The 72,089-nt window shown below is 35.1% G+C and overlaps 1 long non-coding RNA gene across 2 annotated transcripts; it reads right to left on the reverse strand.

Annotated features, from left to right (window-relative positions):
• Nucleotides 1-4,418: 4,418 nt before the first annotated feature.
• Nucleotides 4,419-49,909, reverse strand: LOC141493993 (uncharacterized). 2 transcript variants are annotated; one of them, XR_012470372.1, is made up of 7 exons: nucleotides 49,611-49,909; nucleotides 44,282-44,440; nucleotides 17,915-17,988; nucleotides 15,072-15,152; nucleotides 6,307-6,365; nucleotides 6,092-6,208; nucleotides 4,419-4,496 (listed from the first exon to the last, which is right to left on the reverse strand). It is a non-coding gene; the product is annotated as an uncharacterized LOC141493993 (long non-coding RNA). The 2 variants fall into 2 exon arrangements; XR_012470373.1 differs by having other exon boundaries at nucleotides 44,282-44,446.
• Between the last annotated feature and the right edge of the window lie 22,180 nt (nucleotides 49,910-72,089).

The following is a 72,089-nucleotide window of genomic DNA, read 5'->3' on the forward strand; positions in this document are numbered from 1 at the left end:
AAACAGCATATATACTCAATGAGGTATAGACATCTGGAGTAAGAAGGAGAGAGGGTGGGGGGAGAGGGGGAAGAGGGGGATGTGAGTGATGGAGGAGAGGATGGACCATGGGGGGAGAGTGGTCAGATATAACACGTTTTCCTTTTTACTTCTTGCAAGGGGCTGGGATTGGATGGCCTGTCTGGAACCATAGGGCCTGGTGGATGCTGGGCCTAAGGGGTGGTATGTGGGATCCAGGCTTCTTGGCCCCAGGACCAGGGATCTGTCTGCTGCACCACTCAGCTACCCTATAGCAGAGTCACAGTGAAAGGAGAGAGAAAATATAAGACATGGTAGTGGAGAGATACGAAAGGAGGGAGTTGTGATCAGCAATGGCAACAGTGGAAAAATATGGAAGTAACTTTTGTAATGGACTTATCATAAAGAATGTGATCCACTCCCAACAGAGTTGTTGGTGTTGGAACAAAGACTGAAGTATATTTTTTATTATTATTATTATTTTTTGGGGGGTGCAGGGCAAATGGGGCTGGGTGGCCTGCCTGGGGCCGCATAGCAGGGTGATCATCGGGTGTCTGAGGTCAAATTTGGACCCGGGTACTCTTGGCTCAAGAGCCAATGCTCTTTCTGCCACCCAGCCACCCCTACTATTATTACTATTTTATTTTATTTTGGGTCTTTTTTTCTTTCTTTTTTTTTTTTTTGGTTTTTGCAGGGCAGTGGGGTTGGGGTGGCTTACATGTCACACGGCTGGGTGATTGTTGGGTGTATGGGGCTGGATATGGGCTCAGGTGCTCCTGGCTCCAGGGCTGGTACCCTGTCCATTGTGCTACCTGGCCATACCTACAATTATTACTATTTTTTTTTAATTTTAATTTTTTTTCTCCCCTTTACTTTATCGCTCAAGTGTGTCTATATTTTTTGGGGGGAGGGGGTATTTTGTTTACTCTTAAACAAGAATATTTTATTAATGTGTAAAAAACATTATTTGTAAAAAACATATGCATACCCTTTGTTCCAGCATACCACTCCTCGGTCTATACCCTGAAGAGATGATGAAAAAAGGGTAAAAACATCACTTGTACAAAAATATTCATAGCAGCCCTGTTTGTGGTGACAAAGAATTGGAAATCAAGTAAATGTCCTTCAATTGGGGAATGGATTAGCAAACTGTGGTATATGTATGGAACACTATTGTTTATTAGAAACCAGGAAGGTTGGGAATTCAGGGAAGCCTGGAGGGATTTGCATGAACTGATGTTCAGTGGGATGAGCAGAACCAGAAAAACATTGTACACCCTCACAGCAACATGGGGGCAATGATCAACCTTGATGGACTCACTCATTCCATCAGTGCAACAATCAGGGACAATTTGGGGCTGTCTGCAATGGAGAATACCATCTGTGTCCAGAGAAAGAACTGCGGAGTTTGAACAAAGACCAAGGGCTATTACCTTAAGTTTAGGGAAAATAAAAACACCCTGATATCTTATTGTCTGATCTTGCTGTCTCTTATACTTTATGTTTCTTCCTTAAGGATATCATTTCTCTCTCATCACACTCAATTTGGATCAATATTTACCATGGAAACAATGTAAGGACTGACAAACTGCCTTCTGTGGGGGCTGGGAGGTGGGTGGAGGGAAGTAAAATTAGGGGAAAAATTGTAAAACTCAAAATAAATAAAATCTTTAATAAAAAAATTTAAAAAGTGATAGTGAGAAAGCTTAAATCTTTGCATCTAATAAAAGAAGATACTGAACTTTTGAACTCATGAGATTCTTCACCCAGAGACAGAATAAAGGGATTAGATTGTTTATATAAACAGAATGAAGTTACCAAATGGGATCAATTACAGACTTTTCAGTCTGTAAAATAAAAATAAAAAAATCTGTTTAGTTTTCTTATTGTTGTTTTCTGGTCTCTCTAGCTGTTCAGATGACCATTAAGAGCTTGAGACTACAGATTAGTATTTCTAACTTTACATGTAACCCACCTCCATTATTAAGGGAACTCCACATCTCTATACTATAAACTTATAGATCTGTTCCTTTTTTTTCCTGGAAAAAAGATTCAGTCAGATAATACTGTTGCTAATTATGTCCTCTGATGGGATCAGATTAAGCTCATTTAATTGTCTTTAACAAGAGGAATTTTTTTTGTCTTTTAAACTCTATGTCTGCTGGTCACATAAGCAAAATTTTATGCTTGCAACTCAAGTTCTTATGTTCCTTATTAACAAATTCTTTTTGTGAAAGTAATTGATTTAAACTAAAACTTTAATGATATTGACTTATGTTCAGAATTTATGATCCATTAAAAAATACCTGAACACTTTGCTGTTATGATAGAGAGAAGAAAGATATATTACAGAAACTAATCATGTGAACAAGAAAAAGTATTTAAACAACTTAATAACTTCATACCAAACTTTAAAAGAAATTTTAAAGGAAATACTATCATAAAATTAAATGTGTCAATTACTAATGAATCTTTTTATGATATGTGCTTAAAAATAATGTTTAAAACATAATGTTTTAAAATGTTTAAAAGAATTTTTCTTAAAACATATTAAAATTCAGATTATGAGTAGTCCATGCAGGCCTCCTTCTTGTCCATTTTATTCTATAATACTGAAGTATATTCAAGTTTTCCTGAACAATTACAATCTATTTGGCCTAATAAAAACCAGTCAATCTTCAACATTAAATTCAAAGAGTAGAAGGCACTAATTATTGCCTGAATAGTTAGAGTGATGAGAAAAGTAAGATAAGTAGGCATAGGTTCAATGGAACCAATAAAAGAAAAAATACCTTATTCTCATTTTTCAAAGAACATTTCTTTTTAACCTTCAAACCATTATGATGTTTTAGTTTTGAGTGGAAAATTAGGAATTTTATTTAATTAAAGAATGGTATGTTAAGTATTGCCACTGTTCTTTCTAGCTCTCAGCATTATCTCAGCATTGCTTTTCTTTCCTTTTTTTCCCTTGGTTTTTGCAAGGCAATGGAGTTAAGTGACTTGCTCAAGGTCATCTAGCTAAGTAAGTATTAAGTGTCAAGTTCTCCTGACTCCAGGCTCCGTGCTTTATCCACTGCATTACCTAGAAACCCCAATAGCATTGCTTTTCTATTAATGTAGTTTGTTCTAATTTGCAATTTGAGTTTTACTTCATTTTTTAAATATCTTAGCAAGTTTTCTCAGTAAAGATGTCTATTAAAAATTCAATTTGTCTCTGTGGAAATGTCTAAAAAAATAGTAGAGCATATAAGTATTTGTTTAACCTAATGCACATATAAAAATTGTCACTTCTTTTCTTTAAGAAGAAAAAATATAATCATGTAATAATTGCTTTCTTTGACTTAAATGGTATAGATTCTTTTGATACTGTTTCTTATTAAATTAAATACATAAAAATTTATGTAATTTAAATAAAAATCAATGTATTTAAATACATAGGTAATATAATCTCTAAATGTTGACAAAAGTTACTTGCTTACCATAGAATGTCAGGTAACCAAAAATTGCAGTCATGAGACACATAAAAATTATAAAGAAAAGGGAGGCATTAACAAGTCTTCATTCTTGTCATTGAACGACTGTTAAAAAAAATTTTCAAAACATTAAAAAATTTGTGCATGGTATTTATTTTCTGGTGTTAACACTGTAGAATATGTACAATTCAACAAACAGTAATTAAGTGCTTACTATATTCTTCCTAGACTTAAAGATATACAGATGGAATCACCTAGTTAATTCTGCTAAGTGCAAAACTTGATATCTAGCTTCATAGTGTATCTTATTGATTAGATATTATAAAATATTCATTGTGGTTACTGTGAGAGAAAGAACCCATGAAAATCTCTTACTTGAACTTTTACTTTTTAAGGGACATATTTGGGAATCAGAAAACACTGTTTTAATATTTACATTGGTTAGCAATTTTTCCATTATCTCCTGTGCATTAAAAACTGGCATTATATATTTTAAATACTCTTCTAGAATTCCCAAAAGAGATCAATGGGACTTAGAACTCAGATATTCTTCCTCTAAGAAGCTACTTTTTTTTTTTTGAAGTCTTGTAAAAAATATTTTTGGTACTTCAGATAATCTTCACAACAATGGCTAGAAATTAAAATTTCACTGATAATTCAGATCTGTTTCTAGTGCAAAGTTGATTCTGTTATCTGTGTACCCTAACATATTTCTACCTTTTGAGAAATCACCAATTTTGGTAAATTGGTAAGCTATAAATCTGGAGAGCAACTGCAAAGGATGTGCCAAAATTAAAATCTATACTTGGAAAAATGACAGAAGAAATGTATACTTTTTGAGTTTTTTTAATTTCAAAGGCATGTTTGAATTTAAATCGCAAATATATATATTTTATATACATATAAATATACATATATATTTCAAAAGCTTGAAGGAAAAATTTCAATGAGAAAACAGAGTAAATTTACTGCCAAAAAGTTGCAATTTTTTTCTTTCTTGAGAACCTAATATGAAGAAACAAATTTATATGTAATAATGCTGCTACAACACTATTGAATTTAGGTACTCTTATATATCAAGCTAAAAAAAGAACACATGATGACTTTAAATTCTCAAATGGAAAGACAGCTGATTGTAGAATCATGACAGTGAGAGTCTGTTATACAGTCTGTGGTTGGTAATATTTTTTCCTATTGTTATGTCTTCAAGTACTAGTAAAATACAAGTACTGGTAAATAATTCTAATTATACTGGTCTATTTAGAGAGTTTAATAAATACTTCTGCAAACTTATGATTAACTTATAGAATCCCAGTCCCTTAGACTCATAAGGGATCTTAGAGGTTATTTAATCTATTTCCTTAGCATTCCTAGAAGAATGTTTAATATAATATCCTTGACAATGACCACTCAGTATCTGGTAGAATGTCTTTATGTCAAGCAAGTAAGGAGCTTAATGTTCAAAAATAATATCATTAAAAAATAAAAACAAAAGAATCTAAGACCTACACACTTCAAATTTTTCCTATAGATTCAACTCATATATCTTACAGATTTTTTTTTTATTATTCTCATTTTCACATTTCACAGAAAAGGTAGTAACAGTTGTATTTTTAGGCAAACTATTTAGTCATAAAATTTAAATTACATGTCTTACTTTTTAGGATTTTTATAAATTGGCACGATTGATTGATGGCAAACATATGAAAATGCAATAGTGTGTAAAGCATAAACAGTCTGAGAAAAAAAGTTAATATATTAGAAAAAGTCATTTTTTCATACATTCTGACTTTCTGATACTTTATCACTTAACCTTTCCAAGTCTCTAAATTACTGTTAAGTATTTGATCTACTTAATATCAGTACCTCTTTCAAGAATATAAATCTATCATGATGTATTTTTCACATTGACTTTGCTGTTAAAATACTGAAAGGCAAGCACTGAACATATGTATATGTATGAATAAATAAATATATATACACAGATTTTATCTTATATTATTTTAACACCAAAGTCTGTATGAAAAATATATATGTTCAAAAATCTTTTAATAATAATCACTTGTAGTTTATATGGTACTCAAAGTTTGCACAACACTTTGCTGTTGTAGAGCTGTTATACAGCTTTGTGAGACTAGTAATTCAAACACTGCTATTCCCATTTCACTGATGATGAAATAATTTCAGAGAGATCAAACAACCTGCCCATTTATCAAGGTCATCATTTAGATTTAAGAAATATTTTTTGATATCAAGACAATTATGTTCATCATCACACACACTGAATCTTTCCTCTGGCCTTTCTCCACCAACTCAGGCCCTGGTGAGAAAGAGAGGAAAAGGGAACTCTCCTCACATCCATACAATTTTTTTTTATTTTTTAGATTTTTCAAGGCAATGGGGTTAAGTGGCTTGCCTAAGGCCACACAGCTAGGTAATTATCAAGTGTCTGAGGTCAGATTTGAACCCAGGTACTCCTGACTCCAAGGCTGGTGCTCTATTTACTGCACCACCTAGCCGCCCCACATCCATACAATTTTGCAAAGAATTGATTAATAATGTCACTAATAGCAAAATGAATTTTGTATTTAAAAACATACCTTTATGTTGAATACAATGAACCTTATGGAACACATTTTCTCAATTGTTGCATTAGAAGATTTTAATTTATTTGGTCCTGGAAAGGGGCAAGTAATGCTAAATTTCTGGAAGACAACCTTTAATTATATAAAACAAGAAATGTGATAGATATTTTGTAAAGCAGGAATAGCTGTTAAATGGAAATTTCAATCCAACTCTTTCAACCAAAACTTACCACCAAGAGAAAGAAAAACATGCAAGACAAGGAAACTCCACTAGTATATCCAAGGCACCCTAAAAGAAACAATAATTTAAAAGTTACTAATTATTATCTCATTTTCACCTTTCTTTATGTACCTTTTTTAGCACAGAAATCCAAAATATAACTGACGTTTCAACACTAAACATATCAACCAAATAATCACAGGAACTATCAAATATATCATTTCACTATACTAGCTTATTTAGTAGAAATTGAAAAATGGGTTTATAATGAATCCTGTTTTCTTCTCTACATTAAGGAACATCAATTTCCAAACACACAAGAGAAAAGAAATCCTAAAGTTTGGTTTAGAGATCTCAGTTGCTTGTCCTGTAGTTGAAAGTCTATGTTCAGAGCAATCCAAGAAACCTTTGTTAAACTCTTCTTGGCTAAATTGAGTTACATGCAAAAAGAAAGAACAAATTGTTACCAACCAGTCTGTTTTCAGTAGACTCCTGAGTATTTCTAGACATTTTTTGACAATAGATTCAGCTATCAAGAAGCATTACCAGTAATCATTTGAAAGTTATTCCACTCAAACTTCAGGGAAGAAAATTTCCCTCTGCTGGTTCCCTGGTCCCAACACATAAATGCATAAAAAAAAAATCTGAGGATTGGAGACCTGGGCAGCAATAATTTTTATCTTCTTGAAGATCTTTTGACATAATTGATGTCAAAAACATTTCTCAGTAAAAGAAGTCATAAAATTTTTCAACAACTTTGAACAGTTAGTTCAGAACTCAAAAAGTTAAATGATGGCCTATTGGCAGGATGGTTTCTCAACTCTTCCTAAATCAATATTGAGTCATTACTTGGTTAGAAATGAATTCCCAGGGGCAGCTAGGTGTCTCAGTGGATAGAGCGATGGCCTGGAATCAGAAATGAGTTCCCAGAACATTGGACATAACTATATTTGGATAAAAATAAAACATATTCCATGATCAAATTAAAATGACTTGGAAATTATTTCATTTTTATAATATTTTATTATATTTAATTTGTTAAAGGACTAGTTTCCAAAGATTTTTGACTATGAAATCCTATCAGAAAAATGCTTCAAAACAAAGAATTGTTTTCTATAAATCATACCATATACATACATATATATACACATTTACTATTATACCACATTTATATACTTCAAAAATAAAATTTCCTAAGGATGAGATAAAATTGAAATGAATAAAGAATTTAAAATATTTTAATTTAACTTAATGTTACAAAACCCTTTTTGCTTTCACTAAAAATTACTAAAATGAAAATATTTGCTTTCTTAAGTGAACAATGCAAAGAAAATTAGAGATATCAAAAGAACATTTTATAAAAAAAAATGGGCATGATAAAAGACAAAAATAGTAGAAACTTAACAGAAGTGGAAGAAATTAGTAAGAAGTGGCAAGAATATAGGAAAGATCTTAATGTCAACATTAACCATGATGGTGTGATTACTGATCTAGAGTCAGATATCCTGGAAAATGAAGTCATTTGGGCCTTAAGAAGTTCTGTTAATAATAAGGCTAGTGGAGTTGACAGAATTCTAGCTACACTATTTAAAAATCTTAGAAGCTGATGCTGCCAAAATACTGTACACAATATACCAGCAAATTTGGAAGACTAAATTGGAAAAGATCTGTTTACATCCCAATCCTAAAGAATGGTAAACTGAGAAAATTTTCAAATTATTGTACTGATTTCACATGTCAGTGAAGTTATGTTAATGTCTTTGTATGGATTACAATAAAATGTAGGAATTCCTCAAAGGGATGGGTGTACCAGATCATCTTACTTATCTCCTGGGGAATTCATATGTGGACCAAGAAGCAATGGTTAGAACTGAACATGAAATAACTGATTGACTTATGAGAGAAAGAATAGACCATCAAACTGAAAATAAAACTAAAAAATATTAGAAAACCAACAATAAAATAAAATTTCTGAAATTCAACAGATTTATGAAAGTGAAAGCAAAAAAATGCAATTAATGAAATAATTAAGACAACCGGAGCTGTTTTTATAAATAATAATAATAAAATTGATAAGGCACTAACTAATTTGTTTTTAAACAGAGAGCTAAAAACCCTGTTTACTAGTACCAAAAATGAAGCATTTAATACAAATGAAGAAATAAAAGATTATTGGAACCAATTTTCTCAATCATATGCCAATGAAACATTCTTTATATAAATGTAGATTTAAGTAGAGAAATTTTAATTGCTCATTGACTGAGCCAATATAATAAAAATGACAATACTATCTAAGCTTACTTATTCAGTATCATTACAATTCAACTATACAAGGATTGTTTTAGAGAGCTGGGGAGAAAATAATGAAAATTATCGAAAAAACAAAAATGAGGTCAAAGGAAAAGAGACCAAACAATAGCAAATCTCAAACAATACCACATAGCAAATTATTTGGAGATCACAGGGGTCCCTTTGCTGGCACTGAGGGTAAAACTCTGCTACATTGCCCATACTTCGATCTAGGTCAGTCCCTGGTCAGGACAAGGAGGAGCACTAGCACACCAGAACTTGTAACTTCAGGGAGCATAGTTCCAGGATGAAAAATGAATTCTTGAGCTCATAAGTCAGTGCGCAGAGAGTAGTAAAACACTTCTCCGTGGATCATACCACCTTAAAAGAACTGAAAACTTAACAGGTTCTCAAAATTACCTCTGAAAACAACTAACCAAGAAACAGTGTCCCCTTCACCCAGGAAGCAGAGTCTTATATTAGAAAAGAATTAAAAGTCAAGGAATAAGCTTAAAAATCAAAAAATAGCAGAAAAAAGATTCTGACTGTAGAAAGTTATTGTGATAACAAGAAAGATCAAAATATACACTCAGAAGAAAATAACCAAGTCAAAGCTTCTACATCCAAAGGTTCAAAGAAAAGTTTGAATTGACCCAAGACCATGGAAGATCTCAGAAAGGATTTTAAAAATCAAGTAAGAGAGTTGGGGGGGAAATTAGGGGGAAAAATGAGAGAGATGCAAGAAGATCATGAAAAAATAGTCAACAGCTTGGTAAAGGAGGCACAAAAAATATTAAAGAAAGCAACACTTTAAAAACTATAATAGACTACATAGTAAAAGAGGCGCAAAAAGTTGGCCAAATGAAAAAGAAGGTATAAAAGTTCATGGGGTAAAATAATGCCTTAAAAATTAAAACTGGAGGGATGCGAATTCAGGGAAACCTGGAGGGATTTACATGAACTGATGTTGAGTGAGATGAGCAGAACCAGAAAAATACTGTACACCCTAACAGCAACATGGGGACAATGAGCAACCCTGATGGATTCACTCATTTCATCAGTGCAACAATAAGGGACAATTTGGGACTCCCTGCAATGGAGTCTGTATCCAGGGAAAGAACTGTGGAGTTTGAACAAAGACCAAGGACTGTTACATTTAATTTAGGAAAAAAACTAATATCTTATTGTCTGATCTTGCTATCTCTTATTCTTTGTGTTTCTTCCTTGGGGATGTGATTTCTCTCTCATCACATTCAATTTGGAGCAATGTGTACCATGGAAACAATGTAGACTGATGGGTTGCCTTCTGTGGGGAGTGGGGGGAGGGAAGCAGGGTTGGGCAAAGAATTGTAAAACTCAAAATAAATAAAATCTTTAAAAAAATTAAAACTGGGTAAGTGGAAACTCATGACTTTTGGTGATAACAAGAAATAATAAAACAAAAGCAAAAGAATAAAAGCAAATAGAAGAACATTTGAAATATATCACTGGAACAACAACTGACCTGGAAAATAAATCCAGGAGAGATAATTTAAAAATTATTGAACTACTTGAAAGTCAATGATCAGGGGTGGCTAGGTGGCACAGTGGATAAAGCACAGGCCCTGGAGTCAGGAGTACCTGGGTTGAAATCCGGTCTCAGACACTTAATAATTACCTAGCTGTGTGGCCTTGGGCAAGCCACTTAACCCCATTTACCTTGCAAAAACCTAAAAAAAAAAAGTCAATGATGAGAAAAAGAGCCTAGGTGTCATCTTTCAAGAAATTATCAAGGAAAACTACCCTAATATTCTAGAACCAGAGAGTAAAGTAGAAATTGAAAGAATCCACCAATCATCTCCTAAAAGAGATCCCCAAATGAAAACTCCCAGGAATATTCTAGCCAAATTTCAGAGCTTCCAGATCAAAGGGAAAATATTGCAAGCAGTCAAAAATAAAATAGAATAAAAAAATTCAAACATCATGGAGTGACAGTCAGAAAAACCACAAGATTTAGCAGTTTCTACACTAAAGAATCAGAGGACTTGGAATATGATATTCTGCAGGACAAAGGAGTTAGGATTACAAACAAGAATTACCTACCAGAAAAACTGAGTATAATCTTCAAGGGTAAAAATAGATATTTAATAAAATTGAGAAATTTTAAGCATTCTTTATGAAAAGATCAGAGTTGAGTAGAAAATCTGACTTTCAAATACAGGATTCCAAAGAAGCATAAAAAGACAAATAGGAAAGAGAAAATAGAAAGGGAATAAATTTTGTTACATTCTTACATGGGAGAATTATACTTGTAACTCCTAAGGTAGTTGCAACTCATTAAGGTAGTTAGAAAGAGTTATACATGGACAGAGGGTATAGTTGTGAGTTTAATATTACACAGTTGTTATCTAAAAAAATTAAATTAAGGTATGAGAAAAAAGAAGTCACTGGGCAAAAGGAGAAGGGATAAGTAGAATTGGATAAATTATCTTACATAAAATAGACATGAAAGAGATTTTACAGTGGAGAGGAAGGTGGGGGAAGTAGTGGAAACAAGGAGAATTCATAAATTTTACTTTCATTGGAATAGACTCAAAGTGGGAATAATATACATGACTTTGTTGAATATAGAAATCTATCTTATCATAAGGAAGTAAAAGGGGAAAAGAAGAGAAGAAGGGGGTAACTGATGGAGGAGGTAAAGTCAGAAGTGAAAGTGAAACACTTTTTAGAATGGACAGGGTGAAAGGAGAAAGAGAGAATGATGGGATAAATAGAATGGAAGGGGAAAACATAATAATCATTACTGTTAAAAACATTTTTATATCAAATTTTCTGATAAAGATCTTATTTCTCATATATATATATGTGTGTGTGTGTGTGTGTGTGTGTGTGTGTGTGTGTATATATAGAGAGAGAGAGAGAGAGAGCCAAATTTATAGAAATAAATTTCTTAATTGATAGTCAAAGAATATGAACAGACAGTTTTCAGATGAAGAAATCAAGGTTATCTAAAAAGTCATGGAAAAATCTTTTAAATCACAATTGATTAGAGAAAAGCAAATTAAAATAATTCTGATCTATCACTACATGCTTGTCAGATAGGCCAATATGACAGAAATGGAAAATGATAAATGTTGCAGGGGACGTGGAAAAATTAAAATACTAATGCAATATTTTTAAAGATGTATACTGATGTATACTGGAAATGATATTGGAAAACATTTTGGAACTATGACTAAAAGGCTATAAAACCATGCATAACTTTTGATCTATCAAAGGACATATATCCCAAAGAGATAAAAACCAAAAATATATACTAAATATTTATAGCAACCCCTTTAGAGATGGCAAAAAATTGGGAATTGAGGGAAGATCCATCAGTTGAGGAATGACTGAACAAATTGCATATTATTGTGATGGAATATTATTGTATGACAAGAAATGACAATCAGGATACTAAAGACTTACATGAACTGATGCAAAAGGAAATGAGCAGAACTGGAACATAGTACACAGTAACAGCAATGATGTATGATGATCTACTGTGAATGGCTTAGCTATTCTCAGAAATACAATAAAGACAATTCTGTCCATCTTTAGAGAAAGAACTCGTAGAGTCTGAACACAGATTAAAGATACTTTTTTTCTTTACTTTATTTTAGGTTTTTAAAAAATTTGTCTGTTTTCTTTCATAGAATTACTTACATAGAAATGTGTTTTTACATGACTATACATGAATAACCTATATCAAATTGCTTGCTTTCTCAGTGAGGAGATAAAAAAGAATTTCAAACACAAAATATGAAAAAAGAATGCTAAAATTGTTATTACATGTAATTGGGGGAAATTATTAAAATTTAAAAAAGATTAAATGGGCAATTTAATTATATTAAATTAAAATTTTGTACAAACAAAATTAATGAAGTCAAAATTCGGAGAAAAGCAGGTAACTGGGAAAGAGCTTTGCAGTGAGTGTCCTGATAAGGCACTCATTTCTAAGCTTGTAAGAATAAGCTAATAGTTAATAAATGATTGAATATAATATAAATTGAATATAAATATTAATAAGTTAATAAATGATTGAGGAAGTGAATAAAAAGTTTTCTAAGAAAGAAATTCAACCTACCAGGAACCATACTCAAAAAAATGCTTCAAACTATTAATAATTAGAATATTGTAAATTAAATCAACTCTAGGTTTCCATCTCATACCCATGGGGACTGGCATCTTTGCCAAAAAAAGGGACACATTTCAAATGCTGGAGGCTGCAGTGGACAAACAGGCATATTAATGCAATACGAGTAGATTTGAAAATTGTCTCAGTTATTCTAAAAGGCAAATTGGAGCTATATTCAAAAAGATATTATTCACACTACAGCAATGTCAACATTTCAGAGATCAAAGAAAGAAGGAAATAGGTATAAAACTATAGCAATTATTTTGGGATAGCAAAGAACTAGAAACTATATTAATTGACAAATGTATTAAAAATTATGTTATATGAATGAATACATGGAATAATGTTGTGCTGAAGCAATTATGAAAAGCACTGTTTCAGAAAAACCTGAGATTTGTATGAAATGATAGAGTGATGTGAGTAGAACCAGAACAATAATAACAAATATTATAGAGAGAGACATATATTTTTTGAATTGGATCAATGTGAGGATTTATTTTGCTTAACTCTGCACATCTCTTTAAAATGTTTTGTTTTTGTTTTCTTTTTTGCAATAGTGGGAGACAGAAGGTAGAGAAAGTAGATATTTGTTATTGGAAAAAATGTAATTATGTAAAAAATGAAGAGATCCAGTTGAGGGAGTGTAGAGCATTCTAAGCATGTAGATCAATGTATCTGGATCATAAGAGTGCATGAGGGAGATAGGAATAGGTAAGCTAAAACAGTAGGAAAAGTCTAGATTAGGTACAGTTTTGAATGGCAAGTAGAGGAGTTTATATTTGATCCTGAAGAAAATAGGAATGCATTCATGAAATTCCTTGAATGGTGACAGTGTAGTGATATGGTCCAGACCTACGTTTTAGGGGGAAAACCCCACTTTGGCAGCTGATTGAAGGATGGATAAGAGTGGGGAAAGATTTGAGACAGAAACCTTTAGAAGACTATTGCAATTATATCAGAGATAAGTGATAAAGGATGATCTAGGGGTTTGGCTGTTTCAACAGAAAAGAAGAGATGCACATGAGAGGTATTGTGAATGTAGAAATAACAAGATTTTCTGTAAATTAGACATGTGAAATGAGAGTGAGGAGTCAACAGTGAATTGAGTTTGTGAGTCTACGTGATTGGGAGAATGATGGTGCCTTCCAAAGTAAAAGGAAAGTTCAGAAGAGGGAAAAGCATTGGGTGCAGAAAGAATGAGTTTTGTTTAGACAGGTTGATTTTGAGATATCAAGAAAGCAACAAGAGATGAGTGACAGTAGCTTACCAGAGAGGCTAGGGTTGGATATAAAAATCTGGGAAACATCTGCCCAGAGATGATAATCGAGCCAATAAGAACTCCAACTGAAATAGTATATATCACAACGTGAAGGGAGGGTAGGACAAAAACTTCATGGAAACTCACTGTATGGCATGGATGAAGAAATTGCAAAGTTTTTCATTGACTTAAGAACAGTCAGAATCAGCTCTGTCATGAATATCTAGAGAGGAGAGAATATTGAGAAAGTGGTGTTCAACAGTGAGTTCAACCATGAGTAATCAGGATAAAGAAAAGTATGCTAGCTATGTCAATTAAGGCATGACTGATAACTCTAAAGAAGGCATTTTCAGTTGCAAAGATCAGAAACCAGAATACAAAGGGTATGGAATAGATAGGAAAGAAATGAAGGGACCAATTATAAACAGATTTTTAGGAAATTTAATGATGAAGGGAAGGACAAATATAGGAAAATAGTTATTGTGAATGATCAGGTCAAGTGAAGATTTTTAGGGATGAAGAAAATAAGCCATGCTTGGCAGACAACAGGAAAGAAGACAAAAGATATGAAAGTTCTAAAGGTAAATGATAATGGGAACAATTTGCTAGAGAAGTTATGATCAAGGACACATGCAGAGGTTTTTGTCAAGCAGAGGGTCACTTCTTCATCTAAAAAGGAGATAGGGGGCAGCTAGATGGCACAGTGGATAGAACACCAACTCTCAAGTCAGGAGGACCTGAGTTCAAATCTTTCCTCAAACAATCAATAATTACCTAGCTATGTGATCTTGGGCAAGTCACTCAACCCCAAGGCCTTGCAAAAAATTAAATAAATATTTTTTTTTAAAAAAAGGAGACAATGAAGGGAGATGTTATAGGAATGAAAAATGAGGAAGACTGGTGTATATAAAAGATAAGCTATAGCAGAGGACACAAATTTTCAAGGTTGAATCTAAATTCATGTTTTCTCTTTATACTGGTAAAAAGACATGAAAATGACTGCATTTTTCTGAGTCTTTAATTCATTTACGTATAATTAGAAGTATGGTAATACAGAATCTTTCCTTACCTAAGTTCTTCATGAGACAAAGGAAAAATAATTATAAAGGTAACCATTACCATAAGAAATCCACCATCCACATACCATGATCTGTAAGATATTTCAAATATAAAAAGAATTTTGTCAGAAACTTATTTTCATTCAAATAACAATTTTATAGTGCTTTTCCTTTTCTTTTTTACATGATTTAAGTCATCAATATAATTTTACCTTTCTAATAATCCTCTTTTCTTTCCCACTGTTAGAAATAAAGCATTCATTTTGAATTATTAAAATGATTTCAAAATTAAAAGTACATTCAGCTTATAAGACATACATACAGATAATTTTTGAAAAGAAATTTTGTTTTGTTTTATTTTATTTTGTAAAGCTAATGTCAGCAGGTAAAAATTCATGAGAGGTATATATTTAATTCAATTTTGCTTCCCTATATGTAGCATGTTATTTTAGGAATGAGTGGTTTAGAACTACAGGCTTCTATGATTTTCCCTCGAAGAAAAAAGAAAAACAAATAACAGTGAAATGGAATTTCTAAACAAAATGGAATCAAAGTATGATTTGTAGGTCTGACATGTGCAAAATAGTTGTTTGGGAGAAGGTTCAGATCATATAAAATACTCATTTCTAACATGCAATGTCTTTTCTTCAGCCAAGTGCATATGTCTTCTATTTTTGCAAGCTGTTGTCTGTTGAAAATATTGCAATAAATTTAAATTCATGTAAACTAAGCACAGGTTTCAGTTTAGGGTCCTAGAAAATTCCAGCAAATCCTTTTGTTGTTTATTAAGTAAGTTTCCATTTCCCAAACCTCTTAAGTTTTCTAACAAAGCACCTCTCTCTTTTCCCTTTATTTTTCTCATCCTAAATCAGAATACTAAAATTTCAGTCAATTAGAAGTTTATAAGATCAAAACTCTGACTAGTTCATAAATAAATTTAAAGTTAGAACAGAAAAAATAGCTTTTTAACTTATGAAAATTCTTCTGGCTTTCCTATCAGAACTTTCAAGACACAGGGTAGTTCATTTTTTATTATAAAAGGTAGCTCATCATGGCTAAAGAGGAAATTAAGAATATTTTTTTTACAAAGGTGATACTATAGTTCATGCTGCAAACTGTACAAAAGGGTACAAAGTCTTGTTCTTAAATAGATTCATTAAGATAAAAAAATTTAAGAACCGAACAATTTAACTGACTATAAGCAAAAGATGAGTCTAATCTATGTTAAACATCATATATAATTTTAGATTTAAGAGCAGATAATGTCCATGGTTTTGTCACATTAAATTGATGAGGCCACCCAAATACAACAACTAAAAGGAAAAAATATTTTTAACTACTCCATGTTAAAAGTAAGAACAGAGACACTCTTATTAGTGGGGTTAGGGCAGTGAGACAAGGGGAGGAGATTGTTTTGCATTTACCTCCCAAGGACTGAAGGAAGCTTGTTATAAATATGGTATACTTCCCTTTGATGCCTAAGAGTTTCTCACCCATTTGTTCAAAATTCAAACATCCTGTATGAATTTAAGGAATTATAAAAAGTGGCAGAAGTCATAAAATCAAAACAACCAAGACCCATCCTCATTAAAAATATTTAAGTATCAAGAGTGATCACATTTCTCTCTTTTGATTGGCTGTAAAAACATAAAAAGTGATCTAATAGGTCAATTTTGTAATTCTTTCAAATACACAGTGTTTTATTTTGGACTTTTTTGTAAATTTTATTTCTAGGCTGAGTCTATCTAGTAAAAATGAAGTAGAGGACTGATACAATTATAATAATGCTTGTTCCCACCCCCACCCCCACCCCCATACTACTCTCCCCCTCCAAAGTATTTTGATTTAAATAGTTCAAATAATCAAACTATTTTGAGGTTTTTGCTTTGACTGACTAATTGAAATTGTATGGAATTGGGGTTTATGTGTTTTTTTCCTGTTATTTTTGGACTGGTATGTTTTTTCTTAATGGTAAGGACCATGCTAGATAAATAAAAGAATTTATTTGGAGTGCTCAGAGAAGTCATAGCACTTAAAATCCAATCATCAAAATACTTAGAAAGACAAAAAAAGGAGACAGACAAATATGTCTGTCAGAGGACAATGGGGACAGACTGAAATTTCAAGCATTTAATGTGCTAATCTAAATAGTTGTGGGAAAACGGATTCATTTTTTAAAAATCCTACTCACATTTCTTTATCACTTATGCTCAATTGTCTAAAACTTAGAGCTCAAAGAAAACAACAGTTGGATCCTCATTTTAGAACCAAATGTTGTAGATTTTTGTAATAGTCTGTGTATAATAACAAGTGTCCAAATGCTCAGGCTAATGTTGAAAATATAATGCAAATATGATTCAGTATGGAACAAAACTGGAAAATTAATACTTCAGGGATTTCTCTTTTCAGATAATTCAATAGTAGACATTTCCAGATTAGCTAAGAAGCAATATTTTCTCTTTGGAACATGCCCATGAGGAATGAATAAATCCATTTCCTGTTAAAATTTGGAGATTGCAACTTGAAGACTTGGGGTACTTCTTATATCTGGTACAGACTAAGTGGAATTCTTATAAATAAAATAATCTCCAGCTGAGAAAAATGAGCCTAATTGAAAATTTCCTTTAAAATGCAGTCCTCATTTGTTTAATGTACACAGAAATAATGCAATTGATATTGCATATTGCCTTGGCCCCAGGTAAGCACCAAAGGAGTTTCCTTACTGCTGTCCCAATTACTGTTTCTACATAATCAAGTTGCTGAAAGGGAAAAGGAAATTCAAATAACACTGTCATTTTGAAAGTCTTTCCCTCTGACTTTCCACTCAACTAAATTGGATCTTGTCTCAACTTACCTGTCCTCTTTGAACAGACCAACAAAAGATGGAGTGAATAACCAGTCAGGACTGTTGCAGAAGCAAAAAGGAACCTAAAACAAGAGTGGGGAATTGTTAAAATTAGTTAGAAAGAAAAAATCTTTGAAATTGGATTTTTAAGCAGATTTGAAAATCTACATTAAGATACATTTTTAGGGTGGCTAGGTTGTACAGTGGGTAGAGCACTGGCCCTGGAGCCTCAGACACTTAATAATTACCTAGCTGTGTGGCCTTGGGCAGGCCATTTAACCCCACTGCCTCATGAAAACTAAAAAAAATAGAATACATTTTTGGGGCCAAGATGGCAGAGAGAAGATAGGCACCATTCTAAAATCTCCTGATCTTCCCCCATATATGATATGAAACAAACCTCTTAACAGAAATCCATTCAACAAAACCCTGAAAGAAAAGGCAGGAGAAAGAACAACCACCTCAGATTTGTCTTCTTCAATCCTGGGTAAATCCCAGCATAGAGGGCAGGATTCTGCCTGGAGCACAGGATGGTGAGAGCTTGGGAGCCTGGATTAGCCTTGGATTAGCCTGATTAGAAGAGGAGCTGGAACCTGGAAGTCTGAAAGTCCCAAAAATCTGATGGACTTGATCAGCAGCTGGGCTAGAGCCTGGTCAGCCCTGGGGGCTTGGGTCAACTAGGGAGTACAGGTATTGGTTATGGTGCTGACCCTCCGGAGCTTGCCTGCAGGGATGGAGGGAGAGTTCTGGTGACAGAGAGCTGAAGACATCAACTCTGGGCTCCTGGGGTCACACCTCCATTTCAGCTGAAGCCTCTTTCCAGGACAAACACTATTACAGATTTGCTCTAGGTGCAGGTGTGTGAGCAGCAGAACTATCTCACCTGACAATAGTGATTAGCTCACCCCAGGGTACAGTCCACAATTGATCAAAGACAAAATAATTTAACAGCTTCAATCACTCCCTCCAGGCCAAGGGAGAAGGCTTCAATCAAGGTCACAGACACTCCAGAGAAAGCAACCAGCACCAGGCTCCATAGAAAAATTCTTGGAAAGAAAAGACCCTAACTCAGAGAGACCTAGAACCTCTGAGGAGAATATGATCTGGTCTCCAGCACTCAAAGACTTCCTTGAAGAAATAAGGAAGAAGTTTAAAAATCAATTGGAAAATTTGGGAAAAGAAACCCAAGAGAAAATTAACACCTTGCAACAAGAAAACAAATCATTGGAAAATACAATTGGGCAAATACAAAATGAGACTAATTCTCTCAGATTTTCAAATGCAAAAAGAAAATAATTCTCTCAAAACCTCAATTGGTCAAATGGAAAGCTCTTTTAAAAATAGAATTGACCAATTGGAAAAGAAGTTGCAAAAGGTAAATGAAGAAAATTCTTCTCTAACAAAAATGGAGTCTGGAAACTGATGATTTTATGAGACAGCAAGAGCCTGTTAAACAAAACCAAAAAATGGAGAAAATAGAATAAAATGTAAAATACCTCATCAGAAAAACCACTGACCTTGAGAACAGATTGAGGAAGGAAAACCTGAGAATTGTATGTCTTCCTGAAAACACTGAAGAGAAAAAAAAAAAGCCTAGAATTAACATTACAGGATTTAGTGATGGAAAATTGCCCTAATATCATGGAACCAGAGGGCAAAATAGTTATTGAAAGAATACATCACTTCTCTCTGGAAAGAGATCCTAAAGTGAAAACACCAAGGATTGTTGTGGCCAAATTCCAGAACTATCAGATAAAAGAGAAAATCCTGCAAGCAACCAGAAAGAAACAATTTAGATGCCAAAGAGCCAAAGTAAGGATTATGCAGGACCTGGCTGCATCAGCATGAAGGGATCAAAGGGCTTGAAATGAGATATTCCAAAGAGCAAGGGAGCCAAGAATCCACTATCTGGCAAAGTTGAGCCTTCTCTTACAGGGGAAAAGATAGCCATTTAACAAAATGGAAGACTTCCAACAATTCCTGATGAAAAAACCAGAGCTCGATAGAAAATTTAGACATCAAACAAGAGGTTCAAGAGACACATGAAAAGGTAAAAAAAGGGGGGGGGTAAAGAAAAAAATTGCTATTCAATAAGAAGAAACTGGCTATATCTCAGTATGGGAAAAAGAGTCTCATAACTCTTAAGAATTGTAACTCTATCAGAGAGAATACACTTAGCCAGAAATCATGTACACTCATGACTTATCCATGAGACTGCTACCCAATGGGATGAAACTGGCTATATCCCTACTTGGGAGAAAGACTTTAATAACTCTCAAGAATTGTAACTCTATAGAGAGAATAAACTTAGTCAGAAGTGAGGGATATTCAGGATTTTCTATGACTCAGAATGATTTAAAAACACTTCCTCCTTAAAAAGGGGGAAAGGAAGGAGACAGGAGGTGGGAAGGGGTTGAATGAGGTAAATCTCATTACATTAAGAAGTATAAAAGATCTATGGTAATAGAGGGGAAGAAGGGAGGAGATGAGAAACACCTGAATCTTCTTCTCATCAGACTTGGCCTAAAGTTAACTTACACATATACAGCCACTTAAAAAACATCTTAACTTTCAAGTATTAAAAGGGGAAAAGGGGAGGGGGGTCAGAGAAAGGGAAGGGGAGAAAAGGGGGAACTAACAGAAGAAAGGGGAAGGGAAAAGGGAAAAAGGGAAAGGGGAAAGGAAGGGGAAGAGGGTGGATATAGGAGGGCAAACACACTGAAGGGGGTGGTATTCAGAAACAAAATACTGGGGAATACAGATAAAGGGGAAAAAGGGGGAAAATACAAACAGAGGGAAGATAGCATGGAAGGCAAAAAAGAGTTAGTAATTAGAACTTTGAATGTTGAATGGGATGAATTCTCCCTTAAAACATAAGAGAATAGCAGAGTGGATTAAAAACCAGAATCCTACAATATCCTGCTTACAAGAAACTCATTTGAAGAAGAGTTGTATACAAAGTAAAGGTAAAAGGTTGGAGCAAAATATATTTTGCTTCAGCTGAAGTGAAAAAAAAGCAGGGGTAGCAATCCCTATCTCAGACAAAGCAGCTGCAAAAATAGTGTTAAAAGAGATAAGGAAGGAAACTATATCCTCTTAAAAGTTACCTTATGTCTAAGGTGATTTCAATACTGAATATATATGCACCCCATGAGATAGCATCCAAAATCTTAGAAGAGTAGTGGAAAGAACTATAGGAAGACAGACAGCAAAACTCTACTAGTGGGAGACCTCAATCTCCCACTCTCAGATTTAAATAAATCGAATCATAAAATATAAAAGAAAGAAGTTAAGAAGGTAAATAGATTGTTAGAAAACCTAGATATGATAGAATTATAGAGGAAGCTGAATGGAGATAGAAAGGAATATACCTTTTTTCTCTGAAGTACATGGAACTTATACAAAAATTCGACCATGTACTAGGGCATAAAAACCTAATAATTGCAGAAAGGCAGAAATGGTGAATACATCTTTCTTGGATCGCAATGCAATAAAAGCAATATGCAATATTGGACCAGGGAGATTTAGACCCAGAACTAATCAGAAGAAATTGAATAACCTTGTTTTAAAGAATGAGTGGATCAACCAACAAATTATAGAAATAATTAATTATTTTATCCTAGATAATGACAATAATGAAACAAGATACTATTCATTCAAAGTGGCTGTCAGGGGATATATTATATCTTTAAATGCTTACTTGAATAAATTAGAGAAAAAGGAAATCAATGAACTAAATATGCAACTAAAAATATTAGAGAAAGAACAAATTAAAAACCCCCAATTAAATACCAAATTAGAAATTCTAAAAATTAAAGGAGAAATTAATAAAAGCAAAAGCAAAAAAACTATCAAATTAATAAATAAAACCAAGAGGAGGTTTTATGAAAAAATTAATAAAATTGATAAACCTCTGGTCAATTTGATTCAAAAAAAGAAAGAAGAAAACCACATTGTTAGTATCATAAATGAAAAAAGGTGAACTCATCAGCAATGAGGAGGAAATTAAAGTAATAATTCATAATTATTTTGCCCAACTCTATGCCAATAAACTTGACAATTTAAGTGAAATAGATAAATATTTACAAAAATGTAAGTTGCCCAGGTTAAATGAAGAGGAGATTAAATACCTAAACAACCCTATCTCAGAAAAAGAAATTCAACAAGCCATTACTGAACTCCCTAAGAGAAAATCTCCAGGGCCTGATGGATTCACAAGAGAATTCTACCAAACATTTAAGGACAATTAGTTCCAATTCAATATAAACTCTTTGGAAAAATAGGTGAAGATGGAACTCTGCCTAACTCTTTCTATGAAACCAATATGGTGCTGTTACCTAAACCAGGAAGAGTTAAAACAGAAAAAGAAAATTATAGGCCTATCTCCCTGATGAATATAGATACAAATTCTTAAATAAAATTTTAGCAAAATGATTACAACAAGTTATCACTAGAATAATACATTTTGACCAAGTAGGATTTACCCCAGGAATGTAGGGTTGGTTCAATATTAGGAAAACTGTTAGTTTAATTAATTATACCAACAACAAAACTATCAGAAATTTTATGATTATATCAATAGGTGCTGAAAAAGCTTTTGACAAAATACAGTACCCATTCCTACTAAAAGCACTAGAGATTGTAGGAATAAATGAACTGTTCCTTAGAATAATAATCAGTATCTATTCTGAAACCATCCACAAGCATTATATTCAATGGGGAGAGGCTAGAGGTATTCCCAATAAGATCAGGGGTGAAACAAGGATGTCCATTATCACCACTACTATTCAATACCATATTAGAAATGTTAGCTTCAGCAATAAGAGAAGAAAAAGAAATTGAAGGAATTAGAATTGGGAAGGAATAAACAAAACTCTCACTCTTTGCAGATGACATGATGTTATACCTAGAGAATCCCAAGAAATCATCCAAGAAACTAATGGAAACAATTAGCAATTTTAGCAAAGTTGCAGGATATAAAATAAACCCTCATAAATCCTCATCTTCTCTATATATAACTAGCGAGATGCAACAGGAAGAGCTAGAAAGAGAGATCCCGTTCAAAGTAACCTCAGACAAAATAAAATACCTGCGAGTCTATTTGCCAAGGAAGACTCAGAAATTTTTTGAAAACAATTTTAAAACACTGCTCACACAAATTAAATCAGATTTAAACAAACATCAACTGCTCATGGATAGGTACAGCCAATATAATAAAAATGACAATTCTACCAAAACTAAACTGCCTGTTTAGTGCCCTACCAATCAAAATTCCAAAAAATTACTTTAATGAGTTAGAAAAAGCTGTAAGTAAATTCATATGGAGAAATAAAAAAGTCAAGAATTTCCAGGGATTCAATGAAAAAGTGCAAAAGAAGGTAATTTAGCCCTACCTGATCTAAAATTATATTATAAAGTATCAGTTATCAAAACTGTCTGGTATTGGCTAAGAAATAGAGTGGAGGACCAGTGGAATAGTCTAGGTGCAATACCAGGAAACAATTATAGTAATCTGCTGTTTGATAAACCCAAAGAGTCCAGGTATTGGGATAAAAACACTCTTCAATAAAAACTGTTGGGAAAATTGGAAGTTAGTATGGAAGAAACTTAGATTAGACCAATATCTCACACCCTATACCAAGATAAGATCCAAATGGATACAGGATTTATACATAAAAACAATATTATATGCAAATGAGAATATCAAGGGCTGGTATACCTGTCAGATCTATGGAAAGGGAAGCAGTTTATGTCTAAGGAAGAGATGGGGAACATCACTAAAAGCAAACTAGATGATTTTGATTACATTAAATTTGAAAACTTTTGCACAGACAAAACCACTGTAACCAAGTTCAAAAGAAATGTAGTAAACTGGGAAACAATCTTTACAACTAATGTTTCTGACACAGGACTCATTTCTAAAATATACAGAGAAGTGAATCAAATTTTCAAAAAAATGTCATTCCCCATTTGACAAATGGTCAGAGGACATGCAAAGGCAATTTACAGATGAGATCAAAGCAATTCACAGCAATATGAAAAATTACTCTAATTGATTACTTATTAGAGAAATGCAAATTAAAGCTTCTCTGAGGTACCACCTCACACCTCTCAGACTGACCAATATGACCAGAAAGGACAATGATCATTGTGGGAAGGGTTGTGAGAAATCTTGTACACTATTAAATTGTTGGTGGATCTGTGAACTCATCCTGAACTCATTTCTGGAGAACAATTCGGAATTATGCCCAAAGGGTGACAAAAATGTGCATAACCTTTGATCCAACAATACCAGTACTGGGTCTATACCTTGAAGAGATGATGAAAAAGGGTAAAAAACATCACTTGTGCAAAAATATTTATAGCAGCCATGTTTGTGGTGGCAAAGAATTGGAAATCAAGTAAATGGCCGTCATTTGAGGAATGGTTTAGCAAACTGTGGTATATGTATGTCATGGAACACTGTTGTTCTATTAGAAACCAGGAGGGATGGGAATTCAGGAAAACCTGGAGGAATTTGCATGTACTAATGCTGAGTGAGATGAGCAGAAACTGAAAAACACTGTACATCCTAACAGCAACTTGGGTGCAATGATCAATCTTGATAGACTCACTCATTCCATCAGTGCAACAATCAGGGACAATTTAGGGCTCACAGCAATGGAGAATACCATCTGTATCCAGAGAAACAACTGTGGAATTTGAACAAAGACCAAGGACTATTACCTTAAATTTAGAAAAAAATAACTGATCTTATTGTCTGATCTTGCTATCTCTTATACTTTATATTTCTTTCTTAAGGATATGATTTCTCTCTCATCACACTCAGTTTGGATCAATGTATACCATGGAAACAATGTAAAGACTGGTAAATTGCTTTCTGTGGGGGATGGGGGAGGGAAGTAAGATAGGGGGAAAATTGTAAAACTCAAAATAAATAAAATCTTTAATTAAAAAAAAGAAAAACTCTCCAGGTCCAGATGGATTTACAAATGAATTCTACCAAACATTTAAGGAACAATTATTTCCTATTCTACATAAACTATTAAAAAAAAATAAGAGGACTTCTGTCAGTTTCCTTTTATGACACCAACATGGTGCTGATACCTAAACCAAGACAAACCAAAACAGACAAAGAAAATTATAGACCCTAATGAATATTGATGCAAAAATCTTAAATAAATTTTTAGCAATTAGATTATAGAAAGTTACTATTAGGATAATACACCATGATCAAGTAGGATTTATACCATGTAGACAGGGATGGTTCAATATTAAGAAAATAATCAACATAATTGAAGATATCAATTGTTGCAAAACCAATAGAAACCATATGATTATCTCAATAGATGCTAAAAAAACCTTTGATAAAATGCAACCTCCATTCCTATTAAAAACACTAGAAAGATTAATAATAAATCTAGTTTTCCTTAAAATAATAGTATCTAACTTAAAACCATCAACAAATATTATATTTAATGGGATTAAACTTAGAGCATTTCCAATAAAATCAAGGGTAATTCCCATTATCATTACTATTCAATATACTCAATATAGTATTAGAAAAACTAACTGTAGCAATAAAAAAAAGAAATCTAAAGAATCAGAATTGGCAATGAGGAAGCAAAGCTTTCATTTTTGCAGATGATATGATAGTATAGTTAGAGAACCTGAGAAAATAATCTTAAAAACTCCTTGAAACAATTCAGCAAAGTAGGAGGATATAAAATAAACTCACATAAATCATCAGCATTTCTATATATGAACAATAAAGCCCATGAGAAAGAGATAGAAAGAGAAATTCCACTTAAAGAAACAATAGACAACATTAAATACTTGGAAATCTACCTTCCAAGACAAATCCAGAAACTATATGAACACAATTATAAAGCACTTTTCACCCAAAAACAGTCAGATCTAAATAATTGGGAAAATGTCAATTTCTCATGGTTAAGTCAAACTAATATAATCAAAATGACCATTTAACCCAAATTAAATTACTTATTCAATGCCATACCAATCAAAGTACCAAATAATTATTTTACCAAGCTAGAAAAAATAGTAACAAAATTCATGTGAAACAACAAAATGTCAAGATAGCAAGGGAACTGATGAAAAAAATGTAAAGGAAGATGGCCCAGCTCTATCAGATCCAAAACTATAATATAAAGCAACAGTCATCAAAACTACCTGGTATTGGTTAAGAAATAGAGTAATGGATCAGTGGATTAGGTTCAAAAGAAATTATAATAAATGACTACAGCAATCTACTGTTAGACAAATCCTAAGAACTCACTATTTGACAAAAAATGGGGTGAAAACTGGAAAATATGTCAAAAACTAGGCATAGATCCACATCTCACACCCTATGCAAAATAAGGTCAAAATAAGTACAGGATTTAAACATAAAGGGTAACACCATAGATAAATTAATAGACCAAGAAATTCTCTATCAAATCTATGGAAAGGTGACAAATTTCTGACCAAACTAAAATTAGAGTACATTGTGAAGTCCAAAATGAATGATTTTGACTATATTAAATTAAAAATGTTTTGCAATCATAAAATCAAATTGGAAAGCAGAAAACTGGGAAACAATCTTCACAAGTGGGAATCCTGATAAAGGTCTCATTTCCAAAATATAAAGAAAATTGAATCAAATTTATAGGGTTACAAGGCATTCCCTAATTGATAAATGGTCAAAGGATATGAATAAATGATTTTCAAATGAAATTAAAGAGTTATCATATGAAAAAATGCTCCAAATCATTATTGATTAGAAAAATGCAAATTAAAACAACCATGAGGTATCACTTCAGAGCTATCAGGTTGGCAAAGATGAGAAAAAGGGAAAATGATCAAAATTGGAGAGGTTGTGAGAGCATTGGGACATTGATTCATTGCTAGTGGAATTGTGAATGGATACAACCATTCTAGAGAGCAATATGGAACTATGCCTAAAGAGCAATATAACTGTTCATACCCTTTGGCCCAGCAATTCCAATTCTAGGCTTCTATCCATAAGAAATTATTAAAAAATGGGAAATTGTTCCACATGTTCCAAAATATTCATAGCAGATCTTTTTGTAGTGGCAAAGAATTGGAAATTGAGGGTTTGCCCATCAGTTGGGGAATGGCTAAACCAGTAATGGTACATGAATGCAGTGGGAAAAAAATCATGTGTTTTACTTTCATAAGGTCAAGAAAGGGTACTGCCAGAATCTCACAGATGTCTATGAGGATAATACATTACAAGAGCCTGGATGTCTGGAGTTGTGGAAACTCAAGAGATACTTACCAACCTGTTTATGGGAAGGAGAGAGTTAAGACAAAAGGAAGAGGTTAAATAACTTTGCATAGGCAGAATGGGAGGCTGTGCTATTTTCCTTTTTACCTGATGAAGGAAGTAGCTATTCTTGCTCATTAGTATAATGAGCAAGGTGAGGAAAATATATGGGGCAAATGTATCAACTAGATTTGTGACCCCAGCCAGTGATTGGCTCAAAGGGGCAGGAACAAAGCCTTTGAAAGTGTGTATAACATCTAGCATTTGGGGGTTTTGGAGTCCTGTCTCCTTGAGAGAGATATCTTTTTATTACGATGTCTTAATTAAAAAACCATTTTAATCACTCTAGGGTAAATATTCATGATCCATTTATAACAAATACTATGGAATATTATTGTTCTATAAAGAATCATATATGGTTGGACACTAGAGAAGCATGGAATGAGTTACAGGATCTGATGCTGAGTGAAGGGAGAACTAAGAGAACAATGTACACATTAATAACAACATTGTGAGATGATCAACCTTGATGGAAGCAGCTCCTCTCAGGACTTCAGAGAGCTAGGACAACCATATTAGACTGGCTATGGACAATGTTATCTCCATCTAGAGGAAGGGAAAAAAACTCAAAGAAAAAAGAGAAAAAGCAACCCTTCAGAATCTGATGAACATAGAATTATCTCTTAGGTATCTCTTTCCCTTAATCCTAATTCATACCCCAAATGACTAAATTATAAACATGATTATTAAAAATATGTATGTACAATGTTAAGCTGATTGTTTGCTGCTGAGGGGAGAATGGTGGAAAGGGAGAGTGGTAAGAAATTCTTAACTTAAAAATATATATGTGCATATGGATGAAAAAAATAGACAACAAACAAGCAAACAGAATTTGACATTTTATTTTTCCCTAGTTAAATATAAAAACAATTTTAACATTCATTTAACACTTTGAGTACCAAATTCTCTCCTTTCCTCCACCCCATATGTTCCCCACAACACACTGAAAAGGCAAGCATTTCTATATGTTTTGCATATATAGTCATACAAGACTTTTCCATGTTAGTCACTGTCAAAGAAAATATAGATAAAATATCCAAACTCCTCCAGAAAAATAAAGAAAAAGTATACTTCAATGTGTATTCAAACATCAATTCTATCTTGGAGGACAGAAAACATTTTTCGTCATAAGTCTTTTAGACTTGTGTCTTTCCATAAGTCTTTTAGAGTTGTGTTGAGTCACTGTATTGCTGAGGATAGTTAAATTAGTCACTGCTGATCATCTTATAATATTGCTATTAATTTGTATACAATATATTTCACTTTGCATCAATTCATATAAGTCTTTCCAGATTTTTCTGAAAGTATAATGCTCATCATTTCTTAAAGTACAATAGTATTTCATCATAATTACAAATCACAATTTGTCAGTCATTCCAAACTGGTGGGCGTCCCCCCAATTTCTAATTCATTGCCACAAGAAAAGAGCTACTATAAATATTTTGTACATATAAGTCCTTTTCTCTATTTATTATGTCTTTTGGATACATACTTAGTAGTGGAATGACTAGGTCAAAGACTATGCATAGTTTTATAGCCCTTTGGCCACAGTTGCAAATTGCTTTAGAGAAAGATTCAATCAGTTCACAACTCCATCTCAGTAATACATTAATGTCTCATTCTTCCCCATTCCCTCCAACATTTGTCATTTTCCTTTCCTGTCCTTTCACCAATCTTATAGATATGAGATAAATATCTCATTTGCATTTCTCCAATCAATCATGAATTAGAGCATTTTCCCATGTGGTTACAATTTTGGTTACTTTATTTGAAATCTATTCATATCTTTTGATTTTCCAAAGTTGGGGAATGGATTTTGTTTTTATAAATTTGATTAAGCTCTCAATATGTTTGAGAAATGAAGTGTTTATCAAAGAAGCTTCTTTCAAAATTTTTTTCACAGTTACTATTGCTAACTGTATTCCCCTCTATTCTATTCACCCCTATTTATTATATTCTTTCTCTCTTTTTATCCTGTCTTTCCTCAGAAAGTGTTTTGCTTGGGGCAGTAGGTGACTCAGTGGATAGAATACCAGCTCTGGAGTCATGAGGACCTGAGTTCAAATCTGAACTCAAATACTTAATAATTACCTAGCTGTGTGACCTTGGGCAAATTTACTTAACTTATTGCCTTGCAAAAACCAAAAAGAAAAAGTGTTTTGCTTTGGATTACCCCCTCCCCTAATCTGTTTCCCTTCTATCACTTTACTCACTCCTTCTTTTATCCCTTCCCCCTCCTACTTTCCTGTATGGTAAAATTGATTTCTATAACCAATTGAGTATGTATGTTATTCCTTCTTTGAGTCAATTCTGATGAGAGTAAAGTTCACTTATTCCCCTCCACTTCCTTTTCCCTTCCACTGTAAAAGCTTTTCTTTTGCCTCATTTATGTCAGATAATTTATCCTATTCTTCCTTTCCCTTCCCCTTCTCCCAGGGAATTCTTCTTTCTCATTCCTTAATTTTATTTTTTTTGGATATCATCCCTTTATATTCAACTCACACCTGTGACCTCTGTCTATATATGCAATATATGTATATATATATATATATATATATATATGTATTATATTCTATATTCCTTCTAGGTGTCCTAATAATGAGAAAATTCTTATATCATTTTCCTATTTAGTAATATAAACAATTTAACCTTATTATATCCCTTATTATTTCCCTTTCCTGTTTATCTTTTTTATACTAATCTTGAGTCATATATTTGAAAGCCAAATTTTCTATTCAGCTCTAGTCTTTTTATCAAAAATGTTTGAAAGTCCTATATTTCACTAAATATTCATTTTTGTCCCTGAAGGGTACAGTAGATGATTCTTGGTTGTAATCCTAACTCTTTTGCCCTCCAGAATATCATATTCCAAGCCCTTTCTTTCATGTAGAAGCTGCCAAATCCTGTGTAATTCTGACTTTGACTCCACAGTATTTGAATTGTTTCTTTCTGGATGCTTTAAGTATTTTCCCTTGATCTGGGAGTTCTGGCTCTGTTCTGAAATATACCTAGGAGTTTTCATTTTGGCATTTTTCAGGATATGATCAGGAGGTGATCTTTCTAGATTCTTTCGATGTCTAGTTCTGGTTCTAGCCTATCTGGGAAGTTTTTTTTTTTTTGATAAAAAGATAATACTCTATTCTGGATCTATTTTCTAGATCAGTTGTTTTTCCAGTGAGATATTACACATTTTCAAATATGTTTTCATTCTTTTGATTTTATTGTTTCTTGATGTCTCATGGAGTCATTAACTTTCACTCACCCTATTCTAATTTTTAAGGAATTAATTTCTTCATTGTGCTTTTGTACCCCCTTTTTATTTGACCTATTCTGTTTAATAATTTTATTTTGTTGGTGTTCAGTTATGTCTGCTTGTGACTACATAGATTTGTCCATGGGGTTTTCTTGTCAGAGATGTTGGAATGGTTTGCTATTACCTTCTTCAGTGTATCATTTTAAATTTGAGAAATTGAAGCAAATAGGGCTTGAGATCTTTTCCTAGTATCACACAACTACTCTGAGGTCAGATTTGAATTCAAGTCTTCCTGATTCCAAGCCCAGTATGCCTACTGCATCATCTAGTCTCTTTTAAGGAGTTCTTTTCTTCAATGAATTTTTGTGCCTCTTTTCTTAAACTGTTAATTCTTCTTTTGTAGTTTTCTTGTATCACTCTTTTTTTCCTAAGTTTTTTCTTTGGTTTTTCTAGGAATTGGATTTAGGTTTAATTTACATTTTTATTTGTGACTTTGCTTAAAACTGTCTTTTTCTGAGTTTGTGTTTTGGTCTTCCAATTTCTTTTTTGTTCTTATTGTTTGTTCATTTTTTTCCAATCTATTTCTTGACAGTGAACTTTATATTAGAGTTGGGTTCTCTCCCTGCTCCTGAGGATTTGAAGGAGCAGCACTGTCCCAAGTTTAAGGTTTTTTCATGCTACTGCTTTTAGAATTAGTTTTGGAGGTCTGTGAGTTTTAGATGCTTCCAAATTGGTGTGAGCTGGGGAGAGGTGTGTTCTTCACTCCTCTGGTCTGTATTCTGATCTTTATACAGGAAGGGACTTTGCTGCCCTGTTGCCACAAGTACTAGCAATTCTCAACTCTGAAACTGTGGAGTAGTGTCCCAAAAACATTAGAGAGAAGAGAGTATCAAAGAAAAGTTGGTAATCAACAATATCAAAGACTGCAAGAAGAATGAAGATTGACTACTAGATTTTACAATTTATAATTAAGAGATTACTAGTAACTTTAGAAAGAGCAGTTTTGGTGAAATAATGTAGTCAAAAGTCAGCTTGTAAAGAGTTAAGAAGAGGGTATGAGAGGAGAAAACAGAGCCACCTAGTGTAGATGACTTGATCAAGGAATTTAGCCACAGAATACAGGGTAATAACAAGGATGAAAGGATCAAGTGAAAATTTTTTGATAATGGGGGAGGAATGGGCATATTTATGGGTTGCAGGGAAGGAAGAAATAGATCAGTGAGACAATGGGAATGACAGAAGGAAAAAATCTATTGGAGGAGTTTAGATGAAATAAAATCTCTTGAGCAGGGAGAGGGTGAATTTGATAAGAAGTAAAGTCCACTCATCATGAGAGTTGGGGGTGAAGAAGGAAAGAGTAGCAGAAGGTATCTAAGTAGTGGTGGATAGAAAAAGAAGAGAAAGCTTGCTACAGATGGTCTCATTTTTTTCCTGTAAAATATTAGGTGACTGAGAACATTGGAGATATATGGGGAATATTTGAGAAGGGATGGAAAAGTTTGGAAGAGTTAGTATGAAGGGTAGGAGAGTGAATTGATGAAAGATGAAGGTCTATCTAACAGCAAATGAGGAATCAGTTGATCTTGTATAATATATATTTACAGATTAATAATTGCATGGCTTTTTTTCCACCTTTGTTCAGAAGTATGTGTGTAAGAGCAAAGATATAAGATACTGGGAATGATCTAAGACTGAGATTTGTCAGGGAGCAATGGGTGATATGATAAGTAGATCAGGGATTCAGGAGAAGATGATGATGATATAAAAAAGAATGGGTTAACCAGTGGGTCAAGATGGGGAAAGTAGGATGCAGTACAGTCTAATTGGGTGGAGGAATTGGAGGTCACAATGTAGATGAAGAATAGTATTTAGTAAGAGAAGGCAGAGGGAAATATGGAAAGCCAATAGATTATGACCAGATAAGAGGATTTCAGACTTCTTGAAAATAGAGGTGATGCATTTGTGAAAGATGGCAAAATCCAAGGTATAACCATTTTTGTATGTTGTTAAGATGGAGTGGAGGAATAGGTCATGGGAAATGAATGGGTTGAGGAACTGAATAGTTATGGCATTTGAGGGAGAATCAATGTGTATGCTGATGCCTTAGTATGATAGCAAGAATTGAACAGGAGAGAGAAATTGCACTGAATTCAGATACTGAACTTAGTGAAGGAGTGACTAAGGGTCTGTTGAAACCAAGATTTTGAATGGCTGTAAATATGGATTGGATGCACCTCAAGAAGAGAAGTTTTTAAGTGGTAGAGATAGGGACAAAACTCAGAAGTGACCATAAAGAGCAAAGAGTATTATTTTTTATCTTCCTTAATCACTGAACTGAAGAAAATGAGTGAAGGTGCACCCAGGATTGGAAAGGGTACCTAGGGAGATTGTATCAATAGGGATGAGCCAAGTCTTGCTAATTGGTACATCAATTGGAAAAAAATGAGAAAGGAAAAGCTGTAGGATAAAGGGAAGTTTGTTGTCTATGAAACAGGCATTCTATTATAGTGTAGGCAGTAGGTTCTGTTTGGTTGGAAATTTGGAGTGAGAGGATTGAGGGGGATGAGAATGAGGAATTGGATGATGGTGCATAGTTAATGAGATTTGGGTGATGACAGGAGTTCAGAATCACTGGAATCTTTAGGGTATGACTAAGTATGAGAACATTCATCACTGAATAGAAAGTGCCACTAAACCACCCAGAAGATGCTGGAGATCAGTTAGGAGGCAAGTATAGCACAAGATGGAAGACATCCAGTCAAATGGAAGACCCTGCATCACTTTTTCTTTTCCCTGAGAAGGCAGGAGACAATGCAGCAGGAGGTAGAAATCCAGCTTTCTACTAGCTTTCTTCTTCTTCCTTTGTCAGGGGTCATATGCAACCAGAGACAGAAGTCAAACCTGTACCACAAGAGATGGAAGTCCCACTCCATATTCACTCTCTTCTTCCTCTTCCATCAGAGACTAATGCAATGGGAGATGAAAGGAGAGGTCAATTCTCTTCTCAGCAGAGGCTGGAGATCAGATGGGTCCAAAGGAAGGTAAAGGTCTCATGTGAAGAGGATGATGGAAGTCTCATTGGTACAAATGAAAGTGATTCATCCAAAGTTCCAGAAGAATTCAATTAACAGAGTTGAGACTCTAGAACCTCCATATCCTTTTCAAAGACACTGAAAATCAGTTATCATTCCTACACAACTCAGTTCTGGGACTTTTAAAAGAAGGTTCAATGGATGGAACAATTATAGTGGACAACAAAAGAAAAGGCAAAACTACTTAAATTTATTTTAATTTTGTATTCTATTATGCTCAGAACAAAATGACTAATAGAGAGTTGGAAGCTCACCTAGAGATTTAACAGTAAGGAGATAAATAAGAGAGAATCTAATAGTTCTTACTGAGCTCTAATGACCAGGTCTACATGAACTAGTTTTGAAATGACAAAGATGACACACATATTAAATTTCTATTTTTAAATACCATTATGATGCATAGCATGGTACTTTTTTAAAAATGATTTTCCCCTTTCCTTTTTACTTAATAACTAGGTCAACTCTAAGTAATCAAATAACAATCATTTTGAGACTAATAAATAACAAACATTGACCTTAGAATTTGGGGGGAAAGAGCTAATGAATTAGTCAAGTTCATGAGCAGCTATGGTAACATAGAAAAAGTAGTAGATTTGAAGTAAAAAAAAACATGAATTTTGCCACTTGTTAGCTCTGTAACCCTGGGTAAGTCACTCTCTCTCTATAACTGAATTTCCAACTCATAAAATGAGGATAATTATGCTTTTTACTACCTACACTTCACATATCTATACACCAAGACATATAATTTTTAAATAGAGTGCTTTCTAAATATCTTCTAGTAATAGTAAGAAAATCAGAAAATTCTTGATTACCGAAAATATTTTCCAAACATTATTCTAAAAATGCAAACATTTTGTAATGGATGTCAAAGCCAAATCATGCCATTGTTGATACTTATAGAAACAGTATTATTCTGTGTTTACTACAGCATAGGAAAGTCCTAAAACTCCACTGCCCATAATGGAGTTGGATAGGTTAAAAACACACAGCCTTCTTGAGGCTGTTCCTTCGGTCTGCATAAAAAAATAAAAAAAACAGTAAGAAAAACAAATAAATAATACAGTACAAGGTGAAGAAAAAAGATAGTTTTGGGGGAGTTTATTTTGCACTATATTTAAAGTAAGAAATTGAATAAAATAACACTCATAATATAAAACAGGCTTAGCACAGTGGACAGAGGGATAAGGATGGGTTTGAAACATAGCACAGAAGTGATGGATGGAAGGCCTAGGTTAAATATTGTCTCAAATTCTGAGCAAGTTGCTTAATTTCTCTGAGCTGATTGAGGAATCAGTGTAAAATATATAAAATATGTAAAATGTGGATGATAATAATAGCACCTATTCTTTAGTAGGATCCAATTAGGTAAACACCTTACAAACCTCAAAATATTACATAAATGTTAGCTATTATTACTACTCAGAGGATTGTTATGATAGTCAAATAAAAGAATGTATAAAATTGCTTTATATCTTAACATATACAAATATATGTTATTATTTATGAAGTCTTGGAATTGGAACTATGACAAGGGGGAGTTTAAGAAAATGGAGCACATTTGAGGAAATTAAGTCCATTATTTTATATTTATTATTTTTAGATGGTAAAATATCACTAATATGATAAATTAATATTTAATTTATGAAATTATCTAATGGGGCAGATGCTCAATTCTTTGGGTATTTTCCAGGGCAGTGAAAAATGAGGCTTCAATCACATTTTAATAAAATACGGAGAGTGCAGGTTGGATAGCATAGAAAGAACACAGAAAAGTGGTAGAAAAAGGGGAGGAGTCCAGAGGCCAACAGCATGAGGTTGTGGAGGTGGTAGTGAAGGAAGGCAGACAGTGTGAGAAAGAGAATCGGGAGAGGGAGAAGTACAGGTAAGTAACTCATGGATTAGTGTTGGGAATATTCATCAGCTTGGACCCAGAGGAAGATGGAAGAGTGCTGAAGAAGGGAGAGAATATGGGGATTCATTTTTCTTTTTTAATTTTTGCAAGGCAAAGGTCACACAGCTACATAATTATTAAGTATCTGAAGCTACATTTGAACTCAGTTCCTCCTGACTCAGAGCCAGTGCTCTATCCATTGCATCACCTAGCTGCCCCAGGGATTCATTTTTATAGGTTTTTTGGGCAAGGAACAGACTAATTCTTACGTACACCATCTTGAAATTAGTTTAAAAACTTATTTAAAATCATCTGAAAGTTGTCAGTACACCATCATCTGTGTCATTTGATATTCTGTTATTCTTACTGTGGATACCTAGAGCTTTTCTGAGGTTTATATAACATAGGACAAAAAGACCCTGAGAACAAAGACTAGATGACTTTCCTTGATTTAGCCCATAGTCTCAGAATGTGATTTTTGGCTTATCTATGGTATTTTGAAATTTTGCTCCTTTGATCTTTGGGAAGGCTTATATGTGACTTCTAGACTTCCCTTTACAATCTTATTTCCTGCTATGCATTTCCTGGCTTCTTATAAGCTCATTTATTATACTGACCAGCAGAGGGTTGGTGTCGGGGAAACAGAGCAAGATATAATTTTAACACAATCCACTCTATTATAATCTCACACTATTATGTCTATGGAGTAATTTAAACAAAATCACAATAAGCACAATAATCACTATAACTTCAAAGAATCTTCATGGGAACCATGCCTATTTGCCTGGAACAATTCAGGAGGAAAGATCAGTGAAAATACTCATAGATTCTGGTAAGATGTTCTTGATGTCGAATGTCTTTATTCTACTTCTTATATGGTCTGTGATGAAGACTATTACAAAACCACAAACTTCACCCTGACTGGTTGACAGGTAGTCAAAGGGCAGCCTTTCACAAAGAACTTTGCCCTTCAATTAATTTGTCAAGACTTCTAGCAGTGTCCTGAATTTGGTTCACTAGTTGCCATGTGGTAGCCACCTGTGCATCCTTCTATAAGACCTCTTCTCCTACAATTCCAGTATGGGCCTCCTGGACTATCAGGGCATGTCCTCCTGCATAATGAATTCAGTTTAAGATGCCTAGTGGGTCTGACAGGTACTGTTGGAGCTTCCCTGTTGAAAGTGAGGTCCAACCCTAAGGTGACTATGTAGTATGACAAGCTGATCAAGAATGTATTGAAATGGGTGGCTAGGTGGCATAGTGGATAAAGCACCAGCCCTGGAGTCAGGAGTACCTGGGTTCAAATCTGGTCTCAGACACTTAATAATTACCTAGCTGTGTGGCCTTGGGCAAGCCACTTAACCCAGCTTGCCTTGCAAAAACCTAAAAAAACAAAAACAAAAAAAAGAGTGTATTGAAATGTGGGTATAGATAAGGTTCTGGGGAATTGATAGTATATATATATATATATATATATATATATATATATATATATATATATATATAATATATATATATATATGTATATCCTCTATATTCCTTATGGTACTGCCAATTGGATATGATTTATCCAGGTGACCACTACAATATTGAAGTCTGTAGATTTAGTCCAAGTTTGACCATTGGGATCACATATCTTTATTTGAAAATATCCTATGAGGACAGTACCAGAGCAATTTGTGACATCCCTTGATGTTGTCAGGAATATTACAGGCTTATTCTGTTAGGCTGAAGAAGTACATAGCTTAAAGATGTTTTTCCCTCATCTGGTTGCAAAGATTTATTGGGGTTAAGTGGGCAAGAATAAGCTGTGCTGATGAATCATTCTCTCTCAAATTCTGGTGGGTGGTGTGCCCAGTATGGGGTAAGGTTCTGTGCAGTGGCAACAGCTTTGGCCATTGCCATGTGGGGATTGCTTTTTGATAAGGAATCTCTATACTGGGTCAGTCAGAGATGGATAGTCCAGGTTTTTAAAATATGGTAGTAAGACAGGTCCACAAATTTCAAGAGATTTACAGAGTTTTGGAGTTTTGGTTAGCCCTGTGTGGTGCTTGAGAAATTCTCCTAAGAAACGGAGTTTTGTGAACCAAACTGACTCCATCTTATAAAATGTACTCCATTTTGAGACTTCATTTTCCTGTAAATTTCATCTGCTTGTCAACTGTGGGAATATAGAGACATCCTGTTTCACATCTAGAAAAGCCCACCTCCTCATTCTCCTTCCTTCTAACTCTTGAAACTCATTCATCACTCTCCCAGTTCAGAAGGGCCCCAATCTTTCCTCCAATTAGAAATCAGATCACCCATTTTCACTCCTGGTTTATATCCTATTAATTGTTTTCTTTTAATGCATAAAAAGGGACAGCTACAGGGTTAGCACACTGGGTTTGTAGGTTCAAATCCATCCTCAGGCATTTACTAGCTATGTGATCTTAGGCAAGTTACTTCTATTTCCCTCACTTCCTCTTTGGTAAAATGGGGCCACACTGGAGAAGGAAATGGCAAACCACTTCAGTATCTTTACCAAGAAAGCTGTCACAAAGCTGGATATTAACTAAACAGGTGAACAACAATACATATGTCTCCCTAGCATTTGAGGTCCAGTGTCAAACTGAAAAGGCTTGGTTCCTATTTGTTATGCAATTGGCCATCATTGCTTAATAATTAATTATTCCCTGAAGTTCAAAATTTTGTTTCCTCAGTTATCTCAGATTTCACTAATCATAGTTTTTGCTGAAGTCCGTCTAGTTGAGACGAGACTCAGACCCTCCCAGAACAGGCTTTCAAAAACTTTACAGAAGACTGCTCCCAGAAGTCAGACTCTTCTCCTCAATCTCAAGATCCTCCAAGTTAAGGTAAGTCCCCACATTTGTTGGTGCAGATATTTCTTAGCACAGTTTTCTTTCCCTCCTGCTAAGAAAGAGATATACTGTTTAAGGGAATGATGAATTCAGTAATAGTAAAATATCAAGGAAATCCTCCTTGGAGAAATTTCTTTTGGCATGAGACCATGGGCAGTGTCAGGTGTTAAATTGACTCCTCTTTAGAAAAATTCATATTGGTTTGGAACTTCCCACATAGGAGAGAGGAAGCAACTAAAAGAGACCTCTTAAATTGTGCCAAAATATATAAAAATCCAAATGGTTCCCAAAAGTGGCCTGACTTTTAATTATAGTAAATTAAAGTCTTTGAGATTAGACCTTCACTTGTTGATAAGGAGGCTAGAAAGTATGTCTTTGTCTTATCATTTTGTTCTTGTTTTTGTTTCTTTGTAAAATATTCAGAAAAATCTTTGTTTTGTGTCATGTTTAGTATTGTTTGGAGATTATGCTACCTTGAAATAGTTCTAAAGGAAAAATTCAGTCAGCCTTAAAAATTGTTGTAACAAGATGCAGTCAACAAGGTTAGAATGTTGAGAAAGATGAAGTTTCATAGTTTCCTACTTGAAACTCTCTGTCCTAATAAGTAGGAACTAACTCCCACTTTAGGCTTTCATTGGAAGATTAGGTTAAAGAGAGGAAAAAAAGGAGAAGAAATCCTGCAAGATACACCAGCCATGGTTATGTTGGGATTGTAGGGATAAAGTCAGATAGTCAAAGAAAGGAAAACCTTTTCTGTTTTGTAGGAATTTGTGGCATTATAAGTGAATTAGACTTCAAATTATGGTAGCTACTTAAAAAAACTATCTTAGCAGGTTTGGAGGTTGAAGATTAAGGAGACTGGAGATCAATCATTTTAAAATTGCAGGAGAGAACCCTTAGGATCTTGGGTAATTGCAGAAACTCACCCCCTTCTCTTTGTGCTATTTAAAAAGGCACTTTGAACAAGCTTAACATATACAGAAATATCTTTGTGAATTTTGGAGTGCCATTCTGTAGAATGCATTCTAAGGAAAAATAAGAATTAAATTCTGTGGAAACTTCAGGGATAAAAAACACTTTGGTTTAGCTTTTCTCTGGAGAGTGATAGAGATTTTGTTTTAACATAATGAAAGAAGGCAGCTAGTTTTAAAGTCATCCCAGTGTGAAGAAAAAAAATATTTATTTGATTTACATTTTAAAATTTATTTTCTGTCTCTCATTAACCATTTCTTGACCATGAAAAAAGAAAAGCTTATTTAAATCAATCAGGGAGAAACTTAAAAATCAATAAAATTTAAGAATGGAAAAGGATTTAAATTGAAGAGTTCATGAAGAGGAATTGCCAAACCCCACCCCCACTGACCTTGGATAGATTCACACATGATGGTAAGAGCAGGAGATGATCAGGAACTAGGAATATCTTTTGGGAAAGCTAAAATAGAACTTTAAAACTTTATATGATAGAATTATTTAAATAAACTCAAAGCAATGTCACAAAAGAAAATTAGAAACCATACATTTCCAAATTCTTAGGAATCCAAAAAGGTATTGCAATTAATTGCAAAATTTTGTGCTAAATTGCAAAAGAGATAAATTCTAGAGAATAAAGATAATTAGATAGTTTGTGATATGATTAGGAAATTCAGTGTTCTGCCCCTGGAAGACCATTTCAGGAGTGTATCCCCAGTTTTTAGAATTTTGTAATCTCTAAAGCAAGGAGAAGGGAATATGAGGCCACCACTTGGAATTTTTCCTTATCTTTCAATCAAGATTAAAACTGAAATACTTTGAGGAAAAAAGAGAGTAGGGCTAGGTAATGAACACAAAGGGTTTAAAAAGGTAAAAGTGCTACCAGAAAGCTTTTAAAATGAGCTAATTGTTAACTCTGGGCTCCAAATTTTAAAACTTAGGTGCCTGATAGCTCTGGGAAACTGAGATTTTGATTTTGTGATTGTAAATTCACATTTGATTTGGGTGAGATTTATCCTGAAAATAAATGATGATGCAGTGAAATGTATTCTCCTTTTAATTGTGGTAGGCAACTCTTGGTTCAATAGATAGAGCACTGGGCCTGGAGTCAGGTAGACCTCAGTTTAAATCCAACTTCAGACACTTCCTAGTTGTGTGACCCTGAGCAAGTTACTTAACTCTGTCTGATGATAAGAAAAAACAAGGAAATGACAAACCACTCCAATATCTTTGCCAAGGAAAACCCCATGGAGACTCAATGAAAGAAAGTGCAAAAGAAGGTGGCTTAGCCTTACCAGAGCTAAAATTATATTATAAAGCATCAGTCATCAAAATTATCTGGTATTGGCTAAGAAATAGAGTCATGGATCAGTGGAATATACTAGGTGCAATAACAGGAAATGATTATGGTAATATACAATTTAATAAACCCAAAGAGTCCAGCTATTGCAAATAAAACTCTTTCTTCGATAAAAACTGTTGGGAAAATTGGAAGTTAGTATGGAAGAAACTTAGATTAAAACAACACCTCACACCCTATACCAAGATAAGGTCCAAATGGATACAGGATTTAGACATAAAAAACAATATTATAAGCAAACTGGAAGATCAAGGAATACTTTACCTGTCAGATCTATGGAAAGGGAAACAATTTATGACCAAGGAAGAGACAGAGAACATCATTCAAAACAATTAAATTAAATTAAATTAAAAAGCTTTTGCACAGACAAAACCACTGCAACCAAGATAAAAAGAAATGTAGTAAATTGGGAAACAATTTTTGCAGCTAGTATTTCTGACAAAGGACTCATTTCTAAAATATACAGAGAACTGAGTCAAATTTTCAAAAAAACAAACCATTCCCCAATTGACAAATTGTCAAAGTATATGCAAAGGCAATTTACAGCTGAGGAAATCAAAGCAATCCATAGTCATATGAAAAATTGCTCCAAATCATTACTTATTAGAGAAATTCAAATTAAAGCATCTCTGAGATACCACCTCACACCTCTCAGACTGGCCAATAGGACCAGAAAGGACAATGACCAATGTTGGAAGGGATGTGGGAAATCTGGGACACTAATACATTTTTGGTGGAGCTGTGAACTCATCCAACCTTTCTGTAGAAACATTTGGGATTATGCTGGAAGGGTAACAAAAATGTGCATACTCTTTGATCCAACAATACCACTACTGGGTCTGTATCCTGAAGAGATGATGAAAAAGGGTGAAACCATCACTTGTACAAATATATTTATAACAGCCCTGTTTGTGGTGGCAAAAAATTGGAAATTAAGTGAATGCCCTTCAGTTGGGGAATGGCTTAGCAAACTGTGGTATATGGATGTCATGGAACACTATTGTTCTATTAGAAACCAGGAGGGATGGAAATTCAGGGAAGCCTGGAGGCATTTGCATGAACTGATGTTCAGTGGGATGAGCAGAACCAGAAAAACATTGTACACCCTAACAGCAACATGGGAGTGATGATCAACCTTGATGGACTTGCTCATTCCATCACTGCAACAACCACAATTTTGGGCTATCTGCAATGGAGAATACCATCTGTATCCAGAGAAAGAATTGCGGACTTTGAACAAAGACCAAAGATAACAGTTTTTTCCCCTAATTTGAAGGTAATAGTCTTTGGTCTATCTCATACTTTTATTTTTCTTCCTTAAGGATATGATTTCTCTGTCATCACATTCAACTGAGATCAATGTATAACATGGAACCAATATAAAGACTAACAGAATACCTTCTGTGGGGGTGGGGGAGGGGAGAGAGGCAATAATGGAGGGAAAATTGTAAAACAAAATAAAGAAAATCTTTAAAAAAAAGAAAATCCCATGGACAACTCTGATTATGACTGAATGAGCAATGGCAATTAATTATGGCAACAAATGCCAAAAAAAAAAATACTGGAAAACTACATGAATCAGGGAAACCCGAGTTACACTGCAGTCTCAGAGATTTTTTTAGTTGTGTATGCTCAAACAAGTTATCTTATGTTTATTTCAGTTTCCTAGTCTGTAAAGAAAAAAAATGATACCCATTTCTCAGGGTTATTGTGAGGATCAAAATTAAGTAATGATTGTGAAGTGCTTGATAAATGTTAAGTACTATTAAAAAGTTGACTATTAATGCTATTGTTTATTTTTTAATTGAATCATTTTATTCCAGGTTCTATATGTGATTCATATGAAATGCCAACTGATTTTTTTTACACAAGATATTATGGAAATTCACCCAGCTGAATTGTTGTCACCTTACTGGTAATATATTCTGGTTTGTGTTTTAACTGTTTGATACTGTGCATGTTTTTATTGTATTTCTAAATAAAAATTGAACATATAAATAATAAAACTAATAGAAATTATATGATTATCTCAATAGATGTTGGAAAAACTTTTGACAAAATACAGCACCCATTCTTATTAAAAACATAGAAAGAGGGGGCAACTAGGTGGCACAGTGGATAGAGCACCAACCCTGGAGTCAGAAGTACCTGAGTTCAAATCCAACCTCAGACACTTAAGAATTACCTAGCTGTGTGGCCTTGGGCAAGCCACTTAACCCCATTACCTTAAAAAAACATAGAAAGACATGGATTTTTCCTTAAAATGCTAAGCAGTTTCTATCTAAAACCATCAGCAAAGACCTATATGTAACAGGGATAAACTAGAAGCCTTCCCAATAAGATCAGGAGTGAAACAAGGATGCCTGTTATCACCACTATTATTCAATATTGTGCTAGAAATGATAGCTATAACAATAAGAAAATTATGAGGAAATTAGAATAAGTAATGGGTAAACAAAGCTATTGCTCTTTGCAGATGATTTGATGGCCTACTTAGAAAATACACTAAAAAACTTGAAATAATTGACTATAGCAAAGTTGAAGGATATAAAAAAAACCCACATATATATCAGTATTTGTATACAATACCAACAAAGCCCAGCAGCAAATTTGATTCAGAAAAAATGTAGACAACATAAAATATTTGGGAGTCTACCTGCCAAGACAAATCCAGGTACTATATGAATCTAATTTCAAAACACTCTACACAAAATCAGGTCTAAACAATCAGAAAAATATCTGTTGCTAATGGATAGGCAAAGGTAATATAATTTAAAACTACAATTTCAACTAATTTAATCTACTTATTCAGTGCCAAATCAATCAAACTATTAAAATTATTTTATAAACTAGAAAAATAATAACAAAATTTATCTGGAAGAACCAAAGGTCAAGAATATCAAGAGAATTAATGGAAAAAAATACAAAGGAAGGTGGTCTAGCCATACCAGATCCAAAGCTATATTATGAAGTGCCAATTTTCAAAACTTTGGTACTGACTAAGAAATAGGGAGATAGAACAGTGGAAAAGATAAGTTACATAAAATATGTAGCAAATAACTATAACAATCTACTATTTGATAAACTCAAAGGCTCCAGTTTCTGGGATAAGACCTCATTATTCGACTAAAACTGCTAGGAAAGCAGCATAGTAGAAACTAGGCATAGACTAACATCTCATACCTCTATCAAGATAAGGTCAAAATGGGTACATGATTTAAAAATAATGTGTGATACCATAAGCCAATTTCTAGGGAATTGTTTACTTGTCAGATCTATGGAAAGAAGAATTTATGACCTATTGCTGAATACCTGGTTAAGGTATTCAGTTTAGGTAGAATGGACCTAATGGGTATCATTGACTGTCTCCATGTCCCCAAATTTGAGATGATGAGAGGAATGGACACAGTTGTGAGGGCTATATTTAGCAGTATTTGGAGGTTGGTCCCTTAGCGATTGGTCAGTTCTGTCTGGTCCCTTGTCCCTGCACTTGGGGAACTGCTGCATTGGTTAAGGTTTCTGAGGTTGCTGGGCATCCTCTTGAGGAATTTCCCACTTGACTACTCAGTGAGCTTCACTGCTGTACCCCAAGTTGCTGTACCTGTTATTCATTGGACTCATATTGTTGCACCTCTTGCTGCTGTACTTCCTGAAGTTGCACATCTTGTTCCTTCGTCTCCTGTTCCTGCTCTTGCACCTTCTGCTCCTGCTCCTGCACCCTCTGCTCCTGCTCCTGCTTCTGTATCTCCTTCTGTTCTTTCTGCTCCTCCAAAGAGAAAAAGAAGAAAGTCAATCAGTTCCTTTCTAGCTGGAACTGCAGGCAAATAAGGTATTAAAGAGGTGATGGCTGGAGAAGCCCAGTTTGGAGGTGGTGAGGACCTCTCAGACCTGTGAACAGGGCAGAGAGGGTTTAGGGGCTATCATTATGAAGAGTTATTACCCCTTAGGTCATGAGTCCAGCAGTTGAGAGTGGACTGCAAGTAACATGATCAAAGTTGTGAGTCCACAAATGCCCTGCATCACCAAGTGGAGTAGTTTCTTTGACACTGTCCATGCAGCTTTTACTGACTTCTTTAAGGTTAGAGTACATGTTCTTATTTCCTTCTGATACAAACTTAGTGCCCTTGGTTGGAGCTGAGACCATCACCTTGGTGTTGTTGGGTGAAGGGCTTTCTTGATCTGATTGGCTTATTCAGTCCCTCTTCACCACCTTGCTCCCACTGTGATTGACAGTTACATGGAAGAGAGGGGTCAGAGAAGCATGCCATCATTGCTCAGGGCTGCCCTCATTAGACCACCTGTTATGGTAAGTCTGGTGGCACTAGTATTACGGGTGTTTCCCTTTCCTCTATGGTTACAGGATTTCATGGCTCCCTTGTCTGCCACTCATACTGATTCATCTTTCTTTACACTCTATCATCTTAAAGGTGATAGTTTCCTTGGGGTGTCATTTGAGTTCAGCCCTTGTAGAATGAGGCAAGAAAAAGGAGATGGGTTGTAAGTGTTGTACTGGTGACTAAAAAAGCCATGGAGCAGCGAGGAGTTGTTCAGTGTGCAGAATGCTGAAGACTTTTGTACCCCTTGGGGTCTTGTTTCCCCCTAGAAACTTGATCAGGAAGATTTTCTAGGAATCCATTTTGCTTTTCAATAAGTTCACTAACCTGGCCCTGCAAGCAATTGGAAAGATCATAAAATAGCAATGTCCTCTGTTTATGGTCCTGGCTATAAAGTGCATGCCCAGGCTACTATGGATGCTATGGGAGAGACAAAAGGAACAAGAATTTCCTTTGACAATCAAGTTGTGATATTGTTGATTGTGGGGCTCCTACATGAGTGAATCAGCAAAAGTCCCATATGAATGTCTATTATTTTTGTTGTTCAGTTATTTCAGTCATATCTGACTCTTTGTGACCTTATTCTAGGGTTTTCTTGACAAAGAAAATGGAGTGGTTTCTCATTTCCTTCTCCAGCTCATTTTTTTACAGGTAAGGAACTTAGAGAAACAGGGTTAAGTGACTCATCCAGGGTCATACAGCTATTAAATGTCAGAGATGAGATTTGAAATTAGGAAGATGAGTCTTCCTGACTTCAAGCCCAGAACTCTATCCACTTCACTAAATCTCGCCTCTCTCCAAATGTCTACTGTGGTGAGGGCATATTTAATAGCTCCAACTTGAAAGGGCAAAGGTCCTATAAAGTCCACCTGCCAAATTTGATCAGGTGCCTGCCTTAACAATGCTACCATGTTTTCAGAGGCAGAATGCAATATTCTCTTGCATTCCTTAGTGACCTGGTTAGTGGATGTTGTGAAAGCTGTCACACCTCATCTTCTTAGTGTGTAAGACCAGCAGTCCCTAGATATCAAGAGCGTTCATGTGAACATTTCACAAGTCCTCTTTCCATAGGGGTTATGTCCTGTGCAATAATGGGGGCAATCTGAGTTTTTGTTCATGTAGGATTGTCAATCACATGAGTTATTTATTCTGTACCCCTTCCTATTTGGGTGGAGACATGACTGACCCAGATGGATAGATTTGTACATATTCTGCAAGGTACTTCCAATGTTCAGCTTTCCCCTAACAATTGGCCATGGATCTGCCAGATATCTTGGCACTTGCCAGACCAGACTGCAAATCCATTAGTAACAGCCTAGGATTCAGTATAGATTATATATAGAGAAAGTCCCTGTAGTCAGGTGAACACCCTTCAGGTCTGCCTTCTAGATCAATGTCCTTTGCCATCAACCCTCAAGGAGTTAGTTGCAAGAGGCACTGCCATATGTGAACCAAGCCTATCAACACCTGCCAGTTGATTCCACCATGGGTCCCACTTAGTGAAGGGATCAATGGGAGATGTTGTGTGTCTCCAAAAACAAGTGGCCCTAATGGGGTTTGTGCCACTTGTTCATGTACAATTACTAGGAACCCAATTAAATTTTATCCTACAAAGATTATTTCCATTTTAACAAAGTGTTTTCTCCAACCTAGGGCAATATAGGTAATTCAGTTCATAGGAGTTGCAGTACCCATTAAGGGGTTCTGTGGACATCAGAGCCCAGTGGACAACCAGCACCTGTCTCTCAGGGATTAATGCCATAGCAATATCTGGAGTTTCTTGCTCCAGAATCCTATTGACAATTTCTTGTCACTATGATGAGTCCACAGATTCTACACCTCCATAGAAGTGGTTGTAGAAGTCATCATCTGGTGGTACTAAGGGCAATACTTAATTATACTTAGAGCTTTGTGTTGTTCTGAATCCCATTGATAAGTGGAGAACTTTGGTATGAACAGAAAGGTGGGAGCAAGTATGACTGTGGGGTGGGAAAAATTTTGTCTCCAAAATCCAAATCTGCCTACTGAATGTTGTGATCCCCATCAGTGGTGGCTTTGTGGTGTAGTTTCTCTCAGACCAATGTAGGAATGTCCCTGACCTTATGGGTCCACATGTACCCTAAGAATTTCATGTACTGTGAGGGACCTTGTATTTTATGGGGAGTTATTGTACAACCATGACCAGTCAGATGTCTCACTGTAGCTATAAGGTAGGTTTGGATGGAAGCAGGAGTAGAATTTCTGACCTTGTAGTGTCATCTATGAATCTCTCTGTTACCAGGATGCCCTCCAAGTTCCACAATCCATGGCAATGGTGGGGCTATTCAAATATCCCATGCATAGCCTGGTGAAAATATATTGTGTCTCCTCAAATGTTAAAGCAATTTAGAGTTGGGACTCTGAAGATTGAAATGTACTAGCTAAGTCAAATACTGCAAACCAAGAGCAGCTAGAGGATTGAATGTCCTCTCTCACCTTTATAATATTGTATAGTAGGGCTTTAATTAGAGGAACAACTTTATTCAAATTCCTATAGTTCATAGTCTCTATTCATCTTTGCTTGTTTTCTGGACAAATCATATTGGTGAGTTGAAAGGGGAGACCTTGAGGATATCACATCTTTAGGAAGTAAATTCTTTATAAAGAAATGCAGACATTCTTTATCAAAGAAGATCATGACATTAGGAAGGTGATGCCATGACAAGCACATAAATTTAATTTAAGCAAAATGGTGCTGTGCTAAGTCACCAGCCTCACTTTATCCTCCAGAACCATCTGGGTCCAATGGCAGATATGGATCAGGATGACTGGAGATGACCTTGGATGCAGGGTGATCAGGGTTAAGTGATGTGCCCAAGATCGCACAACTAGTTAGTGTCAAGTGTCTGAGGCCAGATTTGAACTCTTGTCCTCCTGACTCCAAAGTCTCTATCCACTTAGCCACCTTGCCTAAGTTTATATGGTGGGGGTGTTAGCAATTTCCATGGGGAGGGGTAAAGACACTGGCTCCCACTTGATCTTACCTATGATCAGTGCTAATAGCTTAAGTTTGGTCCAAGTGGACAACTGATGTTTTAGAACATCCATGCCAGTTATGGGAATGAAGATGGAATAGTCAAAAATTATGATTCCGAAGAGAGCTATGCTCTAATTTCTCCCACAATGAGATCTGCAGTGATCTGAATGTCTTCAGTAGTGGCACCTATCATTCCCTTTATGGTGTTAGTGGGGCTCTGTTGAATATCAGGATGGCCTGGGACTAGGTTGACCTGAAATTCAGTGTTCAGCAGCATACTCCAATACTACTGGTTTCCAGTGTCCCACAGCACTATAAGTTTCATAAACAAGTGATTCTCCTGAGGGCTCCTAGTGCCCTTAAGTGGTGGCAGGCTCCTATGGAATTTTTTGAGGACTTTGTAAGAGGTCTGGAACCTCTGACAAATGTTGGAACATCTCTGTCCTTTTCCATGTACTACCTTTATAAGGCCCTGAATTTCTTTGAAGACTATGGCTTGAAACTTCCCAGTTAGAAAAGCCCAAATCCCTTGTTCTCTAATATATGGTAACTTGCCAGATGCTGTCAGATGCTGATCCTTTTGTCCTCTGACTCTGTTGTGCCTTTTGCCATGATCAGTTTTGGACATGGCCCCGATCAGTGTTCTCTCTATTATTAGTATTCCCTTACCTCTCCTTTGTGATCTTCATTCCCTTGAAAGGCAAATACTGGACACTCAGGCTCACTTTGGTGTCTAACAGGGACTGCATGGTTTCAGTGGATGCCATCATAGGAAGAAGGATGGCATAGAGGTTCTTGGAGCTCCTTTCAGGAACACTGTCTTGACTTCCTTATCTAGTTGGGTAGATCCCTTTCAGGACTCCTCCAAGGAAGGTACATTAGTATTATGGTAAACCCACAAAATAGTGCCTTTCCCCTTTAAAGTAGCACATTGGACCTATGCCTTAGCTGTGGTAGATGATATGGACAGATGTTTAGCCTCCAAGGCCAGAAAACCCACCTGAGCAAATGTAAAGAGATATTCTCTTTTCTGGGCATTAGTGTAATTATTTTCATAAGTTAATCAGGGTATCTCTATCCCTTCATATAGAAACCAATTGTTTCATTTCTCTGACCTTCAGGTTCAAGCCCTGTGTGTCAAGTTAACTTCATGCAATTCTAATCTTTCATCAGCTTTCTTTACTAGCTGTCTTTCTTGTAGTGAGAGGGAAAGCTTTGTTCTGGGACTAGGTTAGATTCAGGGAATGTCTGATCTGAGGGATGCATAAGGCCTGAGAAATCATTTGGTCTGCCACTATCACAGCAACTATAGGAAGGACTCTAAATTCAATAGATCTAGGAGCTTTTTAGAGGTGAATTAATAAAATGTTTGACTAAAATAAAGTTGTCTAATTTTTAAAGTAGTTAATTTTATAAGACCCACAAATTGTGTTATAAATATCCAAGTGGTGCTTGGCAGAAAAAAGGTTCCCCATCCCTGGACTAAGAGGTACCTTACTTTTTAGAACTTCATCTACTTCCTCAACTCTGTCTGCCTAAAAGAAAGGGCAGAGAGGAGTTAAGTTGTAAATTCAGCCTACCTTCTCTTGAGAGAGTCTTCTGTTACTCTCTTTGTGACAAGCAGTGATTAAGAAACACAATCACATTCCTCTAGTACCTCAACAGATATCCCAAACTCTCAGTTCTTGAGGGCCTCTAAAGTGCAGGAACAAGGAATTCCTACAACAAAACTTGTCCAATTTTGTGAACAAAACTCAGACTGAGACCTTCTAAGGATTCAGAAGGAGCCAGTATCCATCAGACTAGAAAATATCTCCAGTAGCAATAATGGCAAATATGGGGCAATGACACCTCAAGTCATTTTCCTGGCCTCTGCATCATGTCATTAGCAGTGTTAGTTGCCAGAGTAACCAGGAAGGATATAACAGAATCCTTAGAATAGTTCAAGACTCTGGAATGAGGTGGGTTGGAATCTGTGGACAGTTCCTGATACTCTAAAGTCCACTGTAAACATGTGGCTTGTGTTTACCAAAATTACCTCATGTAGGCTTCTTCTTGCACATATGTGTATGTTATTCCCTGCTGCCAGCACTGGAGAGCTAACAATCAGTCCACCTATGACTATGTTTCTGTGGAAAGAAGGAATGTCTTCCCTCGGCCAACTAGCCAAAAAACAACGTAACACTCAGAACACAAGTTGTTGTTCCATTGTGTCTGATTCCTCATGACCCCATCTGAGATTTTCTTGCAAAGATACTGCAGTGGTTTGCCATTTCCTTCTCCAGCTCATTTTACAGATGAGGAAACTGAGACCAACAGGGTTAAGTGAATTGTCCAGCGTTACACAACTAGTAAACATCTGAGGCTGGATTTGAGTTCAGGAAGATGAGTCTTCTGATTCCAAGCTTGACTTTTCCCTTTTTCAAAGACTTCTTTTGAATGAGTTTTTATAGTGTGTCTGAGTGCATGTATAAAGAAGTAGGAAAACTGTTTCTGAAATAAACCTTGACAAATATTTGTAATGAGAAGTGAATTTTAAATATTGCTATAATTACGCTATAGAAGCAATGCAAGTATTAAACAAAAAAAAATACAAAAAAAAAAGACTTCTACCTAAAGCACAGAAATGGTCCCCTTTTGCCAGGCCCTAGCTTTTAATTAATTTCTGCATATTAAGAGGTGGTGAGAGAACATAGCCAAGGGACAGTTATGGGGTTGCTGTGGACTAGTACCAGGACAACCCTGGGCGGGGGGAGGGATTTTGGGAAGTGAGGGCTATAGTTTGTGGTGATAGTTAGGAATTCACTGTGGGTAAGAAAGGAGGGGAGTGTTGGGGAGAAGGGGATGAGAGGTGGAGTACAAAAGGACATTCCTTGAACCCAAAACAAAGCTTTCCCTCTCACTACTAGGAACACAGAAGGGGAAAGAGAACCTTCCCCTTTAAAATTCCTTGTAACAACTTTAACCCTTACACATACCTCAACTGAGAAGGAGCATACAGCTCCCTGGCAGACTGAAGAGTGTGAAGGAGCTTTGCTTCCTCTGGAAGCGAAGTGTACATTAGGTGGACAAGAGGCCTCTGAATAATTCCAAAGAGAAGAATGTGATTGTTAGCTCGGCCACACCTCTTGGCTAAAATTACAAAATTACAAAATTGTTGGATACACTTGGTTAATTAACTGGTCAGTGCTGTTTGTGATAAAATTGCTTATAAAAAAAAAGAAACTAGAAGCAGTGAATATGCTAAAATATATGTTCAATCACATTGCTTTGTTTTCAAATAACTGTTATTAAAACTTCTTTTGTTTTCACAACCTGAAAAAACTTGCTATAAAGACAATGATTTTTAACTACTTTAGAGCATATCAATATGTTAACTGAAATATTGTGAAAAGGTGCATAGGCAAATATCTCTGACAGATGAAATATAATGACCTTATGGTCATTAGCAATTCCATAAAAGCTGTCTGTAGCATCCTGTAGTCCAAAAAATACTACATACAATGTAGGAAGAGCCATATTTTTTCCTAATTAAAAGAGTACATTTTAAGTGGTTTTTTTTCAGAATTATGTATAACAATAGTTTCATGTAAACATCTCTGATCTAATGAAGGCCTAGATGAAATTTTCATCTAGGCTCCCATTTTTTAAGTTTAAAAAAATCTTTAAAAAGAATTTTTTCAAAAGAACTAAGTAAATTGATTATTTAAAATTATTGAGCAATTCATATGTAAAGTATTGTGCTAGGTGATGTGAGATAAAAAGAATTATAAAACATATTTCCTACTTTCAATGATAAAAACAAAACAAATATGACAAGGAAAGAAATGGCAAATGAATATTATAGAAATAGTATAGGTTACATGGGGGCAGCTAGTTATAATGGTGGATCAAGCACTGGACCTGGAATCAAATAGAATCATCTTCCTAAGGTCAAATTTGGCCTCAGATGCTTACTATGTATGACCCTGAGCAAGTTACTTAACTGGATTTACCTCAGTTTCATCTATAAAATGAGTTGGAGAAGGAAATAGCAAGCCACTCTAGTATCTGCCAAGAAAACCTCAAAAGATATTATGAAGAGACAGACACAACTGAACAACAACATAGTGAGAGAAAATATTATTTTCTTATATTAATAAAAAATTATTATTTTTAAATTAAGGTTTTCCCTTCCTCTTCCTCACTCAGAAACCATTCCCTGTAGGCTATTCAGCCAGAATCTGAAGGACATTGCTGATAGAAGAGATTGCCCAATCATCAGGGTACATGCTTGTAGATATTTCATGGGAATTAGGAGACCTTACAAACAGAACCCTGTCTAGGGGAAATCTTGCCCTTAGGAAATAAACACCAGTCCTTGGAACCTTCCATTAGAATATAGAGAGGGGTACCACTTATGAAGGAAAAACTAGCCAGAATGGTCTGGGTAGAGACGGATTCTCTTGTCCAGATTGCTGGATGAGACTGAGTCTCATGATTTGTTCATCTTTTCAGGAGAAGGACCTGAAGACCTTTTGTCCACCTCATCATTAATATGTTCAACCCTTCATTGATTTATTAACCAGAGTTGATTTTCCACCCTTAGGTACATCCCTTTTCCCAAAAGCATTTTTAAGCATTCAGTGTTCTCCAGGGGACATCTTTGATTTACATGAAAAGTCACTAACCTCAATCTGTTAATTATTTGCTAGTCAATCCAAGCTTTAGATTTTTGGGGGCAGCTATTTTCAGAACTAGTTCTGTGGATCTGTAAGTTTTCAATTCTTCCAAGTTGGTTCATAGCATCTTTGTAGGATGTTTTCATTTTGGTTGGGGGTACATCAGAATTTTAATATGATTGCTAATGTTGTACAACTTCTGAGACATATGCAGTTTCCACTTGCCATTCTCCTTCTCTCTGTCCACCAACTACCAACTACAATTACTACAGATGGGCTCTGACCAAACTTTTTTCCAATGTAATTAAATATTCCAGTACCCATTGCTTTTAACATTTAAGCTTTCCTTATATTTAAGTATAAGAAAAAATCTTCAGAAAACAGTCTATAGCATTCAAATTTATCAAATACCTTAGGAAAGAAATCTGTTTTATCTAATTAGGGAAAGGAGAATGAGTTTTTCTTGAAATATGACTTAATATTGAGTTAATTCTATAAATTAACATGTAATTGAGACAATGAGACATATAGCCCTAAGAATAAAATGTGAAAGTCAAATTCAAAGGAAATTTTTTTTAAGTTAAGGTGCTAAAAATCATTTTGTCATACTGAACTTGAAACTCATCAGATAGGCACACATTGAAAAAAGAGTTTTTTATTTCATGTTGCAATATAAATCATTTCGTTGAAATAAAACTCTGCAAAGAACACTAGAGAGTAGTAAATAAATATGAGTCTGACAAGTTTTCTAGGAAGGGTAAGTGGTACAGTGGATAGCCTTGGAATCAGGAGGACTTGATTTCAAATCTGATCTCAGACACTTAATAATAACTTAGCTGCATGACCTTAGGCAAGTCACTTAGTCCCATTGTCTTGCAAAAAACAAAAACAGCCATTTCCACTGATAAAATCATATTAATCTCTGAGACTGAACCAAGGACTTTGTAACAAAAGGGATCAATATTGACACTGATAAAAAAAATCATAACAATTTATTTTTTAAAATATCCATATTTACTTCTTAGATAACCTTTCTAAGTTTTTATAACTGAAAAATTCATCACTCCATTGCCTACCTGGTGACAAATTTCTCCAAACTTAGCTGAACTGCTCCTTTTGTAATGGTTTTACATTTTGTCACCAGATCTATACTCCATAACTTTTAAAAATGGAAGAACTTCTTCACACATTGATTACTATTAGAATAATTCTTCTATGAAGAATGTCTCTTGTTGCTACCCTCCCTATCATTTCAACGAAATGATTTATATTGCAACATGAAATAAAAAACTCTTTTTTCAATGTGTGCCTATCTGATGAGTTTCAAGTTCAGTATGACAAAATGATTTTTAGCACCTTAACTTAAAAAAAATTTCCTTTGAATTTGACTTTCACATTTTATTCTTAGGGCTATATGTCTCATTGTCTCAATTACATGTTAATTTATAGAATTAACACAACATTAAGTCATATTTTAAGAAAAACTCATTCTCCTTTCCCTAATTAGATAAAACAGATTTCTTTCCTAAGGTATTTGATAAATTTGAATGCTATAGACTGTTTTCTGAAGATTTTTTTCTTATACTTAAATATAAGGAAAGCTTAAATGTTAAAAGCAATGGGTACTGGAATATTTAATTACATTGGAAAAAAGTTTGGTCAGAGCCCATCTGTAGTAATTGTAGTTGGTAGTTGGTGGACAGAGAGAAGGAGAATGGCAAGTGGAAACTGCATATGTCTCAGAAGTTGTACAACATTAGCAATCATATTAAAATTCTGATGTACCCTCAAACCAAAATGAAAACATCCTGCAAAGATACCATGAACCAATCCAAGGTGGAGGCAATGAAAGGGTTTGCTTAGCCCCCAAGATATAATTTGCTTCAGGCTTCCATTCTGGGTCTTACTTTCTGTCTTGTTCTGGCTTATACAGTGGATCCAGAAGAGGAAAGTGATATATTAGGGGACTGAATATACACTGTTTAATCTGATATTCTTTAAGTTGGAATGAATACTTCTGATTTACATATTTCTGATCAGAAGTTAGTCTTGGGGCAGCTAGGTGGTGCAGTGGATGAAACACCGGTCCTGGATTCAGAAGGACCCAAGTTCAAATACAGCCTCAGACACTTAATCAGACATCTATCTAGCTGTGTGAATTTGGGCAAGTCATTTAACCCCATTGCCTTAAAAAAAAACAAAAAGAAGTTAGTCTCTTAACCTTTAACTAATAGTTATAAAATGTCAATCTACTATGTAAGGCCTGTCTCCTACAAAGTTGACTTGGCCTTGTAAGTGCTATCTGGTCATCTCATTGATAGTATCAATAAATTCCTTACCTGATAACCAACCTCAAGATAAGACATCATGGATGAGGAGAGAAAATCCTATTGTTACTTATAAGCATTTACTCTTCAGCATAAGTGGAATTCTTGTCAATAGGAATTTTAAACAAATATTATAAGATTTGAGAGAATCATATTGTAAGACCATGTCGTCTATGTGAAATCTCATTGGTTACTTAACTCAATTTTTATGATTCTTTGTTCTTTCTGTATAAAATGCCCCCAAAATTTTGTATCAGTATTGGCATTTTCAAGGATGCCATCCACCCATGGGTTTTGTAAGATCCTAGAGAATTAAACTTCATTTATAAAACTAACTTTGTTGTTTTATTTTCAGTTTAAGAAAATTATGGTTAACAATACATTCCTACACATTCAACATTAGCTCTATTAGTGATTAGTAATTGGTTGACAGGAGTTGTTAGGTATTTTCTTTACAATTTTACCAAATCAAAGTTTAAAAATAGAAACATTGAAAGGGGTGATGATTTAGTTTGCTTTTAGGAATATGTTCTACTAGAAAAGAAAATCATGTTTGAAATCAAATAGTTTTGCTTTTTCTGGCTGTTTTTCTTCTCATCTTAACTCAAACTGTTTGATTTCTTTTGTTTCCCATTTGGAATTTTGAGTAATTCTGAGAATTGTTTTTCTTCTGGCCAGAAACTCTTAAGAGTCTTTGCCTCCCAGATTGATTCTTTTATGACAGCAAATTAGACTATCTTTTGCCTCAGTTCTTACCTAGCATTTAACTACTGATTGACTTTGCCTCAGACAAACAGAGATCTGGGAAAGAACTTGGGGTTAAAAAGGCATCCTTTTTTTGTTTTGCTTTTTGGAGGGAATATAGGTTAAATGACTTGTTCAGAGTCACACAGCTAGTAATTGTCTGAGCCAGATCTGAGGTCATTGCTCTCTCCATTGAGCCATTTGGCTGCCTCTCTTTCACTGCATCTGGGATCATCAGCAGTCTTGCCATTGAATTCTGATGCCTGGAGGAGGCTGATGACTTTTCCCAGCTTTGCCTTACATAAATCCAAGACACTTTAAGCCAAGATATTATCTTGCTGACGTTATTGCTCCTCTTTGAGAACAAAGGATGAACAAAAATCTATAAGTAACAGTAGCTGCCTCCTAGGGACCCAATCGGCCAATTTCAGTTGGGCAATACTGCCATTTCTTCCTACTCCTCTTTGTCCTCTTTTTACTCTGTCCACATATCCTTACCTGTGGGTGCATTATCCAAAGGAATACAAATTTTGATTGCTTATACTTCTCAAGGTATCTTAGAATTTGGAGTCTAGGTTTTTTCCCCCCTTCCATATATATTTTATCACTATTTTTAAAAAAAATGGGACAATGAATTCTTTTGGTTCACATAGTTTTCATATGTGGTTTCTTGAAATATAGCTCTGAAAAAACAGGTTTTGATAAAGCCCATTGTGATTCAAATGGAGTTACTTCAGTAACATGGTTTTACAATATGATTCTCTCAAATCTTATAATATTTGCTTAAAATTCCTATGGACAAGAATTCCACTCTAAGCCCAAATCACCTCTGGCTTCACTGATTGACCATCAGTGAGTGTAAATAACAATTGTTTTCTGTTCAGGCCAGAAAGGATCTTCCCTTCCCAGGTCTGAGGGTCTTCCCCTCCCAGGTTGACTCTTTCATAATGACAAATTAGGCCATCTTTTGGACTAATTCTTACCAAACCCTTAGTCGTTGCATGGTATTGCCTCAGATAAACTGAGACCTAGGAAAGACCCTAGTTTAAAAAGGTAAAGGTCTCCCACCATATCAGGGCCATCACCAGTCATCTTGACCTATGTCTTGTCAGTGGACTCAGATGACTTTGGAGGAGAGAGTGGGCCTAATGACTTTGTATAGCTGTGTCTCACTTAAATCCAATTGATTGGCAAGCCAAGATATCACCCTCCTGATGTCATTAGTCCTCTTTCAAACAAAGGACTAACAATAACAATTCTTTCTGAAAAAGGTTTTGTTGTTGGTGAATATATCTTAAATGGCTACTTAACCAGAAAAAAATAAATTGACAAGGAAAAATCTTATCTGAATTTTAAAATTTAGCCTTCATTTGAACCACTCACAATTGTCAATATAATAAAAATAATAGTAATAACCCAAACACTACAGGATGCTTCTTTAGTTATTAAATATGGATTATATAACCTAAATGCAATAATGTTAGACTTAGGGTGAAAACTCAAACAGTTTAGTAAATTGCAAGTCAAAAATGAACTGAAGAAATCTACGAAACTCAGTCTTCCCAGGAGCAGAGATTACAAGCATGATCTACTGTGAGAAAAAATTGAGTTTTTGTTTTCCACAGGATAAGGGAGGATATTGCAAGGATCTCACAGATACCTGTGAGAACAATACATTACAAAAGCTGGAATTTCTGGCCATTGTGTGGGTCAAAGGATGTAAGCCTACTTGCAGGAAGGTGATCAAAGAAATGACCCTGACTAATCATTGAGCTGAGTGAGGTCTTCTTATCCAGATGAAGGTCAAAAACTAGCTCCAGCTAGTCAAGAGTTGACCTAGGGTCCTTGTCCTCTGCAAGTGTGCCTGCTTAATGAAGTCCATATTACTCTACACTCCCCTGTGCTCATCAATATAATGACCAGGGCAGGGAAAACATATGGGAGAGTGGTAGAGATTGGGCATATTGAATAGATTGTAAACCTGAGGATTCAAACCAATGACTGGTTCTGTGGGGAGGAGGAAACCTTTCAAACTGCATATAAAACTAGACATTGTTCCAAGTTGGGGGTCTTTTCCCACTAAGGAAAATGGTCCTTTTCGGCAGAAAAGTTAATTAATTAATAAAAGTTATTTTAATTACTCTGGACTAAGTTTTTAATAACAATGAGCCATTTATAACACATTCCATATCCAGTTGATAAAGGAACTCTACTGAAGACAGAAGAGGAGAAAAAAATAGACTTCAATTACAACACAGAGTAATCAAGGCAGGGAAGAATTTACAGTCTGTGGAAATGATTGGACACTGAAATCCATTTTGAAAAAAGTATATACATATAATATAAATTCAAGGTTTTTTAAGAGTAGAAAAGTGGGATCTATGATTTCTCTTTTTTTTTCCTTCTAAGTCTCACAACATGAAATGCAAACTGGTTTTAAGTCATAAGATAAGTCATTAGGCTTTGAAAGAAGCAGCACAGTGGGTGGAACCAAGATGGCAGAGAGAAGCTGGGGACTTCCTTAAGTTACCCCCAGATTCCCTCAAAAACAATATTAATCAAACCTATAAATGGTTATTGAAATTACAGAATTCACAAAGAAAAGAGTTGAGCATTTTCCAGCAAGAGACTGTCTTAGATGGAGGGGGATTGTCATCAAGAACAGGAAGCAGAGCCCAGGGCAGGGAACTGCAACTAGAAGGAGGGGGGGAGGGCCAGTCAGTGGGGAAGCCCAGTCAGTGAACAAGTCATTAAGCATTCTCAATGTGGAAGACTCTAGTCCAGTGAGCAACTCACTGGTGTTTCCATTGCAGAAAGTCTGTTACTGAATGGCTCCAGCCTAGTGAATAGATACCTCCCCAACACAAGAAGTTTCAGACACCAGAACACAAAATAAGTAAGAAAAATCAGAGAAAAGCTGTATCTATAGAAAACTGCTTTGAAGGTAAAAATAGACAAAGCACCATCTCAGAAGAGGACAGAAGAAAAAGTACTGCACATGAAGCCCCAGAAGGGAATATGATTTGTTCTCCAGCCCAAAAAAGACTTCATGGAAGAGCTCAAAAAGGATTTTAAAAATCAAGTAGAAAAATTAGGAAAATTCATGCAAAAAAAATTCAACCTCTTACAAAAGGAAGTACAACAATTAATTGAAGGGGGCAGAGCCAAGATGAGGACAGGAGAGGATTCTCTCTTAGGTGCTCTTTCTCCGATATTTCCAAACTTATAAACTAAGGACTGTAACTAAATTTTTGAGAGACAGAATCCACAGAAGGATACAGTGAGGCAGTTCTCCAGCCCAAGGTAACCTGGAAAATAGCAGAAAGCCTTGGCTCCACAGGTTTAGAGGAGCGGCCCACCAGAGCCTCCTGTAGGCAGCCCCATGGTGCTGGGAGCCACAGCTCATGACAACAAGGACAGTTTCCTGGGAAACACTGGGCACAACTTGGTGGATGGGGGGGGGGGGGGCTCTGCCAGAGCAAGTGCCTGAAGCCCAGCCCTCAGGGTACTCAGCAAGCAGTGTAGGGTGGCAGCCCAGATCCAGGAAGGGAAGCAGGGGGCTGGTAACCAGGAGCTCCCAGGCCAAGTGCTGAGCCTAGGGAGGGGAGTGGAGAGAGACTGCCGAGCTCTGTCCTCTGTCCCTGGAACAGGACTGTGGGGCTCTGACCACATTCAGATCCTGATCTCAGTCTAGGCCACCCATAGGGTCCCTGTGGCAGAGGGGTGAGCTTTTAGTCATTCACAGACCAGGAGGGTAGACAGAGCCTCACACACTGAGGCCCTTGTGTGGGAGGGGGGTCCCAATAATACTCATAAGCTCAGGAAGCACCCCAAAACCAGGCACAGACTGGGGAAATGAGTAAACAGAGAAAAAAAAGAGGAATACCATTAAGGAATAATTTACCTATGATCCCAAGAAGGATCAAAACAATCTGAAGATGAGGAAGTACAAGCTCCTGAATCTAAAGATTCCAAGAAAAAACAGAAATTGGGCTCAGGCTATGGCAGAGCTCAAAAAAGACTTTGAAAATCAAGTGAGGGAAGGGGGCAGAGCCAAGATGGTGACAAGAGAGCAAGGTCTCTTAGAAGCAATCTCATAAAACTTCGAAACTAAGAACTCTAACTAAACTTTTGAGAGACAGAAACCACAGAGGGACCCAGTGAGGCAGTTCTCCTACTCAAGGTAACCTGGAAAAGAGCAGAAAGGCTTTGCTCCCCGGGGTCGGAGGGGCAGCCCGCCAGAGGGGTGGCCCACCAGAGCGAAAGAACTTTAGCCTCCCGGAGGCAGCCCCAGGGGACTGGGAGCCATGGCTCACAGCAGTGGGGGAGTTTCCTAAACTGCACCCCGGAGAGCACCGGGCACAAAGGGGGGGAACAGCGGGGGACTTCTGCCAGAAGGAGCACATGAAGCACAGCCCTCAGAGCAGTGTGGTCTTTCAGCAGCCCAGATCCAGGGACAGAAGCAGGCAGAGCTGGTAAGCAGGAACCCCCAGGGCATGAGCCCATTGAACCTAGGGAGGGGAGTGAAGAGAGAGACTGCTGATCCCTGTCCCAGGAACAGGAATCTGGGGCTCTGACCAAATTCAGATCCTGATCGCAATCTAGACCCCCACATAAAACAGCAGCACCCCCCACCTCAGCCCCATGGCAGAAGGGGGGCACATATGGTCATTCACAGACCAGGAGAGAGGACAGAGCCTCACACACTGAGATCCTTGTGGGAGTGTCCCAAAAGCTCAGGAAGCACCCCAAAACCAGGCTCAGGCTGGCAAAATGAGCAAGCAGAGAAACAAGAGGAAGACCATCGAGAAATATTTTTTGCATATGAGCCCAAGAAGGATCAAAATACTCAGTCTGAAGATGAGGAAGCACAAGCTCCTGCATCTAAAGACTCCAAGAAAAACAGAAATTGGGCTCAGGCTATGACAGAGCTCAAAAAAGACTTTGAAAATCAAATGAAGGAGTTAGAAGAAAAACTGGGAAAAGAAATAAGAGAGATGCAGGAAAAACATGAAAATGAAGTCAGCAGCCTAGTGAAGGAAATCCAAAAAAATGCTGAAGAAAATAGCATGCTGAAAACCAGCTTAGGTCAAATGGATAAAACAGTTCAAAAAGTTATTGAGGAGAAGAATTCTTTAAAAACCAAAATTGGCCAGATGGAAAAAGAGATATGAAAACTCTCTGAGGAGAACAAATACTTCAGATGAAGAATGGAACTCAGGGAGATTGACGAATTTACGAAAAACCAGGATTCATTACTTCAAAACCAAACCAAAAAAATGAAAAATTAGAAGAAAATGTGAAACATCTCATTGAAAAAACAACTGATATGGAAAACAGACTTAGGAAAAGTAATTTAAAAATTATTAGAATACCTGAGAGTCATGATCAGGAAAAGAGCCTTGACATCATTTTCAAAGAATTACTACAGGAAAATTGCCCTGATATTCTAGAAGCAGAGGGCAAAATAGAAATGAAGAGAATCCAACAATCCCTCCTGAGAAAGAGATCCCAAAAAAGCAACCCCTAGGAATATTATAACCAAGTTCCAGAATTCCCAAGTCAAAGAGAAAATATTACAAGCAGCCAGAAGGACACAGTTCAAATATCGTGGAGCTGCAGTCAGGATCACACAGGATTTAGCAGCAACTACATTGGAAGTTCATAGGACTTGGAATATAACATACCAGAAGGCAAAAGAGCCTAGAATGCAACCAAGCATCAACTATGCAGCAAGGCTGAATGTCCTCTTCCAGGGAAAAAGATGGACTTTCAATGAACCAGGGGAATTTCAAATGTTCCTTTTGGAATGGCCAGAGCTGAACAGAAGGTTTGATCTTCAGATACAGGACTCAGGTGAAGCATGGAGATTGAAGGAGAGGGGGGAAATATGAGGAACTTGATGATGATGAACTGCATGTATTCCTGCATAGAAAAATGATGCTGATAATACTCATATGAACCTTCTCAGTTAATAGAGCAGGTCAAGGGAGCTTTTATAGTTGAAGCACAGGAGAAAGCTGAATTTGAAGATAAAATATGGTGTAAAAAGAGTCAATAGAAAAAAAGGGAAATGTGATAGGAGAAAGAAAAAGGAGGGGGGAATAGGCCAAGAAATTTCATATAATAAGATTTTTCTTTATTACAATGAGCTATTGCAATGATATAGAAGTGGGGAAGGCAAGGGGGAATGAGGGAATCTTCGCTCTCATCAGAGGTGGCTAGGAGAGGGAACAGCATGTATACTCAATGGGGTATAGGCATCTGGAGTAAGAAGAAAAGGGCTGGGGATCTGAATGCTGGGCCACTCAGCTACCCTACAGCACATTTAAGAAGAGGGACAGAGTGAAAGGAGAGAGAAAATATAGTATATGGTAGTGGAGAAGTACGAATGAAGGGAGTTGTGATCAGCAATGGCAATGGTGGGAAAATATGGAAGCAGCATTTGTGATGGACTTATAAAGAATGTGATCCACCCATGACAGAGCTGGAGGTGTTGGAACACAGACTGTAGCACATTTCATTATTATTATTATTATTATTATTATTATTATTATTATTATTATTATTATTTTGGGAGGGGGTGTTGCAGGGCAAGTGGGCCTGGGTGGCTTTCCTGGGGCTACACAGCTGGTTGATTTGTGGGTGCCTGGGGCCAGATTTGGACCTGGGTGCTCCTGGCTCCAGGGCCAGCTCTGTCTGCTGTGCCACCTGGATGCTCCTACTATTATTATTATTATTATCATCATCATTTTATTTTATTTGGGGTCCTTTTTTTGGTTTTTGAAGGGCAATGGGGTTGGGATGGCTTGCCTGGGGTTACACAGCTGGATGATTATTGGGTGTCTGGGGCTGGATTTGGGCTCAGGTGCTCCTGGCTCCAGGGCCTGCTTTCCGTCTACTGCACCACCTGGCTGCACCTGTTATTATCATTATTATTATTTTTAATTTTAATTTTAATTTTTTTTCTCTTTCCTTTAGTGTTCATTCAGGTCTATATTTTTTGGGTGAGGGGTACTGTGTTTACTCTTAAACAAGAATATTTTAGCAATGTATTAAAAAACATTTGTACAAAAATAAGAAAAATAAACAAAAAAATTATAAAAAAAATTAATTGAAGAAAATAAATTTTTTAAAAATACAATCGGGCAAATGCAAAAAAGAAAATAATTCCTTAAAAAATACAATTTGGAAAGTGGAAAAGGATAAAACTTCTTTAAAAGCAGTCATTGTGGGGGTGGCTAGGTGGCATAGTGGATAAAGCACCGGCCTTGGAGTCAGGAGTACCTGGGTTCAAATCCAGTCTCAGACACTTAATAATTACCTAGCTGTGTGGCCTTGGGCAAGCCACTTAACCTCATTTGCTTTGCGAAAACCCAAATAAAAAAATAAATAAAAAATAAATAAAAGCAGTCATTGTAAGAATCTACCAATCACCTCCTGAAAGGGATCCCAAAATGAAAATGCTAAAGAATGTTGCATCCAAATTTTAGATTTATCAGATCACATTGAAAATCCTTCAAACAACTAGAAAGAAGCAATTCAAATACCAAAGAGCTCTAGTCAGGATTACACAGGACTTGGCAGAATTAATATTAAAGGATCAAAAGACCTGGAATTTAATATTCTAGAGGTCAAAGGAGCTTGGATTATAACCAAGAATCAATTATCTAGCAAAATTGAGTATATTCTTGTTTTGTTTTGTTTTGTTTTTAGGTTTTCGCAAGGCAAATGGGGTTAAGTGGCTTGCCCAAGGCCACACAGCTAGGTAATTATTAAGTGTCTGAGATTGGATTTGAACCCAGGTACTCCTGACTCCAAGGCCGGTGCTTTATCCACTATGCCACCTAGCCGCCCAAAATTGAGTATATTCTTAAGGGACAAGTTGGATATTTAAAGAAATAGATGACTTTCAAATTTTCCTTATTAAAAACAGAAAATTCTGTCTTCAAATATGTGACCCAAGAGAGATATAATAAGGTAAACAAGGGAAAAGAAAAACAATGCTTTTCAGTAAGATTAAACTGGTTATATACCTACATAGGAAGATGATACTCATAACTTTTGAGAATTTTATCTCTATTAAAGATAGTATACTTAGAAAGTATGGACATAAATTGATTTTGATGGAATAATTTCTAAAAATTAAGACATTTGAAAAAGGGACAGGAGGAAGGGGAGGCAGGATGGGTAAAGTTCATCACATGAAGAAAGTAGTGCAAAGGACCTATTATAATAGAGGGGAAAAAAAAGGAAGAGGTGAAAATTGCTTGAGTCTTATTTTCATAAAATTTGGCTCAAAGAAGGAATAACATATACACTTAGCTGGATTTTGAAATTTATCTTGCCCTACAGGGAATTGGGAAGAGAAGGGGCAGGGAGGATTGGAGGGACTACTTGAAGGGAGGAAAGAAAGGAAGGAAAATATAAAAGGGGAAAGAGGAAAGCAAAGAGAGGGGGACTGATAGAAAATGGAGCAGAATGAGGAAGGTGGTATTCAGAAGCACAGCACTGGTAAGCAGGGAAAGTGTGAAAGGAGAAAGAAAAATACAAATGGATGGGAGATAGAATGGAGGGTAATAAAGAGTTAATAATTATGACTGTATATGTAAATGAGATGAACTCTCCCATAAAACAAAAATGAATAGCAGAATGGATTAAAAACCAGAATCCTACAATATGTTGTTTACAAGAAACATATTTGAAGGAAAGAGATGCACACAGAGTAAAGTGGAAAAAACATGGGTAGCAGACCTATCTCAGACAAAACAAAAGCAAAAATAGATCTCATTAAAAGGGATAAGAAAGGAAACTACATCTTCTAAAAGGTACCATAGATAATCAAGTAATATCAATGCTAAACATAGATGTACCAAATGGTATAGCATCCAGATTCTTAGAGGAGAAGCTAAATGAGTTACAAGAAGACAAAGACAGCAAAATTATACTGCTGGGAAACCTCAAACTCCCTCTTTCAGAATTAGATAAATGTAAGCAAAAAATGAACAAGAAGGAAATTAAGGTGATGAATAGAATTTTAGAAAAGTTAGATATGATAGATCTGTGGAGAAAATTGAATGAGGCTTTATATATATATATATATATATACATATATATATATATATATATATATATTGTTCTCAGTGGACTATGGCATCTACACAACAATTAACCATATATTAGGACATTAAAACCCCCAATCAAATGCAGAAAGGTAGAAATATTAAATTTATCTTTCTCAGATCCTGATGCAATAAAATCACATGTATTGAAGGCTCATAGAGAGATAGATTAAAAACTAATTGGAAACTAAATAACCCTATTTTAAAGAATAAGGGTATCAAACAAAAAATCAAAGAATTAATAATTTCATCCAAGAAAATAACAATAATGAGAAAACATCAAAACTTGTGGGATAGAGCCAAGACACTTATAAGGGGAAATTTTATATCTAAATGTTACAAGAATAAAAAAAGAGAAAGAGAAGATCAAAGAATTGAGCATGCATCTAAAAAGTTAGAAAAAGTACAAATTAAAAATCCCTAATTAAATACCAAACTAGAAACTCTGAACATCAGAGGAGAGTTTAATAAAATTGAAAGTAAGAAAACTACTAAACTGATAAATAAAATTAAGAGTTGCTTTTATGGAAAAAAACAATAAACTAGATAAGTCTTTGGTTAGTTTTATTTTAAAAAAAGAAGAAAACCAAATTACCATTATCAAAGATGAAAAAGATGAATTCACCACCAATGAGAAAGAAATTAAAGTACTAATTCATGGCTATTTTGCCCATAATATGGCAATAAATCTGCCAACCTATGTGAAATGGATGAATATTTACAAAAATGTAAATTGTCCCAGATTAACATTAAAGGGGAGCAGCTAGGTGGTTCATTGGATAGAGTACCAGCTGGAGTCAGGAGGACCTGAGTTCAAATCCAGCTTCAGACACTTAACAATTACCTAGCTGTGTGACTTTGAGCAAACCACTTAACCCCACTGCCTTACAAAAATGCAAAATATCCAACACAAATCAGAATGACAGAAAAGGAAATTAAATACTTAAATAATCCCATTTCAGAAACAGAAATAGAACAAGTCATCAATGAACTTTCTAAGAAAAAATCTCCAGGGTCAAATGGAACAAGTGGATTCTACAAAATCTTTAAAAAACAGTTAATTCCAATTCCTTATAAATATATTTGAATAAGTAGATGAAGGAGGAGTTCTGCCAAATTCTTTCTATGACACCAATATGGTGATAACTAAACCAGGAAAAATGAGAACAGAGAAAGAAAATTATAGATCAATTTTTCAAATGAATATTGATGCAAAAATTTTAAATAAAATATTAGCAAAGTGATTACAGCAAGTTATCACTAGGATAATACACTATGATTAATTAGGATTTATTCCAGAAATGCAGCATTAGTTCAATGTTAGGAAAACTATCAGCATAATTGACCATATTAATAAGAAAACTAATAGAAATCATACGATTATCTCAATAGATGTAGATAAAGCTTTTGACCAAATATAGCACTCATTCTTATTAAAAACATTAAGGAGTAAAGGAATAAATTAAGTTTTCCTTAAAATGATAAACAATATCTATCTAAAACCATCAGCAACTATTATCTGAAATGGTGATAAGATGGAAACATTCCCAGTAAGATCAGAGGTGAAACACAGATGCCTGTTATCACCACTATTATTCAATGTTGTATTAGAAATATTAGCTTTAGCAGTGAGATGAAAAAGAAATTGAAGGAATTAGAATAGGCAATGAATGGGTTTAATCCTAGAAAATCAACTAAGAAACTACTTGAAATAATTAGCAACTTTAACAAAGTTGCAAGATATGAAATAAAATCATAAATCATTGCCCTTTATATAGATATAGCTATTACCTAAACAGCACATCAATAAGAGATATAGAAAAAAATCATTTTTAATGTAACTTTAAACAGAATAAAATACTTGAGAATCTGTCAAGACCAACTCAGAAATGAGAAGAAAATAATTATAAAACACTTTTCACACAAAATTGCACCTAAATACTTGGACAAATGTTAATTGCTCATGGGTAGGCTGAACTAATATGATAAAAATGACAATTCTGCCTAAATTATAAATTACTTATTCAGTACCATAGCAATTATAATTTTATTGAACTAGGAAAAAATAATAACAAAATTCATTTGGAGGAATTGAAGGTCAAAATATCAAAGGAATTAATGAAAAAAATGTAAAGGAAGATGACCCAGCCACACCAGAACTAAAACTATATTATGAAACATCATTCATCAAAAGAGTTTAGTAAAGTCTGAGTAGTAAGAGTGGTGGATCAGGGCACAAAAGAAAGAGTAACTATCATTTGATAAACCCAGGTTCTGGGATAAGAACTCACTGTGATAAAAACTGCTAGGAAAACTGAAAGTTAGTATGGCAGAAACTAGGCATAGAGCATTATCTCAAACTCTATGCCAACATAAGGTGGAAATGAGAACAGGATTTAGACATAAAAGGTGATAACAGAAGTCAATTAGGAGAACAAGGGATAGTTTTTTTCGGTGAGATCATTGGAAAGGGAAAGTTTATGACAAAATAAGAGATAGAGAACATTATAAAATGCAAAATGAATTATTTTGATTACATTAAATTTAAAATATTTTGTACAATAAAACCAGGATTAAAAAGGAATGCAGTAAACTGGGAAAAATTTTTCACATCTAGTGTTTCTAAAATATATAGAGAACTGAGTCAAAATTTATAAGAATACAAGTCATACTCCAAATGATATATGGTCAAAGGATATGAACAGGTAGTTCTGAGATGAAGAAATTAAATCTATCTATAAACATTTGAAGAAATGCTCTAAGTCACCACTAATTAGAGAAATACAAATTCAAACAACTTTAAGGTACCACCTCCACCTAATGGACTGGCCAATATGACAAAAAAAGGAAAATGATCAATACTGAAGAGGGTATAGGAAAACTGGGACACAAATGTGGTAGAGTTGTGAACTGATCCAAACTTTCTGGAGAGCAATTAGGAACTATGTCCTAAGGCAATCATATACTATTATACCCTTTAATCCAAGCAGTACCCCTACTGGGTCTGTATCCCAAAGAGATTATAAGAAAGGGTAAAAAAAACCCCACATTTGCAAAACTATTTATAGTAGCTCTTTTTGTAATGGCAAAGAATTGGAAATTAAGGAAATGCCCATCAATTGAGGAATGACTGAACAAATTGTAGTATATGAATGTGATGGAATATTCTTATTCTGTAAGGAAATTATGGGTGGCTACACTTTAGAAAAACCTGGAAAGACTTGTATGAATTTAAGCTTAGAGAAGTTAGCAGAATGAGAAGAACATTGTAAACATTAGTAGCAGCATAATATGATGATCAACTATGATGAACTTATTCTTCTCAACAGGACAATAATCAAAGGCAATTCTAAAAGACTTATGATGGCAAATAACATCTACATCTAGAGAAGGAACTATGCAGTCTGAATGTAGACCAAAGTTGGCAATTTTTAATTTTTAAAATTTATTTTAATCTCATGATTTTTTAAAGAAGATTTTATTTAGAAAGATTTTTTTAGAAAGATTTTATTTATTTTAAGTTTTACAATTCCCTCCCCATTCTTGCTTCCCTCCCCAACCACCCACAGAAGGCATTCTGTTAGTCTTTACATTGTTTCCATGGTATACATTGATCTAAGTTGAATGTGATGACAGAGAAATCATATCCTTAAGGGAGAAAAATAAAGTATAAGAGATAGCAAAATTACATAATAAGATAATTTTTTCCCCTAAATTAAAGATAATAGTCTTTGGTCTTTGTTCAAAGTACACAATTCTATCTCTGGAAACAGATGGTATTCTCTATCACAGATAGACAAAATTGAATCTGATTGTTGCACTGATGGAATGAGCAAGTCGATCAGGGTTGATCATCACCCCCATGTTGCTGTTAGGGTATACAATGCTTTTCTGGTTCTAATCATCTCACTCAGCATCAGTTCATGCAAATCTTTCCAGGATTCCCTGAATTTCCATATATATTTATATCATAGTTTGCTAAGTCATTCCCAATTGAAGGACATGTACTTATTTCCAATTCTTTGCCACCACAAACAGGGCTGCTATGATTCTTGTACAAGTGATGGTTTTACCCTTTTTCATAATCTCTTCAGGGTATAGACCAGTAGTGGTATTGCTGGGTCAAAGGGTATGCACATTTTTGTTTCCCTTTGGGAGTAATTGCAAATTGCTCTCCAGAAAGGTTGGATGAGTTCACAGCTTCACCAACAACTAGTCATATTGGCCAGTCTGAGAGGTGTGAGGTGGTATCTCAGAGATGCTTAAATTTGCATTTCTCTAAAAAGTAGTGATTTAGAGTAATTTTTCATATGACTGTGGATTGCTTTGATTTCCCCCATCTGTAAATTGCCTTTGCATATCCTTTGACCATTTGTCAATTGGGGAATGGTTTGGTTTTTTTTGAAAATTTGACTCAGTTCTCTGTATATTTTAGAAATGAATCCTTTGTCAGAAATACTCGTTGTAAAAATTGTTTCCCAATTTACTATATTTCTTTTGATCTTGGTTATAGTGTTATTGTCTATATAAAAGCTTTTTAATTTAATGTAATCAAAATTATCTAGTTTGTTTTTAGTGATGTTCTCCATCTCTTCCTTAGTCATAAACTGCTTCCCTTTCCAATAGATCTGACAGGTAAACTACTCCTTGATTTTCTACTTTGCTTATAATATTGTTTGTTATGTCTAAATCCTGTATCCATTTGGATCTTATCTTGGTGTAGGGTGTGAGGTGTTGGTCTAATCCAAGTTTCTTCCACACTAACTTCCAATTTTCCCAACAGTTTTTATCAAAGAGAGAGTTTTTATCCCAATAGCTGGACTCTTTGGGTTTATCAAATGGCAGATTACTATAATCATTTCCTGCTATTGTACCTAGTCTATTCCACTGGTCCACCACTCTGTTTCTTAGCTAGTACCAGACAGTTTTGATTACTGATGCTTTATAATATAATTTTAGATCTGGTAAGGCTAAGCCTACTTCTTTTACCCCTTTTTTCATTGAATCCCTGGAAATTCTTGACTTTTTATTTCTCCATATGAATTTACTTACAAATTTTTCTAACACATTAAAGTAATTTTTTGGAATTTTGATTGGTAGGGTACTAAACAAGTAGTTTTGGTAGAATTGTCATTTTTATTATATTACCTCGACCTATCCATGAGCAGTTGATGTTTGCCCAGTGATTTAAATTTGATTTAATTTGTGTGAGAAGTGTTTTGTAATTGTTTTCAAAAAGTTTTTGAGTCTACCTTGGCAGTTAGACTCCCAAGTATTTTATATTGTCTGAGGTTACTTTTGAATGGGATTTCTCTTTCTAGCTCTTTCTGCTGCATCTTGCTAGTCATATATAGAAATGTTGAGGATTTATGAGGGTTTGTTTTATATCCTGTATCTTTGCTAAAGTTGCTAGTTATTTTTAATAGCTTTTTAGATGATTTTTTGGGATTCTCTAGGTATACTATCATGTCATCTGAAAATCATGTCATCTTCCTTCCCAGTTCTAATTCCTTCAATGTTTACTTCTCTTATTGCTGAAGCTAACATTTTGAATACAATATTTAATACTAGTGGTAATAATGTACCTCCTTGATTCACCCCGATATTATTGTGTATACCTCTAGCCTATCCCCATTGCATATAATGCTTGTTGATGGTTTCAGATAGATACTGCTTATTATTCTAGGGAACAATTCATTTATTCCTACGCTCTCTAGTGTTTTTAGTAGGAATGGGTGCTGTATTTTGTCAAAAGCTTTTTCAGCATCTATTGATACATCTCCCATGATTTTTTAATCTTTTTATTCTGATTCTTCTTTTACAACACGATTAATATGTTGAACATAGTTGCGTATATATGTTAGATTACTCTGTGTTGAGGGGTGGGGGATGAGGAACTCAAAGCCTTGTAAAACTGATTGTTAAAACTATCGTTACATGTAGAAAAAAATAAATGAATTTCAAAAAATAAAAGGAACAGCATAAAGACATGAGAAGTTTCATATGAATTGTTATAAATCCAAGTAATCAGATCTTGGAAAACAGTATACACAATGAATACAACAATGAAAGTGGAAAGAATATTATAATAGAGGAAATATTAGACATTATTTTCTTCTTTGCTGACTTTGCATATCCTGTGGTTGTCTGATTCCTATCCCATTGTTATCTAGAAAAATAACTCCATTGTGGGTCACCTGGAACCTATACACTTAAAGCTAAATTACTAGAAGGGGAGATTGTTGCTCCCATCTGGTATATTTTGATATTCAAATAAAGATACTTGAAGTTGGTGGACAAAAGACTATCCCATCACAAAAAAGTGTACTATGTACTGAGATGTAAATACCCTAACTCCTCCCTTAGCATATACTACTCGCCTATATAAATCCTGTCTTACTCCTGCTGGTTGCTGCTGATTCAGTACAGTTGCAACTGTCCTTTCAATCTTTATTAAATTCCCTAGTTGCTGCTTATCTCCTCAAGAGATCAGCCAAATGCAATATCTCTCTCTCACTCTTATCTGTCTCACTATTTCTCTCACTTAGATGTCACTCGATTTCCTTAAGAGATCTAGCCCTTATTACTGCTCAATTCCTTAACTTCTTTGTTAATTTTAAGTAACAGTTATAAGCAATAAACTTTCATGTGTTGGAATTCATTCCCAACTCTCCGAAGAATTTGCCACTCTGTCACCTTTATCAATATTAAACAAAAATCAAAACATGGATGCTGTTTAATTATAATAACCAAGATTACACTGAAAAAAAAGATATAAAAATGTGCCTACTTTTTTGTGGGGGGAGTTGGCAGGGCAATGGGGTTAAGTGAGTTGCTCAAGGTCACACAGCTAAGTAATTATTAAGTGTCTGAAGCCGGATTTGAACTCAGGCTTTCCTGATTTTAGGGCTGGTGTTTTATTCACTGTGCCACCTAGCTGCCCCCATTATTTCTTTGTAAAGACTTGAATTATGAGTATGGAATATTGCATATACTATTGGATTTTTTTTTAGGATTTTTGCAAGGCAAATGGGGTTAAGTGGCTTGCCCAAGGCCACACAGCTAGGTAATTATTAAGTGTCTGAGACCGGATTTGAACCCAGGTACTCCTGACTCCAGGGCCAGTGCTTTATCCACTACGCCACCTAGCTGCCCCATACTATTGGATTTGATTGATATGCTAGCTAATTTTGTTTTTTCTCTAT

This window comes from Macrotis lagotis, chromosome 7 (genome assembly GCF_037893015.1).
Source record: "Macrotis lagotis isolate mMagLag1 chromosome 7, bilby.v1.9.chrom.fasta, whole genome shotgun sequence".
NCBI lineage: Eukaryota > Metazoa > Chordata > Mammalia > Peramelemorphia > Peramelidae > Macrotis > Macrotis lagotis.